The sequence below is a fragment of the Oryza brachyantha genome, chromosome 9, assembly GCF_000231095.2.
Source record: "Oryza brachyantha chromosome 9, ObraRS2, whole genome shotgun sequence".
NCBI lineage: Eukaryota > Viridiplantae > Streptophyta > Magnoliopsida > Poales > Poaceae > Oryza > Oryza brachyantha.
This window is the reverse complement of record NC_023171.2, coordinates 4,872,698-4,943,448: the sequence shown is the minus strand read 5'-3', so window position 1 is coordinate 4,943,448 and position 70,751 is coordinate 4,872,698. Positions and strand designations below refer to the sequence as shown.

The following is a 70,751-nucleotide window of genomic DNA, read 5'->3' as shown; positions in this document are numbered from 1 at the left end:
ATCTATCTATACCTGTATACTCATTGGAAATTTCTTACGAGCTTATATGTTAATAAGAAGGGTTAATTAGATTCATGTCATTACAAATTTTACGGTTTAGAAATATGCCATTATAATTCGCATACATGCCATTACAAAATTGTGCAGAATCGCTTGGATGCCACTCTATACACCGAAATCTGTTTTTGGGACTATCGTATGTACGTATGGACCGGATTATCCCCATGTGCGTGTCAACAGGCTGGGTGGGTGTCGGCTAGGGTCATTCTTTCCCTTCCCCTTTCCTTAGCTTATTGTGGCAGCGTCATTAGCGTTTGGTGGCGGTGACACCCGCGGCGGTGGCGAAGCAGCATCATGCACCAATCAACTTCGTCGCCGCTCGATACCTCTGCCGCCACCAGACACCTCCGCCCCCCCCCCCCCCCCCCGCCACGCCAGGCGGCGTCATAGTCACCGCCATGGCCAGATACCTTCGTCGCCGCCGCGTCCACACGCCGTCGCCGTCGCTGCAATCACCTAGGGTTTTGCTCTTGCTCGGGTGAAAGGAAAGGGGAACGCCCAGCCGACACCCTCCCTAGCCTGTTGACACACACACGGGGGCAATCCGGTCCATACGTAAGTACAACAGTCCAAAAATCATGTTTCTGTGTATAGAGTGACATTCAAACGATTATGCATAATTTGTAATGGCATGTATACAAATACGCGAATTATAAGGCATATTTCTAAACCGTAAAATTTATAATGACACGAATCTGATTAACCCTAATAAGAAAGATCCAGCCATTGATCGAAATGATAGTGTAATCACGACCTTTATATTGTAGAATCTTGTGTGTAGCATGGTGGACCAATTATAGAGCCCATTGGCGTGCTCATGTCTACTGTATGTAGTAGTTAATTCTGTCGTTGGAGTATTGATTCCGATTCTCTCTCTAGTACCCTACCCATCTAAGAGAATTGCCAGTAGTCCATTCAAATTTGATCATATATATATATATATATATATATATATATATATCTATTTAGATAATCATCTAAATAGTTCTCTCTTCATATTAGCTATTACTCTAATGGAACATACATATCACATAATTTATATGTAGTTTATCAATATTTTGCAATCACCCCATTTTATGTTTTACTGATCTTTTCTCTTGATATTGATTGTTAAGATATGAAGCGAGGGAGAGAACATCTAAATATGTACGATGCTCTATTTCTTTAAGGATAGAAACAAGTATCTATTAGGACAATATGTATTCTCTTACGTACTTAAAAAACCCAACCGACGACCAGAAGGGAAAGGACATCTAACGTGACATCCAACGAACGGGAAAAACAAGAAGGAAGCTATGATGCTGCGTGTCCTTTTGTGGACTAGGCTAGGAGTTATAGGCCGAATTGTTGGGAAGCCCACAGCCTAGGTCTCTAACTTCAGTGAGCTCTGGCCCAAGTGTGCAAACAAAGCTACCAATTCACTTTGTGATGGTGGCTAATTGAAGGGGACCCACCTGAAATCTGAAGAACCAATAGATTGTTCACTAGCACATTAGAACCTGTAGTCTTAGGGCTTGTTTGGCACCGCTCTTCACCCACGAGCAGCTCTACTGAGAAGTTTGTGGAGCTGGTCATTCTGTTTGGCACGCAGCATAGCTCTAACTCGAGCGGCCTTGTCGGCCGCTGCCCTAGCGCCCATCCTAATGGCCGCTCCACCACCCCTGCCGGTCGTGTCGGACGTCGCTCCTCCGCGTCTAGCCGCAACAGCCCCAGCGAGAAATTTCTTGGGGAGGCTTCACTGGAGAAGATTTGGGGTGGGGGTGGGGGGAGAGTAGCTAGGTCATTAGGTAGATGAACATCGAATCTATCCGTTCCATCCATCAACTCACACGAAATCATCGTCGTGGCAGCCGGATTTGGAGGTGGCGTGGCTAGGGTTGACGTCGTCGTTTTGAGTGGCACAGGGGAGGAGCGGGCGACACAGAGGGGCGACATCATCGTTTGGAGGATGGCAAAAAAACAAAACAATGAAACGTTACGTGAGTAAGCGGTGACATTTGAGGGTAATTACCTTCCAACTCTATGAGAATATACAAAACCCTAATTTGTGAAGTACCCCTTTAGGAGCTTAAAAAAACGTAAAGTTGGGCCTTAGCTCCACCTTTTTCTTGGAGTAGAGTTTCTGGATCTGGGCTTGTTTGGCTGGTTATTTTGGGAGTGGAGTTACAAAGGTTGGAGCAGAGTAGTGCCAAACTGGCTGATACTGATTATGAGGCATCGAGATATAAAGATCACTACTTTATTACCGATCATCATCACCTATTGATGATGCATCATAAAAGGTTCCTGAGACTGTAAGGGGGTCCCGCATGTTGAACGCTAAATATGATAGTGTATACTAAAATGGTGTTTTTGTAAGAGAAGTTCTCAAAATATGTAGTTTGGTAATGGAATGGGCAAAGTGCATGTACTTTTGGGATATTAGTTACATTATATTTGTAGTTTTCTTATATAAGTCACTAAATATGTAGGTTTGTGTTAGAATGGACAAAATACATGTAGTTTTGTGAAATTTACTCCTCTTTAAAAGTTTGTTAATAGAAATATTTGGTCATTACTAAGAATTTGGCAAAGTTACCATTTGGGTTTTTGCCAAATTTTATTTGCAAGATTGGCTAAGCTCAAATTTGCAAAGCCATCAAAGGCTGCCAAATATTTTGGTGATGCAGTTCTCTCTCTCTCTGTTTTTTTTTCCTTTTGTTTTGAACTAAATGGTCGGCACCTTTTTTTTCGGCATCAGCCATTGGCATGGTATAGGCTATGTAATCCATGAATACGACAGCCCAGCCCAAGTATCGCACGATGAAGCCAAACGGGCCTCCCTCGACGCAAACGCAACTCGACGGAAGGCCCATTAGTGAAGCCAGGTCGCCAGCCCATTTCGCCTTGGACGCCACGGTGCTCTGCCATTTACTATGTATTTTCCTTGGTCTCTTAAAGAAGACCGAGACAACGATAGATGTGAAGCAGGCCCACCTGTTATATGATTCGCGTCCTCTGTTATTATATCATGACGACATTATCGTTACTGATATATATATATATATATTATATATATTTCTATGAGAACATAGTACAACACAGACGTTCACAACACACGCACACTCTTCTCTAAGAACGCACGCGCGCAAACCCCCTGTGAGCATCTCCGAAGACTGGCTGGCAAATCTAGAGAAACCCCGAAGTCATAACAGGCGCCTCGTTGTCGACGGGCACGTCGTCTCCCACTGAAAGCACAAAGCCGTTAGAATTCTAAAAAATTCGTTCCAACGAGAAGTCGAAGCCAGAACCGGTGCTACTAAGGTGTTATGGTACTCGTAAATCAATGGTAATGTACGTACGTACGTATACCGTGTAGCAGACTAGCAGTATTTCTCAGCCATTTAGTTACATCTCATGTTTGAGTTCAAGCTAGTTTTGTGAACTTCTTCTCTTTTGCTTTTCAGTTCATTCTCAGTCCAAGTCGTCCTAATTACTTGAACCGTCTCCGACTCTTCCGAGAATAATCAGCAGCAGCTCGGTTCATATGATAAAATTGAGGTAACGCACCTGTCAGAAGACTCAAATTCAGTAAATTTACTCGTATTGCATAGTTTATGATTTCTTTATAAAACGGAGACAAAGAGACAAAGCAATAAAAAAAGAAGCAAAGGCTGAAAAGCAGAAAGCAAAAAAGGGTGATAGTTTGGTTTATCGAAAGAAGGAGCTAAACGACATGTTTCCAAATAAAAATAATTTATAAATAAATTTTTATATATATGTTTTTAGCGATTTAAAAGCGAAGACTGAGAAATAAACTATGATAAAAGAAATCCTTAAAATCTACTCCAAAACTAAGGCTGAAATTTTAAATTTTGGCTTATAAGTATAACCAGAAGCAAAAAGGATATACTTGAAAAACACGAGAAAATTAATGATTCACTCAATAAAAATGGATTCGATAAAATACCACATATGCTTGATAAAAATACCACATATGCTCGTTATAATGCAATTTTGGGGTTTTTGAGGTAACTTTATTTTCTCTTCCTAATGGTGCCAGTGGGTGGGCGGTGCTGGACATTATGGATGGGCGGTGGTGCTTTGGCGACTTTGTTCTATGGTAGATTGTTGTTGTTATTGTCGTGGGCACGTTGCAGTTAGTAAGATGACTGAGGCCGCATTCGGGGTAAGGGGTAGCTAAGTGAACCTACCTGACACAGAAAACAGTAATAGATTAGTACATAATTAATTAATTATTAATAATTAAAAATATAAAAATAGATTAATATGATTTTTTAACACAATTTTCCTATAAAGTTTTTTACAAAAAATACACCGTTTAGTGGTTCGGGAAGCATACACGTGAAAAACGAGAGGGATAAGTTAACTTACCCATACGACCAAACAGGGCCTGAGTGAATACTGGAGAGTCTGTGTGGAGCTGCAACATATAGTATCATAGAATTATACAAAATTCTAAGGAATCAGTTCCATTTCCTTAAAACCCAACATTGATGGTCTCTTAGGTAGCATAGAGCAATCAAATAGCACTGAATACCTAGCACAGATACCGTATCGGTTTAACTTAAAAAACTAACACAAATAGGCTTCTTATTTGTGTCGAGGTACCGGTTGCGGTGGCCAAACGGAACTTAAAGATGAGCCTAACCGAGCTAATAAAAATCCTGAGCCACTAGTGATGACAAAACGTCCTCCATTGTCTCTGTTCCCCTCTTCCTCTTCTCATCAGTAGACAACATGGCCGCTAGTAGGGAGGAGAGACGGGGATGAAGGCGACCTCGATCTAGACAGATCGAGAGGAGGCCTTGCCATGAAGAGTCGTCCTCGGTGAGTGGTGTCCTCCACAGATCTGACACTCTCTCCGTCTCTTCAGCCTCCACTGATCTTGGCGCTGATGGGATATATCCTCCTCGGTTAGCGGCGGCCTTCTCGTCGTCCACGAATCTAGCAGACCCTCTATCCGCCTCCTCAGATCTAGCCAACACTCTCTTTGCCTCTTCTATGGCATCCCCTACAACCAACAGATCGACCTCCAACTACTGATTGATATCATCCTGCCTACGCCCAAGACCACGCTGGAGCGCTCTCCATCTTCTAGGTCTCGATCAGTCAGCACCTCTAGATTGATTACAGATGAGTTTAGCTCAGTCAATGTGAATCTTTGACATGTTTGATTAGCTCATTCTTCATGTTTGACATGTTGTTGTGGATGTGAAATATGCTGTTAATCTTGTAATGTGGCATGGATGGGATTAGTGTGTATGGTGTGAATCTCGGGGACAGTTGACGAATTGTTCATCCACTCATATGGTTGATTTATGATTAGTATGATTTAAGTATGATTTGGACTGAGCCGGCTTGATTAGAGTAGGCTTGTTGCCTCTTTTTTATTAATTTGGGGAAGCTATCAGTGCCAGGAATTTTTGTGTCGGGTTCATAACTGACGCTGATGAGAGAGTTGATAGGCACATATACCCGGAACTATAAGTGATGGCCAAAAGTAAGTCACAAATTTAATTAAATACCTTGTTAAACTAGGTTTGCTTCTTTCAAGCCTATAATATCCTCAATGTAGCTCTTTATCATGATAATATAAAGGAAAAAGGGAAATAAAAAACACATATATTGAAGACGTGGATAGAAAACTATGTTAATAATAAGCAAATTTCATATCAAGAGTTTAATGCAACTAGAAACAGGTAGTTTCATCTCTATGACTCCGAACCAATTAACTTGTAGCAAGATTCCATTACAACTTAAATATTTCGATATTAAGCTGCCTTAAGTTGGTCCTAAGTACTATAAATATCATATGAATGTGACAAGTTGGTGATCTTCAAATCTTCTCTCTAATTCAAAATAGATTAAATCAAATCAACCAACCCAACTTATAGTGTTATGTAATTTAGGCATTTAATTAACGACTAAAATAGGAGGATAAACCTAAGTAAATCCCTAAATGAGATCGACCTAAGGGTCGGCCAGCCAACAAGAGGCAGAAACAGACGTCCGTCGGTTTCGCTCCTGTTCATTCAACTTTATAAAATTATCTGATCTTGCCTATATATATTTATGCTAATAAATTGATATATATATATATAATTCTAGATAAATTTATAAAGCCTCGTAATATAGAGCACCTGCAGACGAAATAACTCGGATGAGGCCACGTATCACCTGTCGGAGCGAGAGCACCATCATGCATGGAGACCGGAACAGGGAGCACAGGCAGATCGAGCAGCAGGCACACCCTCAGTCTCAGGCATAAAGGTGGCAATAAAGACCCATTACCTAAAATTCGATGGGTATTTACCCTATTAGAGTGAATAAATGGGTTAGATTTTATATTCATAGATATCTTATGGGAATATACCCGATGAATAATTGGATTTAGATATAAATAGGTAGTATCCATACCTATCACCCAATAGTACCCATTAAAAATAAATAAAAATAAAATATACCAGTGGCCTATCAAACTAGACCCATCACCGAAAAAATAGCCCATTCGGCCCACTAAAAATCCTAGCAGGCACACCTTAGTTCTTTCCTTTCCACACCGGACCAGACTCAGACAGGCACCGGCAGCGCCGCCGCTATTGCTGTCTCCATTTCTCCAACACTAGCACTAGCAGACGCCACCGCCACCGCCGAGCGCTTAAGCACAACCGCGAGCCGCCTCACCACGACGTTGGCCGTCGGCACCACGCCGCCGCCACCACCGAGCCCAAGCGCCACCGTGTGGTATGATAAAATAATTATTAGGTACGGATTACCTGTGTGTAAAAAATACCTATATGAGTATGGATATAAAAAAAAATATATCTATCCAGTCATGTAATTTGATAATATAATGGATGGATTTTTATTTCATAGAGATAAATCTGAGATCGTGATATCCCGTAGTTATCCACCTATTGCCATATTTACTTAGGCATTTAACTTTTTGTCACTTTTAAAAATGGCACATAACATATTTGTCACACGCTGTCTATGACACGTGGATTCTTATATGTCTATAATATGTGAGTCCAGTAGTAAATATGTTAGTGTCATTTCTAAAAATGAGAAGAAGTTAATTATTTCGGCGGTCATCGGCATTTCATCAGGTTCTCACCGAGGTGCATGCGTGTCCTCTGTCACTGTCATTGTGCTCTGGTACCCGCCGCCGAGGGGGATTTTTCATAAAGTTGAGTTGAGTCTCAGGCTCGCAGGCCATGGGTCGGTCGGCCGGCCCAGTAAACAAATTAATCACTGCATGCAGCCTTGGTCGTTATACACTTTAAACAAATTAAGAGCATGCCTGTACTAAATCCAATTTTCTATAATTAGTTTTTTGGATTCTCAAAACCTATTTAAGGAATAGAAAAATAATCCATCTCCAAAAGATATACTAAATCTTAACTACCAACAGAACGTACAATCGTTCTTGGCACCGCCCACGCTCGGCCGAACAACGACGTTTTTTGACGCCGCCACCACCGCCGCTTCCTGACTTTCTCCAACCCGGCCACGCCAGAACAACGTGATCCCCTGTGATTAGGTAAAACGGATGCTCATCTCTTTTCTCTGTATGCACTAGTTGTGCCGCCATGAGGAGGTATTTTGCCATCCCTGATCTGTAGCATCCATGAAGTCGTTGTCTTTGATTTCATAAAATACAGAACATCAAGATACTTCTCCTGCCAAGTTGATCCAATTTACTAGCCGATCCCGATGTGTGAAGATTGAATTGAGGATGTCATTGTAAAGGAACATTAACTTGATGTCAATAACTAATTTTGCAGCTCGATCCTTCTTCCAATCAAATTGCTAATACAGAAAGAGATGAGTCGTCCAAGTCAACTCATCCAAATGCTATTAGATGATGAGTCTTCATCGGATGATGATGAGGAATTTATTTTATCGGCAGTAAAAATAGTACATGGTCAAGACATGACCGACCATGTACCGAAGCGTGGAGGCTCTGCGTATGGGCACCAAGTAATTGATCGAGATAGATTGGGAGGATACCGTAGACTATACAATGACTACTTCTCTGAAGAACCTACGTATGGCCCTGCTTATTTTAGGCGCAGGTTTGTAACAATTATTTATATGTTTTCCCTATATGCATCTTCAAATACAGGTTCCTGTGATTTATTTCCGGCAATATATGTACGGGTTCAGAATGAGACATCATCTTTTTTTACGTATCATGAATGCAGTAGAAGCACATGATAACTATTTTGTTCAAAAAAGAAATGCAGCCGGAATACTTGGATTGTCAAGTATGCAAAAAATTACAGCAGTATTTTAGAATGTTGAGTTATGGAATTGCAGCTGATGCGGTTGATGAGTATGTGGGTATTGGAGGATCTACTACTATAGAAAGTCTAAAATGGTTTGTTGTAGCTATGAACGAAGTTTTTGGAGAGGAGTATTTGAGATCACCAAACGAGACTGACATAGCTAGATTACTTACGGTTGGGGAAGCAAGAGGATTCCCTGGAATGTTGGGCTCTCTAGACTGTATGCACTGGAAATGAAAGAATTGCCCTACTGCATGGCAAGGTCAATATACAGCGAAGTCTAGGGAGCCTACTATAGTTCTAGAAGCCGTTGCCTCACATGACCGATGGATTTGGCATACTTTCTTTGGTTTACCAGGTTCGCACAACGATATTAATGTTCTTCAAAGGTCACCGTTATTTGCAAAGCTAGCTAAAGATGAAGCCCCAAAAGTAAACTATAGCATCAACGGGCACAACTATGACATGGGGTATTATCTTGCAGACGGTATTTATCCTTCATGGGCAACAATTGTGAAGAGCATTCAGATGCCGCAGGGGAATAAGAGAAAATATTTTGCAAAAGCCCAAGAAGCAGTTAGGAAGGATGCTGAACAAGCATTTGGAGTTTTACAGTCTCGTTTTGCTATTGTTCGTGGACTGGCTCGTTTTTGGGATAAAAAACTCTGGGTCAAATCATGAGAGCTTGTATAATAATGAATAACATGATTGTGGAGGATGAGCGAGATGATGATTTTGATTTAGATTATGATGAGATGGGAGAACAGGTGAGAGCTTCACATGAAAGAACGGCTGATTCTGATGAGTACATTCTTAAGTACAGTGAAATTAAAGACAAAACAACTCACTTTCAGCTCCAAGAAGACCTCGTCGAACACCTGTGGCAACGTCATGGAGACCAATATTAATTTTCACTTTATGTCAGAGATTCTTGTTAGTTTACATTGTTTACAAATAAGTTGTGTTTATTTTAGATAAGTAGTAGTATGAAAATCATGTAGACGCATTTTTATGCCAAATGTATTTTTAGCATCATTCTAGCAGGATGTGAGAATAAAACAAGACAATTTTAGCAAATTTGAATTATTCTTGCACCATTCCAACAACATTTGAGCCAAAACAGAACATTTTCAGTAAAACAGAACACTTTCAGCAAAATAGTACCATTCCAGCAGCTTTTCAGCAAAAATAGAACACTTTCAGCAAAATAGTATAATTCCAGCACCATTCCAAGCAGTTTTCTAGAAAAAAAAAAGTACACTTTCAGCACCTTTGCAAGCAGTTTTCCAGGAAAAACAGTACCCTTTTAGCCCCATTGCCTAAAACATCATACTTTCAGTATAGTCTAAGTACAAAACAGCACCAGACCATATAGTTCAGTGACAAACAATACGAATCTGCTAGGAATGTCCAACAAAACTAAAAATTCAGCAAACATGTATGAATATGGCAAATCACTTATTCTTCAACTATTCAGTCGAGCTATTTAGACGTCGACTAATAATATGGTCCTTTAGGTTCTTGTAGTATTCTTGCTGAGAGATATCCATGTTAGAAACATCTGTTCTCAAAATCCTCTCTTCTTCTATCATCCTCTTGAACTCAAACTTCTCTTTTTCCGCTGCAATTCTTTGTTCTTCTAGTGCGAATGCATGATTATACCTCTCCTCTTTCTTGATCTCTTTCTCCTCATCAGCCTCTTTCTTCTTGGCCCACAGATAGTCCAATGATTCGATATGGGATCGATCAAATCGTTGCCTCAACTTTTCTTTCATCTTCTTCCTTCCAACTGGTCTTTCTAGAGTATTTGTAGCAGCATCAATTCTTGTGCTCTCGCTCCCATCACCAATATTTCCTTCAGTAGGCACATCTGTTGAAAGTACAGCTGTTGATTTTGTGGTACTCTTTTGCCTCTTGTTTGGTGTTTTTTGAGCTTCCAACTCTGCCATCTCAATACGCTTATCAAACCACTTTGGTTGGTTCTTTAACATATGGTAGCACTCCATGTATGTGAACGCTCTATTTTCATTTTCTGCCTTGTACAACTTTCTAGCCTACGATAACTGTAAATAAATAAAGAAATAAAAAAATGTCAGTGAAGTATGACAAGAAAGACAATGAGAATATGTGAGAATAACTCTAACCTTGTCCTCAATGGTGACACCACTTTGATTCCTATTCTCAACCCGACTTAAGCATCCACAAAGACCGCATCACGTATGCCAGTCCAACGGTGATTAAGTGAGCCTTGAGAGCGATCTGAATTGAAGGTCTTGTGTTCATGGAAATATTTGTAAATCCGGTTCCAATAGGTTGATTTTGATTGATCAACACCTTGAACTGCATCTAAACTAATATTTAACCATGCTGACACCAACAAGTAGTCCTCCTCATCACTAAAATTTTTTGTCCTTTTTTGGCTTTGTCTCCTAGATTTACCAGGTTCATTACGGTTTGGTTGTTCCTGCTCTGGTTGGCTACCCATATCACCGTAATCAAAGGTATAGGTATTCTCGCTCAACAAGTTTGTGTAAAATCTTTCACTAGCCATATTATCTGTCCATACAATACATTTCAGCCAATTAGTATTAATTCACATTTTTATTTCTAGAACAGCAAAAGAACATGCCCTCTTTATAAAAAGAAGAGAACAAATGCAGAACTATCAGAATTCATGGTCAAATGATTAGATATTCAGATAATTTCTACACTGTCAGAAAATATAGTTTGATCAGATTGATAGCATTTCATTCACAGTCATAGGCTCAGCATTCAGAACTACAAGCTAGTACTGCATAAACCTAAATTTCAGATGAAAACAATGAAAATAGCTATCCAAAATGAGGCAGCAAGCACTATTTACTATCAAACAATTGCTAAACAACTCTGTTTACCAGAAGATATCAGTTTCTATTTACTATCTGTTTAATATTTACTATTTGTATTGCTTAGAACTAAAAACCTAAGGTCCATTGCATACAGTAAGTATCATCTTGGTGCGTATTGAAGTCTAAACCAGATTTTCCAAGAATTGCTTCCAAATATTTTTAGTGTATATGTCCCTATACTTGTAGCGACTAGCAACAGCCATACATAGCTCCAATATGAGAACATGATCATCTCTGAAAATATACCCCGGTACTGTTATTTCTGAAAATATGTCCCAATACCACTATTTCTGATGAGGATGATAAAGGTTTGGGTGCACAATACATTATGGTGTGAATTAATCAGATGGATTTGTGTGCAGTTCCATAATTAAAATTATATCTTTTGACACAACGAAGTAAGAGAACAAATGCAGAACTATCAGAATTCATGGTCAAATGATTAGATATTCAGATAATTTCTACACTGTCAGAAAATATAGTTTGATCAGATTGATAGCATTTCATTGACAGTCACAGGCTCAACATTCAGAACTACAAGCTAGCACTGCAGAAACCTAAATTTCAGATGAAAACAATGAAATGTACAGACTTGAGAGGTACTACAGAAACATACAGAACTATAAAACTAGTACTGTAGAAACATTCAGAACTACAGGCTAGTCATTCTCTTATTGCCAAATCAAATGTACAGACTTGAGAGGTAACAGACCAACTATTCCCTATCATACTTCCTGAAATTGTTATCTGAAAAAAATTTCATATAGACTACAAAACAACCAACACGGGAAAACATATGAGTGACAGGCTTACTGAAATTGCTTCTTTGGAGGAAATCATCTTCACCAGTAGACCAATCCCTCAACAAATTGACACCAGTTGATTCATGGTTGAGGGGTTCTAGCACTTCCTCTCTAACTAGGGTCTCTTGCTCCCCTCTGCCCTCTGTCGCCTGAGTGTTGGAGCATGGCTGCTGACAGTGATGAGGATCCCAGCTGCCATGGGAGTGAGGAGAGAGGTTGAACTGAGCTAGCGTCGTGAATCGAGGTGGCTGCGGTGGCACTGCCTGCGATTGCGACGACGCGAATTGAGTTGTCAGCACTGGTGGTGCCTACGGATGCGACGATGGCTGCTCTCTACCGCCCAGATTCGTGGTTCCGCGTGAAACCGTCGTGAGATAAGCCGGTGCTAGAGATGCTTGGGGGAGCGACGTCGGCATTCCTGCCAGCTGCGAGGAAGACGACCCCAGCGGCTGACCTCTTGCGCCCAGATTCACGGTTCCGCGTGCAGCCGTCGCGACAAATACCGGTGCCAGAGATGCTTGGGGGAGCGACGACGCCATTCTTGCCGCCTCCGATGAAGACGACGTCGACGGCCGAGGAACTCAGTCCGGCGGAGGACGAGGGCGCGAGGAGGAGCTAGATGGCGGCAACATGTCTTCCAGCGCGCGCGAATGAAAAAAATTCGTCGATTGGGAATGGAACCAGCGTCCCAAGAAATGAGCACCGAAAAAACTGGGTTTGGGACCTCCAACTTTTGGGGCTGAGAATAAGAATGCTGTTGGATTGAATTTTTAATGAAAAATCTCCTAATTTTAGGATGAGAGTCCTTTTACCAAATCTGTTGGGCATGCTCTAAGTACCCTTTCATTTAGGCATTCTCGTTAATTACTTTGTTAATTAGAGGGTGATTGTCTGGATTTTTCAGTCTATATATTTGTAAACGAAAATGATTTATGAATAAAACTTTTATATGGTTGTTTTTAATGATCTAAAACAAATGAAAAAATAAACTACGATAAAAAGCTCCAAAATCAACCCTAAATTTAAGGTTAAAAATTAAAATTTTAACTTATAAACAAAAACAAAAAGACGAGAATGTCTTTGGCTCAATTATAGAAGATATACCTTGTGTGGTCGAGCCTAAACGTGTATATATATATAACAAGACTAATATGTGCACCCCTTTTAGTATAAACTATTCTACACCCCCTCAATTCTAAGTCCTTCCAAGACCCATCCCACCTCCCACCCCTCTTTTCTAGGCCCAAAAATCACCCCCACCTCAATTAAAGGTTGGTCAAATAATAGTTTACCCTATGGGTCAACCCTGTATGGGCTTACTCTCATGTCTATCTAAGTCCATCTCTCGTCTCACAGGAATTCTGCAGTAATACAAAGGCAAAAATGCAGTAACACGACAACTAATTTACTGTAGCAACGTCAAAACATACACATGAGGGATCTACTTTTTTAAAGCATTTTTTCTAACATTGTGGTACAAACGTTTTTAAAAAATAATATATGAGGTAAGAGATAAAGTTATTTAAAGTTTGAAATCTTAAGAAATATCTACATGATTTGTATTAGTATACACTAATGCTACGACAATAGCTGCAGTAACAATATACATTCTATGTAGCAATAATGTCATGTTACTATAAAATATGTGTATTGTTACTGCATGTTACAGTAACATAGTGATATAAGTGTAGTAACATGTGCGTTTGATATAGGTATAGCAACATCATGATCAAAGTACAGTAACACGAGTTGTGACTGTATACTATTGCTACAGTATAACTAATACAAGTGGGATAGCTAGAATATTGTATTCCTAATTTTTAGAGAGCAATATCTCATGTGTCTTATATTATTTTCTAAACCACTTAAAAAAATATGACTTAAAAAATTAGATCTATCATGGTGTTGTTACTATAATTTATAAGGCATGTTACTGTATTTTTTGCCTTTGTGTTACTGCACCTTTCAGATAGACGAGACTAGACAAAGGTGGGGTGTGGAGGAAGGTCAAAGGACGGGTTTGCCCAGCAAGGGAGAGCTTTGACCACACTAGTTGAGAGGTTTTGGGCCCTTGGAATAGGGTGGGAGGTGTGGGTTTGCGCCTTATGAGGGAGGGGTGCATATAATAGCTTATTCTAATCTTCGCAGTAGTCATCTTCAATTTTCTATGGAATTTCAGCAATATGCAATCATATCTTTTTTCTAATTTTTCAACAGGTTATGAATGATTTAAGTATTCTCTTTTATCTAAAAAATTATGATCTTTTTCCTAATTTTTCAACAGATTCTAATAATGATTTAAGAACTTCTTTTTCAGTCTGAATAATTATATAGTATTTATACGATTTCTGTGATGATGAGGATGCCTGTAATAACAAGACATCTCAAAATTCATCTATACGGATTGAATTTTTTTACGAGGCAACCCATACTATCTATTACAAACTCACCTCAGCTACTAATAAACATCGCTAATGTAATTTTGTTCCTACTTAGGATTATTATAATCTAGATTATTAAGATAGGTTACTATAAATTAGATTATTATAAGCCGATTGAAGTAGATCATGCATAGTTAGATAGCAATTAATATAAATTACCTAATTAGGACAATGGATCTTTAGCCACTCGATAATCTGAAAAAAAAACATCTTTCGAAGAGCTTATCGGATTATAGTAATCTGGGCTCTAGATATTATAATAAGTTGATACAATAATCTAATTATTTATTTTAAATTATTTCTATACTCCGGATTATAATAATTTTAAGATGAAGTAAAGGGAGCCTAAGTTATTTTTTTTATGATATATATAGTTAATGGGTTGGTAAGCATGTATGGCTAGAACATGGTTTCCTCTTGTAGTATATAGTTTTGTTATATCCTGTGTAATACTGTGAAATTTACTTCTGAATAAATTAAGAATTGGTTAATAGAGCAATTATCTTCTTCATTACTGATTTGAATTGGTTAGAATAATTGTACATTAATTACACTCCAACTTAGTCGACTGCTTAGTCGGTCGCATATGAATTAATAGGATGCACTGTATAAAATAAGAAGTAGATTGAGATGGTCAACTATATATCTATCATGACTTGATGAGCTTTGAAATATATCCCATTGGATTAATCCAAACTGCGCGCCATAGACATAGTCAGTCATCCATGCAATATGTATATATCATGACGTTACGGTGAAATTAAGCTAGGGTTTGCTACTTGCTAGCCGGCCATGGCGATGGCGATGGCGATGGCGGCATCAGGCAACGAAGAGAAACGGCTTGCTTCCAACCTGACCGCAGCTTCAGACGAGAATGGCGGCGATATGGATCCCGAGCTGGAAATGTTGGCGGAGGCCCGCCGCCGCGGCGAGCCGAGGCCGCCGGTGTCCATGTGTTGGTCGCTGCTGAGGGCCTCACGCACCGGCGATTGGGTGGAGCTCGGCCGTCTTCTGGGCAGGGAAGATGATGGGGATGGGGCAGACCAACAGTGCTACCAGTCGTCACCTCCATCGCCGGCGCCGGCGAGGGCGCCTCAGGTTCCCCGCGACGTGCAGGAGTCGCCGTTGAAGCGGCTCACGTACCAGGGGGACACCGCCCTCCACATGGTGGCCGCCTCCGGCGACGGAGAGAGCTTCCTGAGAAGCGCGGAGGTCATCTGCGGCAGGGCCAAGGTGCTCCTCGTCACAGCGAACAACAACGGCGACACGCCGCTGCACTCCGCCGCGAGGGCCGGGAACCTGGAGATGGTGAGGAAACTCGTCGGTCTGAGCAAAGACGGCGATGGAGCAGGAGCAGCAGCAGCAACGGCGGCGATGCTGAGGACCGAGAACGAGAGCAGGGAGACGGCGTTGCACGAGGCGATCCGCTTCGACAGCGTCGCCATGGTCAGGGAGCTCTTGGAAGAGGACCCTGGCCAGCTGGTCTGCGGCAGCGGCACGTCGCCGTTGTACCTCGCCGTCCTGTTGGGGCGCGGCAAGATCGTAGAGCAGATACACGCCATTGTTGCTGGATCATCAGCTTCTTCCAAGCAACTATCCTTCTCTGGCCCGGGCGGCCAAACTGCCATGCATGCTGCTGTTCTTCGAGGCCAAGGTACGTACATTCGGATCCAGATTCAGTAACATTGTCCCGTGATATTTTCGGTGACATTCTATCACTGACATGTGGACCCTATTTATGTCTGGATCCACGTGGGACCCGCATATCAGTGACACAGAATGTCACCGAAAATATCACAGTGCAATGTCACTAAATTCGCGTCCCATACATCCCTTAGCTTAAGCCTTGTGTTGTAAAGTTAGGTAGGGTATTTTTTTACCATTCTTGAAAAACACACTAAGGTTTTAAAAATTTTAGTATAAAATTCTGATACCTTAAGATACATTATATCTCAGGATACTAAATTTTTATATTGAAAAATATGATATTTTAAGGTATTTTTTAAAAAAAATAGTAAAAAAAACTCACTTAGGGAACTTTGTGAGGATTGAACTAACTCATGCAAAATTCCTACCGTTAAACTCGTTGGTATTATAATTAGTCACGAGGAAAACAACAAAAATAAAGCGTCATTAAAACAGGGCACTTTGCCCCCCTAATGCACTTAAGTAGCTAGGCATTGATAAAGATAAATTTATGAGCCTCATACAGTACTCCCTCCGTCGATAAAATGTCTAACTTTTAGCTAAACTTACAGGTAAGTATAGTGCATGTGAAAAAGATGAATATGCCATTCTCCTAGGTTGCATGCTCGGGGGATATTCTAACTTCTACTTATGCTATGAGGTGATTGTTTCATTGTTTGTTTTTTACATACAAAATGTTAAACAATATATTTACAAACAAAAAATTAATAATTTATAAGTAAAACTTTTGTATATATATTCTTAGCGATCTAAAAGCCAAGCCTGAAAAATAAACTTCAGTAAAGAAAAACCTAAAATCTACTCAAAATATAAGGTTGAAAATTTAAATTTTAGCTTATCAGGCTAAGCACAGGAGAAAAGACGGCGGTGTATATCTCTCCGTTTTATATCGTAAGATGTTTTAGGTATGACTAGTTAGATTCATGTATTGATCATTATATATTGTTTTGTATATATGTTTATATTTATTAATATTCATAATAATATAGATAATACTAAAAAATCTTGCATTGTAAAATGGATTACAATGCAGGCAGTATAGGTACCATGCATATATGGACATATTATGTATATTTGGAATTAATAATGTTTCTAATTAACTTTGGTCGTTAACCTCTGGTACAAATTAAACCTCATGTCGATCTTATGTGTACCATAGGGCTGTTTATATATGATCCCTCTTTTAAACGAACCATGTGAAACCAGGCATAGTCATTTCCGGGATGCACAAACTACTCTCCGTTTTTTTATGCGGGGCCGTTAATTTTACCATTTGTCTTATTTAATATTTTTTACAAATAATTAAAATTATAATTTATTTTTAAAGTTTATTTAAGAATAAATCAAATCATAATAAAATAATTAATAATTATATAAATTTTTGAATAGGATGAAAGGTCAAATATAGACAAAAAGTCAAAGGCATGAAATAAAAAAAAAGCTGAGGGAGTACTCATTAAGGTCGGTCATATCCAGTTTTTGAACGCTTTCAAAATGTCCCTATTTTTGTTTTTAATATATTTTTAATATATTTCGTCTCAGCAGCTTATTTGCATAGCATAATAATTAATGTCTTAAGACAAATGTGACTGAGGCCTCTCTAATTAATGTCTTCGAAAGCAAGTGGGAAAATCATCACCCACGTTCAAAAATTGAATTGGGATTCATTTAGAAACCAATTTATCTAACATATATAGTTCTTCTAGTTTCTTTAACAAGTGCAATTACTATGGCTGATTGCTCGACAGTGAGAATTATATACATACTTAGAATGAGTCTAAATTCTAGAATTTCACCCTTATATCTTAATGACCATGATGTGTGCATGTGTCTGTTTACGTTCTTTTCAGTTATAATGAAACAAGACAATTTTATGTACTCAAAGTTTGACTTATAGGTGGGAAGATTAACTCATACTGTCATTGCTAACCCCCAAAAAAAACATTTTACTCGGTCTAAATCCTAGCATAGAAAAAGTTTACTTATAACGGTGCAATCTGCAGATCAGTATAAGGTCCATTTCGGCTGAGCAGGACGTGCTGGTGGGCTAATTCTGAAAACGAGGGCAGTATTAGCATATAATTAATTAAGTATTAATTGTTATTGTATATATACTTGAAAATCAGAATTATTTGATTTTTTAAAGAAGTTTTGTATGTATTTTTTTATAAAAATATATCATTTAACTCTTTTGAAAAACGGGACCACGATAAATAAGGTATTAGTCTAGCCAAACTTCTCTTACAAATCAGCCCTAGGTACATAGCGCACATATAAATAAGATTGAAGGCCTAACCTTATGTTGCTTAAGCATATGCTTTGGCCACTAAACGCATGCATACGTGTACTACTACGTACTACTTTGTAGGACTAAATCATAGGAAAATATGAATTCGTTTTTTATGTAGGATTCAAAATCATGTAATAATTAAACAGGTTCCGTATCACAAAGGGCCATAACAAATAATCAACTGAACTACGTTCAGTTTGCGCCTCGACGGATGGTGTAATTTGACCCAATATAAGAAGAAGGGAGAAATTAAATTAATAGACTTAATTTTAGAAAGAAAAATATGGTCTATTTCAACTTTAACACTACTGCTGTGTTCTTTAAACTCTATTTTTTTTATTTTTTTTTGGAGAAGGTATTTTTACCCGGTCTCTATATCCAACCGGATATATGCAGCTATTTTTTTAAAATTCAGAACTTAGCCCAAGTTGAAAACTTAGCCCCTCAAAAATAACTTAATCTAAAATTTATACTTCTATGAAGATTTGAACTTAGAGCCTTGGGTGGTGCTAATATATATTGATTAGTACAACCATTAAGCTACTTGTCATTTCACTTAAACTCTATATATATGTTGATTTTTTTTCCCTTTCAAACTTCGAAGTGTAGTTTTGAATATTTTCACATTCGACATATGACAAAAGGAATAATCAACACCTGGTCCTGCAGAGATGACAAAAATGCTGATGGAACTGAACCAGAAGCTAGGCACCACCATCCATGGTATGTCAAGCAACTTTTACCTGATGCAAAAGGGAGACGACCATGGGAGCACACCTCTCCACTTCGCCGCCTCACTGGAAGGACCATGCGATGAAACTGCTCAGCTGCTGCTGTTGCTGGCTGCCCGGTTCATGCATCCCTTCCAAAACTGCGTCACTTCCCAGCTCCTGGAGACCAACCCGGACGCAGCATACCAGCCTGACGACAGAGGCATGTTCCCAATCCATGTCGCCGCGTCGGCAGGCAGGCTGAGGGCCGTCGTCGTTCTGCTCGACAGGTGCCCCGGGACGGCCGGGCTGCAGGACGCCATGGGCAGGACCTTCCTCCACGTCGCTGTCCAGAAGAGAAGATACCGCATCGTCTCCTACGCCTGCGGCATGGCAGGAGGTCTCCTCCTGGATGATCCAATCCTCAACATGCAGGACAAGGACGGCAACACCGCGGTGCACCTCGCCGTCCAGATCGGAGATCTGGACCTCGCGAGCTGCCTGATGAGGAACCACAGGGTTCGCCTGAACCTGGCCAACAACAAGTGGCAAACGCCTCGGCATCTTGCGGAGATCTGCGTTCCTCCGGGGCTTTATTACTCAAAGGTAATTAGGAACTCAACTCTCAGAATGAACTACCTCCTCCGTTTCATAACGTAAGACTTTCTAGCCATGCTTAGATTCATATGGATGCTAATGAATCTAGACATATATATAAATTATATACATTTATCGATTGATGAATTTAGGCAATGATAGAAAAACTTATAATATAAAACAGAGGTAGTAACTTATTATAAAGTTGAGAAGAATTTTAACTTCAAAAATATACCGAGAGATTTTACTGAGAGGTAAATTTTATAACCTTTATTAAATTAGAAAAAAGATCAAAACTTTCGGGTGAGAGAACATCCTACTAGTGGAGGAAGGACATGGCCTCCTATCCCCTTAAATTTGTTACTCTCTCGGTCAAAAATATAGTAATATTGTATTGTGTTTAGATTTATAATACTAAGATATATCTAATCTAGTACTTATGAAGGGAGTAGCGATCACTGTATCCCCCACCCCCATCACTTTCTCCCTAGACCAAGTCTACGATAGCTCAGACTAGATTCTTAATCATCGTCTTTATTGGAAGTCATCGATTTGGCCCCTAGTGGATAGTCGATGACACATACTTATTGGACAAATGTGGCTATTGAAAATAAGTGCAGGATTTAGTTGTCGATGTAGATTGATTGATGTTTTGTAACCCCCCAATATAGATGGAAGAACCCAAAAGGACATGTCAAATTCATGTGTTATTTATTTTTCATTGATTTATGTTGTACTATTAAGATGGGTCTATATTAATGGCTTTAAATTGGTCTCTAAGTGCGCAAAATTTCTCCTTGATTTTTTTAGTAAAAGACATTAAGCACTACTTTCACCGGTTTTGGGGGCTAAGTAAAAAAAGGGTTGTTGAGTGTTCAGTTGCTGCTAATTTTGAATTCAGAAAAAATTCATCAAACCCTGCTGCCATTAACCCTTACCATACCTCAGTAACTGCGGTAACTGTCGATGGTTGGGGAAACCCTGGGATTGCTTCTACTGTCAAAAAAGCTATGCCTTCAACCCAGATTTTTTTAAGCTAAAAAATGTTCAAGTACAAAGTTGCTAATTTCGGTTGAAATATCTAGATTGGAATAAAAAGAAAGTTTGGTATTGAAGATGAATGATTTGTTTTGAATAGTAATTTTTTGAAGATTTGTGTTAAAAGATCTAACATTTCGGTTGGAACTCGAGTGGGAGGTTTCAAGATTTCGTTAAAATTTCTGAATTTTTTATCGGAAGATTTCCAGTAGAAACTTCTAAAATTTGGATAGGAAGATTTGAGTAAATCATGAAGGATTTTGAGTCCGGAGGAAACTTTCAACAGTTCAAGCAGAACCATCTAAGGTTTTGATTTAGCATTTTTGAAATTGGATTGAAAGGTTTTGAGAGCTAGCTATTGCTGGGCTTGTTCACACTCAACTTTCACCGTCTTGGGATGGACGAGACAGCAAAATCGAGTGTCCAATTTTTGCCAAAAAAAGAGGTGGCGGTTCACCCCATATGGAAAAATGATTCCTTGTAGCCACCTAAAAATGTTTCAAATTATTAAAATGATTGAACACAATGGAATAACATTTGGAACATTTCACCATAACATATCAAAATATTGAATTCAACTATCAAAACATCACCGTATCCTCATGTAACAAAGACAAAAATATGAAACACCATCAAAATACCCACTACGACATTTTCATCCAACCACAAGAATCATAAAGATACATTGACTTAACATAGAAAAATCATAAAATATGAACCAGCTAGCATTCAAGCACAGCACTCACTAATTAGCTAGCTAGTACATCGACCAACTCTAGCTCTAGTGCTCTACTCTATAGTTAATATTGTTAGAGTTTGTGACGAATATGTGTACATAGTCAGTTACTAATTAGGGCGTGGAGTTGTACTAGGTTCTAGGATAGAAGTAGAGTCGAACTCTATCCTATGCTCTTGCTTTAAATAGAAAGATAGACCTGTTATAACCTCACGGCGATAAAAGCTAGCATAGGTAGGCTTAGGGAACGAATCGTGGTGGCATAGCCGACTGGCCGTGATCGTTGATACCTGATAAGCTGTAATTATGCTAGAATCGGGAAGCAATGCTCGTAATGAGTGTCTGGGGGAGTAGGCTTGTCCGAACCTTGTTAACAAATATTGTGTTTTGGTATCGTTATCATGATTGAATCTTCTATGGTGATCTTCCGTGTTTAGCTGCCGATATCAATTTCGGGTCTAGTTTTATAAGAAATATAATATTAGTTAATTTTTTAAATTTGGTTGCACTTGTTAATTAATTTGGGTCCGTACGTCCGTCTTGCAGAATCAACGGCGGATGATCTACCGGTCGTTGTTAGTCTACTGCGGTGCACCCGGTGGAAACCTTCGGCATGACCACTTTCTGGAGCAGGACATCGCCAACCGAAACGAAGCAGAAGAATCCAAGAAAATCATCGAGTCCACCCAGATCCTCGGCATCGGCTCGGTGCTCGTCGCGACCGTGGCGTTCGCCGCCGCCATCGCCATGCCGGGCGGCTACCGCGGCGACGGCACGCCGGCGCTCGCCGGGAGCTACGGCTTCGACGCGTTCGTGGTGGCCAACGCGCTGGCGTTCTCCTGCGCGCTGCTCGCCACGCTGGGCCTCATGTACGCCGGGATGGCGTCCGTCGACTTCGCCACCCGCTCGCGGCACTTCGCCTCCGCCGTCGGGCTGGTGCGGAGCTCCATACGGAGCCTGGCCGTCGCCTTCGCGCTGGGGACGTACGTCGTCCTGGCGCCGGTTGCTCGGACGACGGCCATGGCGACCTGCGCCTTCGCGTCGCCCATCCTGGTGTACGCGAACACCGAGCTGATGCCGATGGTGCTTCTTGCGTGGACCGTGAGCAGGAAGTCCGGGGACAAGATGTGGTTCTACACCATAGGAGTGGAGGTTGTGCTTGGTGCCTTGTCCAAATTATGGCCCTACCTACTCATCTTTGGTCTGCCTGCTCTTCTACAAATAACTAAATGATCAACAACTAATTAACCGGCCAGCCTCAACTCTCAACTCTCGACCATAGATATGTACAAGAGTGACAGCAGATTGAATACAGAACAGTGGGTATATAGCAAGTGCATGTTGTTTAAGAAAAATAATGTAAATTTAAAATCTACTGGTTAAATACTCGTATTTTGTTATGGTTAAAAATTATGATAATATTATCTAAAATAAATGAAATTTATTTCCTATAAAATGTGTTACGCATTTTTTTTCTATATATAGGAAAAATTCCGTATATTTTATTTTCACTCATATTTGATTATTCTACGGTATTAATTAATATTATGACGTGTTCAAAGGGTAATTTGCTAAATTTATTATGAGAATGGATGCGATGAGAGATTTAGAGTGTGCATGTCTCATGCGTAAACCAAGAAACAAAGCTAGCGAGTTTAGAAATGATAGATATATGCATGGTTACCACTCAACACGCGGTGTAGTGGAAGCAGAGTTGGAGTAGATCAATCCGAAGAAACGTGTACTGATATATAGGATGCAGTTGAACTAAACAACTTGACCGTCTTCCCTTCGCCCGAGCGTCTTATCATCATGTGCAGGTCTCCTCTTTGTACGAACACGCCAATCAGCACCACAACACAACAGCACAACCACACATACATGTGTGGAATGTCGAACAGAAGTTTTCTAGAACTCACGCGTCACTAGCGTTTGGCTCATGAAAAGAGGTGTGGCTAAAGATTTTTTGTGTTTCTATCTATCCTGCAACCATGCGTCTAAACGTATATATTATCTATCTAAGATCTTTCGTACCAACTAGAACTCTATCCGAATCCTTGCTTTCATATTTGGAACTCTATCCAAATATGCAGTTCCAACTCACTAAATGTGCAACCTAGTAGGTTCAGTTAACCCCGGTTACAACCCCAAATTATATTTTTGGTTCACATATCAACTATTGACTCACTGAGTGCATGCAAAGATCATATTGGTCAAACATATATGTGCAAATCTTTTTTGCCACGTGATATTGATTAAGCTCAAGGTGATATATGTGTCATCCTTTCAATAGCTCAATCATTCTCAATCATGTGGTAGATTACTCAACTTGTGATTTCAGTCCTCAATCACCCAGCATGGCCATACACTTTCGTAATATATTACATCAAGGGGCTAGGGATAACTATCCTATTTATGAGGGGCAAATCTCACCATGATCATTTACATCTCACTACATATTTTATAACAAATATGAAAACTACTTTTGTAACTACCCAATTAAGGAAAAGCATTTGGCAATACCAAGTGAGCCAGTATGCATGTTGAGACCCATGATAATATGAGGTCTAAGAATTCTGCATCTACACTTCTAGAGACCAATCGATAGCATATCATATATAACTCTTGTAGTGTCTCACGATGGGTCTATCCAACAAAATATTCTCCAACATTGTCCACATTATTAATTTGGTGTATCCATACCATGATTCATGAGACATGACCACCATATAATGATATGATACAACCAATGATCATTTGGAAATAGCAACATATCACATAAAACTATCATGAATAAGTCGCATACTCATTGATCGGTAATAAGTTATCTATTCTAATGAACAAAATAACACTTTACAATATTTATAAACACAGCATTAATTCAATCACCTATATAATTGCCTAGAGGGCATATCACTAGAAGTCTCCCTACCATATGCCTCGTGACTTGGTTGGGGTAGTAGCTTTGTCAATGAATCTAGAATATTCAAATCGATGTGTATCTTGCATATCTTTAAACCAGCTCTACCACATCTTTCACAGCTGCGGAAAATGGTAGGTACTCAGTTTCTATTATAAAATCAGCAATAATATATTGCTTAGAACTCTTCGGGCTCACCACTTTGTCGCTCAAGCAAAACACAAATCCATATTGTGGTCTAAAATCATATTTGTTAGTTTGAAAGATAACACCAATGCAACCATTTACAATATGAACTTCATCACCTCCATAGATGAGGAACACGTCATTTATCCTTCTCAAGTATTTTAGGATGTTCTTAACGGCTATCCAATGACACTCACCTAGATCATATTAGTATATGCTTATTGCACTTAATGCATATGAAACATATGGGTGTGTACAAAACATGGCATACATAATGGATCCAATTGCCGAAGCATATCAAATTGCATTCATCTTGTTTTGCACATCAGTTGTCTTAGGACATAGGCAACAATCCTTTCTTAGAATCTTGCATGTTGAACATGTTAAATACCTAGTTAATATATGTAATTTGTCTTAATCCAATTAGCCTCTTTGACCTATCTCTATAGATCTTAATGTCTATAATGTATGTTTCATCCCCTAAGTCTTCCATTCAAAAACTATTTGTTTTAACAATGACTTAAAAACATTCAAGCATTAGAATATCAATTCTAATCAATAATATGTCATCTGCATACAAGATTAGAAACACAAGTGACATTGACACAGTAAATATCACCCTATAAATATGTTCTACCCAATGACGCTGACACAAACGAAATCTAAGGGACAATGTACATTGCGGTCCTGCTATACTGATTAGACCAATCTAATAGAAAAACATCGTCGGCGTAATCGAATTAGATCAATTCAAGACAATCTCATGTCCAATTATCCACTAGTGTCAGACTTAGATAAACACCAAACAATCTAGCATACTTGACTGATCTTGTACCGATTGATTTCGTCAAGTTGTGTGTCTAACAGTACATCACATGCACTAGACAATCGAGACCATACTAGATCAAATCTACTACTACCACATATCAAGCATATGTGACTATCTAGATCACAAACTACGCAACATGGCTCTTATAAAACTAAAGGGTTATGGGTAGGCTACACTAGCACAAAACATTTTTTTTCTACATAAGTTTAGAGATCATAGATCATTACCACTCAACATGTAAAGTAGTGAAAGTAGAGCCAGAGTAGATCAATCTAATGAAACATGTGCCTACGTAGACGAAGTAATCAAACTAACCAACTCGACTATCTTCTCTTCACGCGAATGTCTCCTCCTTGTACGAGCATATCGATCAGTGCCGCAACATAGCAGCCTCGGCCATCATCCACACATAGAGGGCTAGAACACTAAACGCAAGTTTTCTAGAACTCATGCACAATTGGCTCATGAAGATATGTGTGGCTAAGGACATTTGTGTGTCTATCTGTCTCGTAGCCCCATCCTCTAAATATATGTCTTTTGTACCAACTAAAATTGTATTCAGATCCCTATCTGAACTGAGTCCATGTTTAGATCTCTATCTAAATATCTCATTCCAACCCATTAAGTGTGTGACCTAGTATGTTTGTGTACCCCTGGTTGTAACCAAAAACATTTTTTTCGGTCCATGTGTCAATAGTGGTCTTTAACAGAACATATGGTTTAACAGAACAATTGCATCTGCCGAGTGTACATAAAGATCATATTGACTAAACTGGTAGTGTATACCAAACTCTTTGCCACGTGATATTGATTAAGCTTAAGGTGAGATGCGTGTCAGTATGTGATCATTTTAATAGCTTATTCTCTCAATACTATCATAGATTACTCGAGTTGTGGTTGACTTCTCAAACACCCAGCATGGTTATGCACTTTCATAATCTATTAAATCAAGTAACCCTAAAATATCACTCCTATTTAAAAGGGATAAATCTCATATTGATCATTCACACCTCACTACATGTTTTTATGACAAAATATGAAAACTATTTTTATAACTACTAGATTATATAGTCGCATTTGGTAGTTTAAAGAGAGCAACGGTGCATATTGAGAACCATGGCAATCTTAGGTCTAAGCATTCTACACCAATACTACTAGAGATCAATCGATAACACATCATATATAGGCCGTGTTCGGCTTGAGGGGACAAATTAACTTATCCCTGGCAAAAAAACATAGTATAGATTAGTACATGATTAATTAATTATTAATTATTAAAAAATATAAAATAGATTAATATGATTTTTTAAAACAACTTTACTATAGATTTTTTGCAAAAAATACACTATTTACAGTGGGCAAACGAACAGTCATAGAAGCATTCTACACCAACACTACTGTATACCAACTGATAATATATCATATATAGCTCTTACAGTGCCTAACGGTGAGCCTGTTCAACATCATGTGTCCATATTATTAATTTGACATCTGCATACCATGGTACATGAGACATATCAATATTTGTTCTACGCATGATACAATTAATTATCATTTAAAAATAGCAACATGTCACATAGAGTCTAATGAATAAGTCATATTACTCATTGATTAACAATAAGCTATGTATTTCCAGGAACGTAATAGCATTTTTATTATATAAAGTTATACACACAATATATTTCAAGGAATAGAACGATATTTTATTCTATAATATTTATACACATAATATGTAATTCAGTCATCTCTCCCTATAGTATATTACTAAGATAGATGCGCCTATGAATACATTTTGCATTGGTCTAATGTGAGATTTTTCTTTGTAAAGATGATTTGGATGTACACCACAGCCAATCATCTAATATAATATAATATAATATAATATAATATAATATAATATAATATAATATAATATAATATAATATAATATAATATATATATATAAAGCCTATATCCTACTGCCAGGTGTAGTGACTCACTTCACGTCTAAGGTGCAGAAACACCTCTATACATATTTCTTCCCTCTTCCAACAAAAAGTACAAGGTTGATTTAATAGTTATGAAAATATTTTTCATCATGAACATACATGGAGTATCTACACCTCCTGGTAGTAAGATCTAATTTTCATATATATACATATATATATATATATATATGACATAATAAACTTATAAATTTGGGATTTTAATTGCAAATGTAACTATCGCTGCCACTCCTACGACCCATATAAGCCGTAAACGATAAGGAGCATCAATTAGCTGATAACTGCAAAGACTAAATTTTCCCATGGGGCGACACAACTTAACTTGCCTATGCAGTTGCAAAACAGCAAGAAGAGTACATTGTTTATCCTAGAAAAAGGGAAAATCTATGGGTAAATTTGAAAATTTCAACTGTTATCTGCACTGTCTTAGATTTGAGTTCCAAAAAAACTATAAGGAAACATTGATTCACACTATACTCTCAATGGTATGAACTTGCAACAAGTGTTCCTTACATGTAAAACCACAAAATGGTGCAATGCTAATTGCTGTATCAACCTGCAGAAGAATATTTCCCTTTGTTTTCTTTTGATCAACTTCATGGAGGTTAGAATTTCTTCACTTGGACAGTCGCGCCTTGTTTCGCGCTAGATTTAAGCATGGCTTCTAGAACGGCGACATCACGAGCGCCTTCGACATAGGAACTGCGGGGTTCAGCCTTGTGATCCCCATCCTGCATGACCAAGCAGTCAGAGCAAGTCAGCAGGTGTGCGTCAAAATCCTAGCATGTTGTAATAATTGAATGGAATACAGACAAAATATGCACTGATTATTTACAAGGTTTTTTATAAGTTGCATTTGGCACAAGGACAAGGTTAGAGATGTTCTACGGATGTACTATAAAATCATTCAACACTAATTATAAGTTTTAAGAGGCAAGTCACACAATGCCAACTCTGTGGAGCCTGGACTAAAGGATCTAAATGGAATAACAGTACATGAGCAAGTTGACTGTAAGATATCACAGTAATTCTGTTCTCAAAGAAATCCCAAGATACCAATATCACTGTTGCATGATGCATTGAAGAAAAAAGAAAAATAGAAAATTATCAGTAGTAATAATAATACTTTGTTAGTCTGCACGATGTCATGAACAAAAGCCTTCAGTTCTTCATTCACGCCACAGAATGGATAAAATGTCGTCTGGCACTGCGCATTTTCACTGAAGAATAAAACCTGAAATGCATAACGTGGTTCATACTTAAGATGTGCATTTCTGCTTCAGGAGCATCTTGCTTGAACAGACATAATTGTTTTTTGAAAATTAAAATTCACTGCATTAATATTGCTCATAAATGACAGTAAGTTGTGGATCTTAGGAAGAGAGGTTTTACCTGGTACCCATGCTTCCCACCAGCAATTCCACGTTCTATTTGCACTGTTCCTTTAGTTCCATCCACCCGCCATAATATCTATAAACATCAAAACAACACCAAACATGGGAAGAGAATATAATGGTGTTAACTTTTCTCCTAGAAATTGAAGATAATAGCATTTTGTCTTTTCTATAAAACTTGTCAAACAATGTTAAAAGTTAACCTTGGGTGATCTTGAGTTGATCGCAAAAACAAAGACCCCAGCACATCCATTTTCTAGTTGGCTGCGTCAACACATCACAGTTCTTTAAGATATGAAAACTTCTAATCACAAAATCCACTTGGTATTAAGAAACTTACAAAAGGGAACATATGTTATCAGGTGGTGGTAAAGCCTTGTCCACATGACGGGAGATAGATGATACAGTTGCTATTTCTGAACCAACAAGCTGTTAAAGAAAGAGCTCATCATCTTCTAAAAAGTAAGGAGTGAAAAATAGATAGGTGCATTCATGATCCTAAGCAGCAATTTATTATAAAAAAAAAATCAGCGTTAACTGGCTATAGCACTTTAGCTATGAGGATTGATACGTTGTTTTGGTGTCCTTTGACTGTTTTAGCTAGCAATCTTTTGTGTGTTGTGTGTTAATTTTTATTTCAATATTCATGAAAAGTCACAGAAAACTGCAACCTCATGCGGTCCAGACATCCCACCTTTAAGCCTAAAAGTGTCTCTTCGAAGAAAAAGGAAATCACTAACTGGTAGGTAGCAAAGCCAGGATCCTAGGTTTGAAATCTTTTACTGTATGTAAAACATCAATTTCATAACTAGACGACTTGGCAAGACACTTGTATGCATGAATTAGTCTCCACATGTCATCAATGGCGCACTCAACTAGCAAATTTCAGCTAATTTATATGTTAATATAAACACTTGTGTATTCTAAGATTATATTTCCTACAGTCCTATGTCGATGTAGATTGTAGAGTGTCAAATCCTCATAACATAATAATATTTGTTAATTCCAGTGTTACAGACATTAACATAAGCCATAACTGGTCCGCTAATCCAAAAATAACATGACTAACATACCATTCTTAGTCCTGCAATGAAATGTACACCCATATCCAGTATAAAACCACCCTGCAATTTCAAGTTATCAGATTAAGGAGAAATAACACAAGTCTCAAGTCCATTACACTGTAATGTTAACAAAAAAGACATAAATCATTGATTTGCAGCGACTACTCATTTGCACAAATCAACAGAAAGTAATTGACCAAAATATAGTTGCAAAGGAAAGCTGAAAATGTCTGAATACTTCAGGTGCTGCAGAAGATGAATGACCTAGTTATTGCAATCAATCGGAAGGAAATTGCAGTTCAAACTGAAAATAAAGATCCAAAAGTTAACAATGTATGCTGGCAGCTCCTCATGTATTTGAATTATCTGTTATGTGCAGGCATTCATTGGCAGGGAAGATAGCCAGGCAGCATCATCCATGGTTCTTAAGGCACTAAGGCAACGCGCCAGTGCTCAATTGCTTAGGCGACGCCTTACACACAAGAGCACAAGAGGAAGATCAGAGATCTAAGAAGCAAAGCAAAGAGGAGGGGAGAGGAAGAACAGGGAGAAGGGGAGAGGAAGAGCAGAGGATTGGAGAAGAGGTAGAGTAGAGATCCAAGAGACGGAGCACAGAGGAGAGGAAGAACATGGGTAAGGGAAGAGGAAGAGAAGAGAGGATTGGAGAAGCTGAGCGATGGGATGCTTTGCCTTGCCCAGCCACTCAGACACCTAGGCGACACTTTTAAAACCAAGGCTTTGGCTTGATTGGGATGAGAGGAGACTATAGGTTGGGGAAAGAAACTTGAGGAAACTTGAGTAATTCTGATTCATCACCCCCTGAAATTGGACAAACTCCCATCCTTATATAGATGGCAAGACTTAACTTCTAAAATAGAAACTAATCAAATCTTATATTCAACTCTAACCGATGCGACAGGAATGAATGATACAGTGCCGAGGGTACTGTTCATCCAGCTTGAACCAGGTTACCCATGGGCTGCATGGCCTATAGGCCCAATGCTCATAACATTATCTATGTAAAAAGGCAAGGCGAAATTTTGCAGAGGTATAGAAATAGGTAAAAATATTTGTTGACCAGAAAGATAAATTATTCAACTGACAATGATAAAACACCAATCAAATTACTAAAATATTGTACTACCTTCCTTAGGATAAGAGAACATTGAGTGACAAGATGTGCATAGGAACTTAAGTTTTGGTAATAATCCAAAATATTATTATTTGGTAAACCTATTGAATAATTAGTATAACCCAAAGAGCTATGCATTATCCATATGTGCTGTTTTTGCAAATTTAAACTTGAAACATTCGTAACCAGCATCTAGTACCAAACCTGTAGCATCAAGTTTTGAAGCGAAATGATGGGCATAGTATGAAAACATGCCGATAAAGCTTATCAAACAATTCATACCACAAAATTTCTTCTCCAGGAGCTATTGAAGTATGGATTTGAACTGTTCATTGATCCCTCAACAATAACTTGGATGTTCATCATATCACCAATATCATTCATCAACTTTCTTGACTGAAGATAAGAGTCTTGAGGTTACCAATGTAATCTAGAAAGAAAAAAAAAAACAAATCATAAGATTGAGAAGAGAATGCTTACCTCCACAAATGCAGGTTCAAATCTGTAGTTTTCTGCCAGAGCCCAAATTGGTCTATATGGGGGTTGGTTTGGAAATGAATTGTAAACTGACAATGCTGTTTCTGCTTCCATTGTAGCTGAATTTTTACGAGAAAGATGGTCACTTATACATTCACCTGCTAATTGTGAATTTGTGATTCTCTCACAAGATAAAGAAACAAACAAATTGAAGAACTTACATCCAGAAGCAGGTTTCTCTTCAAGCCATACGACAAACATATTATGCAAACATGTGATGAGCAAATTAGAAAATCCAAATAAACAAGAACTTGTACTAAGAGAAGTAAATCCTATCTATTTTGTGTACAACTCCTCTAGCACAATATATTTTATTTTACCTTGGATCACATGCTTTCCTGCCTTGAGCATTTTTAAGGAGAGCTCAACCTGCATATTTCCAAGTTCCAACAACTTGTGAGAAATTCCTGCTCGAAGGCTAGGTGTATTTTCTGGCACCATGGTCATAGAGGTGAAATAATTAATGCAAGGGAACATTTAGTGAAACACTGAACTATGGGCTATTAAAAGAAAAACGACCAAAATAAAATAATAGAAGTGCATGTACATGTGACTGTTTGGGGGGTCATGAACGATAATCTGAGATTCCAGTTTTATAAAGGTGATCTGGGAGTAAATGGCAAAGGCATAATAGTTCGGCACAACAGTTAGTAAGTCAGAGGTTACAAGATTCAATTCTTCAATTGAAAGTGAAGATCCTACAGCACTTATAAGGACAGTGCACCTTCTTTTCTTAGCTAAATTTGTGTTTTAAGTATATTATATTATAGTTCTCTCTTATGCCAAATTTGTGATATGAATTAGATCATACTTCTTTCTTTTCTGTCCGAACTATTCTGAAGTAATTGGCACTGTTGAAAATAAAGAAGGATACACTTTGCTGCTGCTGAAAAAAAAAGAGGGAAATACTACTGTAGCTGGCAACATAGCAAGCTTCTGCAGATTCGCTTTGTTTCTTGGCATGTTTACACACTTGATGACTTCAGTATCAATCTACGGCCAAATGAATTGACCAAGCTTAACAGCTTGCAGTCAGAACCAAAAACAGCACGGCTTGAACCGAATTCCTATAGCAGTTAGTTACTGATGTAGGATCGAACTGAACCGTGCATAGCTAGCTGTCGTAATGCAGGAAGCAAGTCAATCAGCAGCAATGGTTGAAGAAGCCGGACCTGCACTTGCCCCGCAAGAACCACGGCGACGGCGGAGATAGAAGCGTCCTCCATGATCTCCGCCAGCCCCGCGTCGCCCCATCTGCACTCGATCTCGGGCGCGAAGTCCCGGGCGAGCTCCGCCGCGGCCTCCGCGGATTCCTGCAACAGGCGGCGGCGCCGGGAATGGTGAGGTGAGGTCCGGCCACCGGAGAGCGAGAAGAGGCAGGGAGAGGCGGTGCGGTGAGCCGGTGACCTGGGTGCGGCTCCAGATGGCCCTGAGGAGGACGAGGTGGGCGATCTCGCGGAGCCTGGGGATGTACTGGGTGCGGGCGAAGGTGCCGGCGCCGAGCACCGCAATCCGGGGAAGCCCGTCGGCGGCCATTGCAGACTGTGGCGCCAGATCTGATGATGATTGTCTCACTCCTTGCGTCGGGTTTACTTAAAAGGAAGCAAATTTTCACTCCTTCGTGATCGTATTTTAAACTGTAAAAATTACACGGATACCAAAGTTTATTGTGTAATTTTAAAGTACTTGAATAGACACTAAGAGGTACCCCTTTCTAAGAGCATCCTCAACAACTCATCTACTCCATCCTTATCCTGAAAATAGAGAATAAAGACTACAAATTAAGCTCCAATAGAATGATCATTCTATCATCTATTTTTAGATGTCATTCTGTTAGGAGAGAGAACCTTCATATTTGGATGATCACTCTTCATCCTCCAAAAAATATAAAGAATGTCGTATATGGATGATCTAGTGGAGTACAAAGAGATATTAGGATGAAACTAGTTTAGATAATCATCCAAATAAAGATATGGATAACCAAATTTAGATAAGCTACTAAGGATGCTCTAAAGGACTATAAAATTACTTAAATTAAAACAAATTTGTTTCAAGATACCTTCTATTTTGAGACAAAATGTGTGGGTTCCTAAATTCACGGGGAACCCACGTTTAAGCTTATATTATTTATTTGGCTAATATATTTATGCACAGCCGTTGTGAGAAAAAAAAATGCAATTACTTATCAGTGACCACGCCTGTTTGGAACAATAAATGAACATCTCAAGAGCAGCTTGTGCATTACCACTCGAGCATACAAAGGTAAAATTTGACATTTTAGAAAACAAAAGGCTGTTATCATCTTTAATGAAGCCTTCATCATCTGCTTAAAAAAACTGTCCTAAAGTGAACACAATATGCAAGCATACCCTGGATCTAAACCACTTTAACACATTATTATGTATAGGTTACAAAGCTACAATCATACCAAACATACCAGGGAAATGCTGTCCTTCAACACAGAGATACACACACGCTAGTTCTTTATACCTAAAATGAATGGTTAGAAGTGTAGAATTTCTATATGTTGAAGAAAACTATAGATGAAGATCTCCATGAATGCAACATACATGCATATCATGGACTAAACTACTTCCCTAAAAATCACCTGCAGTCATGACTGCTGAATCGGCGAAAGGTTCATAATGTTAATCAATCTGGCAACAGATGGACATGTAAGTTACAGTCTCAAGGAATAAATCTAAACACGAAAACAGGGCTCTGGAAGTCAGTAAACTTGTAAGATCCTTCAAGGGAGTTCAAAAAGAATGCTTCTCGAGGCTCCTCGCTTACTCCACTCTGCATGGCGTACTCCAATGCCATTTCATAATCAACCTGTTGTTATTAAAACCATAAAAAATGAGTGTAACAACAAAATTTAAAAACTGCAGATGGTAGAACATTTTTTGGACCTAGTTTCTATCAGGGCTCGGGGCTTATCCTATTTGCAATTTGAAAGGGAATTAACCATTGGAATGCCATCAGGGTTCTAGGATTTGGACCATTGAGATGGCACGATGTATTTCAGAAATAATGTTCGTTTTGAACCAAATGTCTCAGACAGAGCAATGCTGCTAGTTCGCAAAAGAAAGGTGAAAGACTACACTACTACAGGCCTTGCTATTGTCCAGACAGAACAAGACATGCTCTGCTATTTGACAATAAATTAAAACATGGGGTATTGCTCTGCATTTTTTTCAGAGATAATTTTCCTTACCTGTTCAACATGCTGTGTTAAGCAATCCCTAAAAGTCATCTCTGTAACCTCCTCAGAATTTACTTTCTCAAGGAGTTCCTCATCTTCCCTGTCATAACGTGGCCTCTTTGGGGGAGATCCATCTGCAATTTCTCCCAGCGTCTCCATTATTGCCCTCGCAACATCAGGAATGTATCTGCAAATGGAAAACAGACCACATAAAATATATCATAAACATAGTGTTTCATGTCAATGTTATAAAGCATGCAACATTAATATGCCCATACATAAATCTTTGAATAATCATGATTGTTGCCACGGCAGAAACACACATGCAGATCCCAAAAAATCTAGCCTAATACTGGCAAGGTCACAGAAACCCCACCCACACCCACCCACCCCACTGTGCATTGAGCCTGGTCTCATTGATGCCACCAAGTATTACCCAACATCAACAATGCAACGTGCCTTTAAGCAAATTTACAGATTCAGATCAACATCAAAATACCAACAGTTTGAACCCATGCTAAGAATAGCCATTACCATATTTCAAACATTTCAGCATGATATATGGGTGGATAAATCACCTGTTCAGATTCCTTTTCCTGTCCTGCCGTTCACGAGCCTGTAGTTTCTTTACTATCTTTGACTTCAGTTGAATACAACACTGCTTAAGGGCTGACTGAAGGGGCAAAAGGATCATTATTACATGACTTCACAGAGAATAAATATGCTATATTTGGATCTACCTGAACAGCAGATGATATCTCGGTTATGTCATCCCCAATGTACTCCTTTCCGGTTCCTTTAAAAGGTATCTTCGTACTTACAATACTAACAAAGACACCAATCTTGTCTTGCTGTTGATTTATTTTGTAGCTGCTCCAACTAAGTGACAAGAAAAGACAAGAGTTATAAAAGAGAACCAACATCTGTAACTACACTTGAAGTGAATCTGTTGTTACACAAGAAACCTTACTTGATTCTTTTTAAAGCAGTTCTTGTGATGACATCAGCACCTTGTTCAAAGAGAAGTGGGATTCGGTTTGCATATCTAAAAATGTTTAGACCCTGAATACAACAAATATGAGAATTCTAATCATTGGTATGCTTGTCAGCAAGGGAAATGCAGGACATACAAATGCAATCCCTCATAATTGGGACACGGTGCATGATATTAACAAAAATAATAGGTTTTCTCATATGACCGAATATTCATCAACTGGATCAGTAAAAAGGAACTCTGGAGATACATTAGAAATGCAGGTAACTTTAACTGTCTAACCTGAGCCACCCAGATTTCAGATAATAGCCAAGAATGAATTTTCTCATGCTTACATTTTCAAGGCAGTTGAATTTGGTTAATGCCTTCGAAACCCCAAAAAAATTGTTTGTTGCTCACTGCAACATCACACCATTGTAAATTTATTTTTTCATTCCAAAGTGGTCTTTCTTTTTTTTCATTCTGAAAGAATTTTCATTATTTCATAAATACCAGACCCTTCAAGAAGTTTAGTCCAATATAAAATTGGTTAGAGAGGCTAATCCAGATATTTAACTTCAAAATTTGAGTACAACATAAGAGACAAATAGAAAATGATTGCTCAAGTACTCTTAGAAGAGAATTGAGCAGTCATATAATCATATATGCCAACAGATTCGTACACTAGTCTTGAGCTACCTGGGATGGACTACTTCATTTTTCATGAATGTGTCATGCATGGCATGTAGTTGCTAACAAGGAGATGAATAAGTGTGTCAAGGGCGTCGAGGTCATAGGTGACGGGACCACGACTATGCAGTTTGTAGCCTCGATGGATAGGTTCGGGGTGAGGTTTTTCCCCTCAGCATCCTATGATGAAGGGGAGGATTAAGGAAAGAAGTGTTTGTTATTGCTTGATTTGATCACCACCATTACAGGGCATAAATAGGTGCTTTCCTCAATATTTGTATATGGAAACTACTAAAATTGAGTCATCGATTGGACGGTAGGGATGAAAACAAAATCGGAAACGGTCGGAAACCACCTTTACCATTTCCGTTTCCATTTTTTTCGGAATCGAAATCGAAATCAGAAACCTCGGATACAAAAACGGAATCGAATATTACCGAATACGGAAATGGCTCGAATTCGAATCGGAGTGGATACGGTAACGGATATTTATCGTATTAAAAAACTCTCAAACCGAGATTTCAATTTTTTTTCGAAAACAGTAGATCAAATTTCAAACATTAGCAACTAACCACGACATTTTTTACCATTACAACCAAGTTCATAAGTCACTTTGTTAATGATTGTCTAAATACCAAACAAAGGCTATAATTTACAAATTATTATAGTAAATACAAATCACGCAGATTATTATAAAAGTTCACATATCATATTATAGAAGTTCACATATGATATTATAAAATAAAATATGTGTCATACAAGTTGATACAAAGTAAAGTGATTTTATATGTTTTTTGATTAAGAACTTAAGGCAAACTTGCTGAAGTGGGCTGGGCCATTTTGGTTGATATTGTGAATTTATGTCATATAGGCCTGCAAAAAAATTCCGGAAAATATTCCGGAAAGTTTCCGAGAAAAATTCCGGAAAAATTCCGACCGATTCCGATTTCCGACGGATGGTGCCCTTACCCGGATAGTGCCCTTACCGTATCCGTTTCCGTTTCCGAGAAAAAATTCCAAATCCGTTTCCGTTTCCGATAAATTCCGAAAAAATTCCAACCGACGATTTCTGTTTCCGAAAACTGGTCCGGAATCCGGAAAGATTCCGAACCGTTTTCATTCCTATTGGACGGTCCTTCCCTCCAGTGCCCTAATCACGCACACGATGGCGTGGATGGCGCATCCATGGCATGGGTCCGCCGTGAGTAGTGGCACCCCCACATGACATCTCTCCCCCCTTGAAGAGAAGCTCATCTTGAGCTAGAAAGAAGGATGGCGGGCAAGGAAATTTTCGACGTCCTCTCAGGTCGCTGACGACACCGACTAGCCCTTCCATTGGATGATGACCTAGCGAACACCCCAAAGAAATCGAGCTCGGACGGCGCGCTCAGATTCGGGGACGGCAGCACCGTTGTGGATGACAGGTACTGGCGGAGGAGCATCGGGTGGCATGCCGACGTACTTCTTGAGCAGGCCGACATATAAGACGTCATGTAGGCACGCTCGGGGAGGCAGGGCATAGCGACGTTGTTGATAAGCTTCATGCTGCGGTAGTGACCGTAGTAGCGCGGTTGGAGTTTCCCTTTGGTTGTCATCAGGGATGCTAGCGTGCAGTGGCAGAGGCACAACAACACCTAGTCACCGACGGCATAGGAGACCTCGCGATGGTGTTTGTCATAGCGGTGCATCTCTGTGCTTGCTCCACGTGGTAGTGGACGTCCACCAAGAATTCATCCCTCTCCACCATGGTCTTGGCTACGGCGGCCACCCGTGTTTTCCTAGTTTGTAGGAGAGAATGGTTGGAGGTCGACTGTAGACCTCCCGGAAGGGAGTGTCCTGGAGTGAGGATTGGTAGGCGGTGTTGTAGACGTACTCAGCACCCTATGTTCAAGCGAGGTTTTTCCCCTCAACACCCTGTGTTGAAGAAGGGGAAGATTAAGGAAAGAACTGTTTGTTATTGCTTGATTTGATCACCACCATTGCAGGGGATAAATAGGTTCTTTCCTAAACATTTGTATATGGAAACTACTAAAATTGAGGCATAGATTGGGCGGTCCTTCCTTCCAACGCCCTGATCTCACACGCTATGGCATGCCTGGCGCATCCCTGGCGTGGGTCCGCCGTGAGTAGTGGCGCCCCCACATGACAATGTGCTTGTAGTGAGTATATATTTCCAAGTAGATGTCGTGTCAGCAAAGAGGACATGAGGAGAGAGAGGGATGATGGAGGACAACTATTTTCCAATTCATTATGATGTATGTACAACTAACAAGGTGGCGATTAAATGCTTGCATGTGAGTAAACTTGTCCAAATAGATCCCATGTCAACAAGGCGGATTCTTACTGCCATGGGAGTTGAGGGATGTCAACCACTGGGTTTTGCAATTAGGTGTTGGAATCCAAACTTTAACAATAAAGGTGGGTAAATGGATTATCCTAAAATGCATAATGTTTCTCTTACATGTTTAACATCTTTTCCACCTATGCTTATTCCAGCTTCAACAATGAACGGATGCCCTTCAAATACCTGTGGGCTAGAGAACAGCAATGTGTCATAGGGTATTCAACATGTAGTCAACAGTTCAAAACACATTGTATAGTCAAATGCTGTACCTGCTTGCATGTGTAGCAACAAGATCAGGGTGCAACTCTTTTATGATACCTAGACGTAAATTGTATTCACCTGCAGGACTAAGACACTACAGAATTGGGGTTGGTTTTTATTTGTGAAAGAAGTAGGAAATAAACAGCTGATATACAAATCAGGGTGGCAAGGGTACATACGTTGCCACTGGGATCATCAAACTTAGCCTGCCGAAATAATTGGTGTATCCGAACTAATTGCTGTGATGTAAGGCTCTTAACTGTCATCTTTGCATTGAAATCAGGCCCCATCTCCCCTGTTTATTTGAAAATATGTAATATGAAAAAATAGAAGTAATAACACAGACAGCAGGTTTAGGTAAAAAACAAAAGAACGCAATGGATATGGATTTTCAGGCCACTAACTAGGTTCCAAATAGCATGTATGGTTTCAGCATACAATCATGTATATTGCAATAGAAAAAAAAAATGAAACACGAGTCACTTAATAAGTTGATATGTTTATAAAGAAAGATAAACATGAACTTGCCACTTGCCAGAGGCAATTTACACCACAATCATTAAATAATGTATATTGTTGTCAAAGAAGCTATATTACTTAAGCTATCAATTTTCACCAACTAACCCAAAATCCACACTGTATATCATGCATCTCACCAATTAAACGTTCAGCATGTGATTTGCTAATATTCACAAACTCATGTTGGAGGAACTGCAAAAGGTTTTGTTTTGTAGTCTCTGAGATTAAGCGCTTTATCAAAAGTAAATCAACAGCAGACGGATGATGCTTTGTTTGAAGAGGAATGGGAGGCATAACATCTGTCCTTCGTGCAAATTGTATTGTCAAATTTTTGCTGCGAAACCAAAGCCATAACAAAAGGAATTAGAGGATCATCAATTTTGTAGAACTTAAAATACCATAGGAGAAGATGCATACTCAGCTGAATCTGAGAGAAATCTAAAAAGGAATTGAGCGTATGGTGTGATGACAGCCATCTGCCGCATGTAATGTAGTATCTTCGACTGCAAAATACAAATTGTGATTTTCTCCACACAGTAGTTCATAATGCAATTTCAGAAAAGAAAAAGAAATTGTGACTCTCACACGGTGAGTTGTCCAATTTCCCTCAATTATAACTTGAAGCTCTGCTCCATGCCAGCGGTCTTTATTCTCCCTTTTCTCATGTAAATGAACATGAGGGACATTCCTAAATTGTGGGATTTCAATGTTAGTCATGATAAACTGTATATGTTTACAATATAGTAAAAGGTATTTGACTATTGACCAACCAATCAGCTCCTGTGCTGAGTGGAGGGAGGACTCGATAAGATGTACTTACTTATGAATATCAATATCAAGGCGACAAAATGAAATAAAATTCTGGCCTTTCATCGATGACTTGATCTCAATAGGAAGGCTGGTGCTCATCTTTGACCATATAAGTGCCTGTTTAATTAATCGATTAATTCACATTAAATGCACTGGAATTCACAAATGAACTGCAATAAAACTAAAGTGGACAGAAAGAAATCCATTAAAGAACCATAACTGCAATTCTGCAAATATGGTTACAACTACTGAGTAACAGAACAAAAAAAATCATCACAGTGTTGGACTGTTAGTTGCACACCCTTTCTCCAGTCAGCTTCCTACAGCTATCTATGCTACAGGCAAGATTTACCTAAGGCCTAAGTATCATAATACATGGTAGAGCTTAAAGTAAATATTTATTTTTCGTCTTTGTGACCAATGTTGTCATGGCACTCCCACAAGCCCATGACACCAGCCATAATGAGAGTTAGGGGTGGTTTATATTAAACAAATTAGCGTGCATGTCCATACATGGTAAAGAGAACAGGATAGATGATAGATGGGCCAGAGTCCCACTGAGCCCATTCTATATTCAACTTAAGTCCAAAATTCCATCTAAGCAAAACCTCTATAATCATCTTGTGTCCTAGCACTAGCCTGTTCCCCCATGCCTCGACTCCCATGGCAGCACCTCTGCTGCTACTCCAAGAGAATTTAAGTGAACTTCAAAGGCCCACCCCTCCATCTCTCTGTTCCCCACTACGAACTGTATAGGGGACATGGCAGTGGAACATAGGGATGACAGGTGACAGCGGTGGCAGAAAGGAGGAATGGCAATGACTGGAGGGTTTGTGTACTCCAGGTCCTCCAGGAAGCCCTCTAATACTAAATGCTCTCCCACATCCTGTCCTCCCCTCCCCTCCACTCCTAGTCATTGACTAGCCTAACCTAAAGTCCCTAGTGAGTTTCACAATTCACCAGGCTAACATGGTAACGCTAGTAATATTACTGCAAGTCAAACAGTTGCTTCTTACTGTTATCTCTGTATTGGAAACATCATGAAGAATAGCAGACGACAGTCGATGTTTCCATGCAGTATGGCAGGGTGCTCATTTGCACTACCCAACCAATAAAACATTCAGCTATGAACCAAAAAAATGAAAGCATGTCCAAAATTCTATGGAAGGAAGGGATTCCTTTTCTTTTAGAAAACATGGATGCTGTGTATTGTTGTTAAAAGGACAGTTGCCAGAAAATTAGGGTGTAGAAAGCTTAATAGTCTGCAGAAAATTTACCATTTTAGCACCAAGTCCAAATTTTCCACGTGTTTGCCTCAAACCATACTTTGTGCCCGATAATACTGCACCAAATTTAAATAGATTCAGTGATATTGTGCAGCATTTTGATGTCCTTAGTTTAGTAAATTTTTTGTGCTTATCTGTTCCACTATTTTCGATCAAAATCACATTGAAAGCATACCTCTACCAAGCATATTTGGGATATCATCATGTGGCATACCTCGACCATTATCCTGAGTCCACAAAAGCATTTGAGATTGTAAGCTACCAATATAGATTTTCCTAATAAAAACAAAGTCATCATGGAATACCTTGCAAGTCACCCTAAAAAATGCAGCCTCACCCCGACCTTTCCCTCGAGCAGCTGGAGCCTCCTTAACCTTCTTCCCAAGAGCAGCATTTTTGGCTTGTGTTTCTTGGAAGCGTGCTTCTTTGGCAAGGCGTTTCTACATGTTGTGAAAATTATATGGTATATCAGAAGAGAAAAGATGGATGATCCTCATATAGAAAGGTTAAAACAAGAACTTAATCAGTAACAAAATTGTAGGTCATAATATTACCTCACGAGCCTTAGCCGATTCAAAATCATCATAGAGCTCTTCATCAATACGCTCTCGATCAACTAGTCCTATCATTGTGTTAAACTTGCTCTTCGTAATCTCTTCTCTATGAAAGTATAGAAGAAAGGTTTTCAGGGTGATAACCTACATTTCCAGATAAAATTTCCAAAACCATGCCCTTGAATCCTTGACAATAACTTACATTGTGATTTCTATATCAGGGAGCTCGGAGATGGACTCAGCCGAATCAAGGGCATTCTCAACTAGCTCCCGCATCGTCGTGTACAGGGACTTTCCAGGCTGGCCAGCAATTTTTATGTCAGTTGAAACCTTCTAGTTCGATATATACAAGATTTCCTCCTACCACTGATTCATGCTACCCAGCAACAACATCAAGGAACTGATCATTTCTTTTCTCGCGAAATGCATACCAGTGCATTCGCTGTTAGCTATTAAGTACCATTATGCTGAAGCTAGGATCAAACAAATGGGCATGGTCATATACAAATTTAACATTTAAACCATTTAACCTGAGTGGACTAGTGCAGCATCAGTATTAACCATTTCACCCGAGTAATTAGTAGGATATAAACAGCTCACATTGTCAAACCCCGCGATGTTCTTGTTCTCCGCGAAGAACTCGGCGGGCGATTCTGTAGCACAGCACAGGGAAAAAGGGGGGGAAACCTCCCCCAAGAAGAGTCAGACAAACGGATCCAAACCACGAAGAAATTCCTCGAAACAAGCGAAGTTACGGAGGCTGCGCGAGGCCCAGGGCTAACTCTGCTTGAGAAGGCTGCTCTCCTTGGCCGTGGCCGCCGACGCCGCCTTGGAGGGGGCCTTCCCCTTCCCCGCCGCCGCCTTCCCCTTGGCAGCCGCCGACGAAGACGACGCAGGTGCCTTCCTCTTGGTCCCGCGGGGGGCGCCGTCGCCGGCGGCGTCGTCCATGGCGAGGGAGGGGGCGGCGCGGGATCGGAAATTTGAAAGTGGAGGCTAGGGTTTTGGGTTTGGGCGGATTGGAGGGGGAGCGAGCGAGCTCCGATCGATGAGCGGCCGCTCAAAGACGACGAACAAGCGTACTGCTCACAGCCGCTCGGAGGGCTGATCAGGGCGGTCCATCTGTAGATGGACGGTCCGAATAATTCATAGTGGAAAATAAGGAAAACTCCGAAATTTTTTATTAAATAAACCTTTTTAGCAAGTAATTTTATTACTAAACCACCAGGCAATTTTTTTTCCAAAATTAAACCTTTTGGCCATGCCAGTGTTGGTGCCACACCACCAACATTGGCGTGGCAAGCCGTTTCGTCACGTCAATGTTGATGACGTGGCCAAAAGGTTCATACGGTTTAAATATTTTCCACGGAGGTTTAGTAATAAAATTATTTATTAAAAAGGTTTAAAAAATAAAAAAATTCAAAAACTCCTCTACGAGTGAAGTCGTACATTTTATGCAAAGAATGTTGTCTCGTATACGATATGTGTACTGTCAGAGGAGCCACGAGCGCTAGTTGGTCTCTCGTATTATGCTCATCCGTCTTTCCGTGTAAATGAACGACGTTATTGTGTAGAGATATCATTCTCTGCTTTGAAATTGTGGATTTACACATGTCATACTGCGGCCTACAGGTGACGTCCTTTGCATAAGCATAGGACTACCAAATTTTCTTTCCTCTGAGTTGTCCAACTAATCATGGTTGATCATGACTGGTCAGTGTTGATAGCTGGATTATGCACCTCAAGATGATTAGCTCGGTAAAAAAACTTCTAACTAATTCATAATTAATCATAATAAATTGTTTAATTACACCATAGACGACTAGTTTGATAAAATTAACCTTGAGGTCACATGCGAGTTAGGCCTTGGTGTGGGGTTGGGGCTTGACCACCCATTAGATGTGACACATAAATATAGGTCACTTTGCTTGTCTCTCTTTTATTGTGCTTGCTCATAGATCAAGTGGGATGGCCATTTTTTTTCATATATGCCATCACTCCACGACTAGACATGCCAACATGGTGTCACCTCACAAGCCACAGTAACCCGCTAGGCTTCCTCATCAACTGTCGTCCCGTTGTTTAGTTGTCGTGGCTGGCACTCCCTCTTCAACCACAGCCCCTGTCAGTGATGTTGTTAAAGACTACCGCCACTACCATTGAAGATTGTTGATTGAGTCCTCTACCGCTGGTCAAGATTACTCAATTCTTCTCTTTTACCGGTGGTCAAGACAAGTCTGTTTTGATAATCCACATTGTTGTCCCTAATGCTCCCTAGGGCCTGTTTGGGGGAGCTTTAGATTTTGAGAAGCAGCTGCTTGGTAGCCAGCTTCTGAAAATCTGGAAAAGCTCCTAAACCCAGCTTCTCCAGATTCTGGATTCTTAGTTCATTTTCCAGAATCTGTAACTACAGATTCTCAGAAGTTGTGAACTGTTTGGGGTAGCTTCTGGCAGAAGCAGTTTCTAGGGAAAGCTGCAACTGGGAAAAGCTCCCCCAAACAGGCCCCTATAGTCATTCGTGCTAGTTGATGCTCTATTATGTCATCTGCACCGGTTAACTAATTGAACTTGGATTACTGTCATGCAATTTTTTTAAAAAAATTGGATGGAGTTTAGTAATAGGTTACATATAATTAATGCCGCTTTTGTCTAGTTTGGTGTTGCTTGATAAGTTTATTTGTCATCTTATGTATTTCGCTAAATGGTGCTTGCAAATATTGTAATAAGTGGTTATAATTATAATCTAAAAAATTGAACATGTAGATGACTATTAGTCATGTGATTTGTGCCTTATGATTATATTCGACTTTATTATTCGGAAACATACTCAAACCTGTAGTACTCCTCTTGAGCACATGTTAATTTGAAATTTGATGTAGAGTATATGTTTTCCCTCAGCATGTCTATTGCGCCATGAAGAAAAATTCAGCTACCTTTTACCCTAACACCCGAGAAAAAACCTTATTTTACGTGTATTTGTTTTGACATGAAGGTGATTTTTGTAAAAACATCCAATAGGTGAGTAAAAATATCACTAACATGAGTACTAGTAAAATGTGAATCGTTTATGTACTAGTAAAACATTAATCATTTATGCAATATGATTCAAAGTTTTGTTTTAGATTAGTATAAAAAATTGAGGATGAATTACAATCTTTGTGCATTACCTTTCTATTAAAGGAAAGGACATAGGTTTTATTTGGATTGAAGCCAATTTTTTCCTTATTACTAAAACCTTCTTAAGTTTTGGTGTTACCAAAATTGATAGCGTAGGATATATTACTAGAGTGGTTAAAATAAAATTAGTAAGCAAACCAAACATCCATAATTTTGAATTCACCATAATTTTGACAGGACAACTATGGGCTTCAATCCAAATAAGCCTTGATTCTCATCGGACATTTAACTTTTTGCCACTCATAAAAATGGACGATAATATATCTGTCACTCGTTGTCTATGACACGTGGAACTTCATGTGTCTATGACATGTAAGTTCAGTGGCAAATTTGTTATGATCAAATGTAAGAGCGGCAAAAAGTTAATTATTCCGATTCTCAGCCCACTTATATTGTGGTTTTCAAAAACTGGATTTTCAAATTTTGGATGTGGATTTAGATTTCAATATGTATGTGAGGTATAATTATATGATAATTATATACACAATTTATGATATTTATTTAAAATATAAAAATTAGATCCCAGGACCACGGCCCTTTTTTGAGTTTTAGTACAATAATATTTTGATTCTGGCCCACCTCTAAAATCAAGTTGTTTATTTTTTTTTGTTTTTGATTATGAAGGGCATGATTCAAAATCAAAAGAAAAAAATGTACTGTCAAAATCAAGTGTTATACACCTCAATTTTTTTATTTGACATCTTTAATTTTTCGGTCTATGTTTTGACTATTCGTCTTATTCAAAAAGTTTATATATTTATTTGTTATTTTGTTATATTTTTATTACTTAAGTAACTCTAAAAATAACTTATAATTTCACATATTTATAAAAAAGTTTAAATAAGACAACGGTAAAACGTCGATCCAAAAGTCAACATCGTCAAATAAAAAACCTAGAGAGAAATAATTTTGTTACCGGCAAATATGACGATGCATTAAGAACATAATCTAAGCCCCTTAAAAATACATAATATAAATAGAAACTCTAAGCGATGTTATCCCGTACTTATGGAATGAATTAAGGATTCATTAATCTTTCTCCAGGTTTCCTTTCACACGCCGGCGCCGCATACTTCTTCCCACCGACGCGGCCTCCCCGCGCTCGTGCCTCCGAGTCACGAGCGTTGCCTTCCTATGCACCTGCATCGCTCCTCTCTACGACACTATTTTCCTCTCCGTGGAGTTCGCTGCTGGCGCCAATCTCCACCCGTGCTAGAGAGTGCTTCACTACCGCCACCGATCTCCGTTGTTGCTCTTCCCTCCGCCGGCTTCTCTACCACGCCTCCGTGTTATTTCATCGTACGGCGTCGATGATACCAGTTGGTATCATCTAGTACCAATTGATACGAAATAGTTGGTATTACTTGGTTCTATCTACTATCAGTTTAGTAATGAATTGAAACCACCTGGTATCATGTGTTTCTTATGTTTAGTATCAATATGCATGATCAAAATTTTTATATGGTATTATGTATGACATCTATGTGTGGTGGGGTATCACGGCTAGGTAGCGACACGAGAAGCAGTGGAACGAGAAAGGTGCAGTACATGGCGGCACCGAGGCATGAAGGTGCAGCGCATGGCACGGAGGAGGCGCGCGACGTGGCTAGATAGCAGACTACATAACTTGTACCGTTCGTACAGTATTCCGTCCGCTAGCTGGACTCTAATCTAAATAGTGAGAAAGAAAATAATCAATATTTCATCAGTTCTATATTATAAGATTTTATAGATTTGTCTATATTCATATGTGTGCTACACATGTATAAAACAAATATATTGATACATATTTAAATATAGATAAATATAAAATAATTTATAATATAACATGAAGGAAAATACTAATAATTCATCTTGGAGTGCCAAAAATAGAAATTTTTTATTAAAATAAACATTTTTCGCAAGTAATTTTATTATTAAACTATCAGGTAAAATTTTTTTTAAACCCGAACCGTTTGGCCACGCCAGTGTTAGTGGCGTGACAAGACAACGCTGCCACTCATGCTGGTCGGGGGTAGCATGGCGTGGCAAGACTGTCACACCAAGACAATGGTGTGGCAAGCCGTTTCACCAGTCAATGCGGGTGGCATGGTCAAAAGGTTTATACAGTAGAAATATTTTTCCCGAAGATTTAGTAATAAAATTATTTATTAAAAAGGTTTAAAAAATAAAAAAACCCAAAAATATGAGCCTACGTACCTAGCTAGCTGCATTCTATCACCAAACAAACGGTCCGGATAACGTCTTCCTTCCTTCCTTCTCCCTCCGCCTCTCCCACTCCCATGGCGACCACCACCACCACCATCTCCTCCTCCCTCGTAACCCCTCCGCCCACGGCCAGGGCCCTCCACCACCACCACCGCTGCCCCTCCCGCCTCCCTGTCGGGGCTGCGCCGTCCTTGGCCTTGCGGGCGAGGCGCCGCCGCCCGGCGATGGTGGCCGCCTCCTCGTCGCTGCTCGAGGCGCCCGAGGAGGTGGCAGCGCGGAAGCTCTACGTCGGGAACATCCCCAGGACGGTCACCAACGACGAGCTGGCCGCCATGTTCGCCGACCACGGCACCGTCGACCGCGCCGAGGTACTGACCCCCCCGCTCTCTCTCTCTCTGGTTAATCCCATTTCATTCTCTTTTCTTTTTTTTTCCGTTCAATATTTTTGTAGAAATTTACTCAAGTTTTGTTTTGTTTTATAGAAATTTACTCTAATTTAGTTTTTGTTTTGTAGAAATTTGCTGTACTTTATCATCATGTTTTGGGTATTCTAAGCATTGCTCTAGTTCTTGGAGGCCTAAAGCGTATACCTTTATTAGCTTACTGTGTTGGTTTACATCGTTATGGATGACTACAGTTTATCAAAAATGTTCACCCCGAAAAGAGAAACAAAACCATATTGACATGATTTGCTGCTATATTTCATAAGATAAATTGCTCAGGTTGCATTCAGCTATGGTGTGCTTAATGGAGAGCTGAAATTTGACTAGTTAGTAATGTTGCTCTCTGATGTAATTGGGGTTTTCACTGATTGTTTTGGACAGGTTATGTATGACAAGTACACTGGTCGCAGCCGGCGCTTTGGCTTTGTCACGATGAGCACGCCGGAGGAGGCTAACGCCGCAATTGAGAGCCTGAATGAGACTGTGAGATTCAATTTGGAGCATAAATCCTGTTATCATTTGCAATTCTTGTTTGAAGACATGTGTATCTGAGTGATTTGGTTTTTATTAGGAGGTTGGTGGCAGAAAAATTAAAGTTAATGTGACGGAGAGCTTCTTGCCGAACATAGACCGGTCTGCGCCAGAACCAGAGCCTGTATTTGTGGACAGTCAGTACAAGGTTTATGTTGGTAATCTTGCGAAGAGCGTGACCACAGAGATGCTTAAGAACTTCTTCTCTGAAAAGGGACAGGTTCTCAGTGCGACAGTTTCTCGGATTCCTGGAACCTCAAAGTCCAAGGGATATGGCTTTGTCACCTTTTCTTCAGATGAAGAAGTTGAGGCTGCAGTTTCTACTTTCAACGATGCGGTAAGCTTCTTTTGTCTAATTATTACCTATTTACCTTCCAGTGCCCTAGTTTATTCTGCTTATAGCATATCACACTTGCCAATCAAAAAGCATAATGCAGTGTTGTAACTTGATACCTATACCTTCTCTTTCTTTCTTAGGATAATCAAGATTAACTTGATCACTGTTACAAGTTCAGATAAACTAACATCAAATGACCATGTACATTCACTAATAGTGCCATAATGTTTGCCCTGTGCATTTTAGTTCATTTTAATAAACTGGTATTTCATTGAGTGGATTATCACAAAATTGTTCAAACAATTTCTTCTGCATTCCGTATCAAGAGAAGAAAGAAATCTGCTGCATTGTCCAGGCTGTATTAAGATTACAAAGGTTGAATAAATTTGGCTGAATTGTGGTGCCTGAGTGAACTAAATGCATTCTCTTTGATTACCGAACTTGAAAGCCTCCAGCATACCTAAAAATGATTTCTGTATGACTCAGTCTAAAACTTCTTGCATGCTTGTAATTTTTTTGAAACTGAATTTGATTTCAGGAATTGGAAGGGCAGCCAATCCGTGTGAATAAAGCATAGGCATCTAGCAGATATTTCCAAATGGATTGATGACACTTCGGGATCCCTTTGAGGCTAGAGGAACTCTGTGAACACCGACTGAGGGGAACTTTGAGGCTAGATAATTTGTAACGAAGTGGAAGACCTTTGAATGCAATTTCACTCTGCAACTAAACAAATTTTGTATAATAACAGCATATGTGAAGTAATTCGATTGGTGTTCATATAAAGCATATGTTGTTCCAGCAGCACATTTTCTTTGTTTAGTTATGTGTCTTATTTGTTCACCTCAATTAAATAGTATACTTGGCAATAATCTTAGAGATTACTTGTTAGTGTTCCTACTTTCTTATTGAGCTAATATCATTTTTTTTCGAAGAAAAATGATGACTCTGGTTATTATTGCATCACATGGTTCATTTAGGTCTCAGGAATATTCTGTAAAGGCAGCATCATCTGGCATCAATGATCAATCCGTTTAGGATTCACCCCCCTCGTTTCGATTATGCTTATAAACCAAAATTTGAATTTTTAACCTTAAATTTGGAGTTGATTTTGAGTTTTTTCACCGAAGTTTATTTTCAGACTTAGCTTTTAGATCACTAAGTATATGTATATAAAAGTTTAATTTATAAATTACTTTTCATTTGTAAATATGCCGTTTGGCTTTTTCACGGTTTCACTGACTATTGCTTGATGTAAATATGTGATTGATCAAGTACCATTCACAGAAGGCACAACTATACAGTCTCTCGTTTTAAGCTGCAGTTGGCATCACATTCTGCAGACAACAGTATTTTTTGTTCAACTTTCTATTCTGAACTTAGCTTGAAATCTTGAGCCCTTGGAAAAGTAATCAGGCCAAACATACAATTGGAAGGAGTGGATGCATGCGAGAAAAAGAAAGTATTCAAGAGAAAATGCATCTGCAAATCTCAACAATCCCTACATATTACACATCGAGCCTAACTTTTCTTTTTCACCATGAAAAGGTCCTCCCGAGTCCACCTACTGATAAGTTAACCTGCAGCAAAGCAGAAAAAAATGCGGAATATTTAGTTTGCATCCAACTAATGATGATTTTCTAGTGATCATAGGAAAATGGCTTTCTATGGGTGGAAATCCTCTGTCCTGCCTGTTGAACTATTAAGTTCGTTCAATATCAGTTGATTTATCTTACTATGTTTCATATCTATGGATATGCGTACTTGATCTGAAAATTATACAGCAATATAAAGATCAGCGAAAAAAATCTGAAAAATTATTATTCACAATTGGAATATCAGTTTAGTAGTTGAATTAGAGTAGAAAATGTTATAAATGAATCAAATAGTAATTACTAAACATGTTTTTTCTCACAAAAGTAACTTGAATACTTGATAAAACTTCAGAAAATATCAGATAAAGAAAAGAAATAGGGAACTTCAGAGTCAAAGCCACAAATCGATTTTCATCCGGTAAATACAGGCATAAAGGCATATCCAATGGTTAAATTCACATACATACATAGAGCTTGAAATTATGAATAAATCCATACCTTGCAACGAAAACATGAATCCCCAAGAGAAGTATCAAAATGCATGAAAAGAGATACAACTCTGATCACAATTTGATTCCAGCCAAGTCAAAAAGCTTTTCAGCCTGGTCCGGGAACAATGTTATGAAAAGGTAGGCAGCTGCAGATGAAATTCCCATAAGACAGGTTGATGATCTCATGTACTTATCTCAAATAAAATAGTTCAGTCATCTTACTTATCAACACAGTTCCAAGAACAGCCGAAATCTTCCCTTGCACTGTCACAAGTCCTGCCTTCCCAGCATTTTGCAGCTCACTTTTGCCAACAGATTCAAATGTTCCTACAAAACGCAGAGCATTATGTCGTAATATGAAACACTTCGCATGAACAACACTCTGTTAATTGCAGATAGAATTTTAGCTTCATTTTACCTGGCTTCAGTGTCTGAAGACCTGATGTGATGCAAACCAGATTTTGGAAGCCTTCTCTCTCCAGTGCATCTGCAGCTCCGGTGGACCTTCAGCATGGTTGAAGAGGGTAAGACCAACAAGCTGCTTAATTTCAATTGTATTTTTCTGAAGTTATAATTGCATTAGTGCTGGCATATCGAATACTAACTGAATTTAAGTGAAGTTTTGCCTTGTTCACCAACCTGAGCCCTTCCTGGCATACTACCAGAAGCTTGCTGTCCGGAGAGAATTTCTCCTTCACCGTCTTGGTGAAATCCGGGTTCAGCTTGGTGAATGGTAACCCGAAAAACAGGCCAGCGAAGTTGTTGTGCACCGTGCGCTTCACAATAGTTGCTAGAGGGGAAAAAAATGGCCAACAAATTTAAGTACCTACGGTGCGATTAGTTTTTTTTTCTGCGATTAGTGCGATTAATCATTACGAAAAAGAAAGAATTTCTTTCAAGAAAAAAAATATGTAGTGATAACCTCTATTGCAAAGCACTAACTCCGGTGATTTTCGTAGGACATACTCATTCATTCTATATTACAAGACTTTCTAATTTTGTATAGATTTATCATGTATCAATATATATGTTTTTTATATATATGTCTAAATTTATTAGCACACATATAAATCTAAGCAAGACCAGAAAGTCGAGAATGTCTTATTTTGAAATAGTCTTTGAGATTAAACTTTAAGCATTAATTTTCATACACATATTCTTACCAGCAACAAAACCAATATGTTTTGAAAATGTTTCAAAATATTAATCTTTTCGTATTATGCATCGAATCTTCAAGTGAACTAATTTTTATACAGTAATTGACTTTTTAAAATCAAAATATATGTCTGCAGAAATCAACTGAGAGATATGAGTGGTGTATTACCAAAGTCTTGGAGATTAAACTTTGATGATTAGTTTTCATTCACATATTGCAATAAAACCGACATTTTTGCGAAGAGAATTTAAACTATGAATCTATTGGTACAATTTTTTACACAGTAAAAATCACTCATAATATGACCATTTTCCATCAAAACCTACAAAGTTTGACAATTTAAAAATAAAAAACATATGTTTAAGGAAATCAACGGAGAGAGAGAGAGAGAGAGAGAGGGAGGCGGGGGGGAGTGGTGTATGAGTTACCAATGTCGCTGTCGTCGTTCTCGACGAAGAGGGGCACATGCGTGGAGTTCTTGATGTGCGCCCTCTCGCGCTGCGTCCGGTCCCGGATGTCCAGCACCGTGTACCCCTCCTCGCCGACCAGCCGCTTCGCCTCGTCGCCGTTCACGAAGCTCACCTCCGCACGGACGGCAATGGCGGCGCCGCCGCCGCCGCCGGCGTTCGTCCTCCTCGTCAGGTTGCTCCTCCTTGCAGGCCTCCCGCCATGCCTGATCCTCACAGCTATCCAAGAACCTCTGAAACAGACAGGCAAGATATATGATGCAGCAATGGATGATTCTTGTTCAGAACAAAGAAGGCATAGAAATTTTGATGCTCACCTTGGAGGAGAGAAGGCAGTTGATAGACCAAGAACTGCCATTTTTTATTATTTGATATAAATTTGTAAAAGATTTTTTTTTGCTGTTATGAGAATGGATTTTTTTTGGGTGATTTTGTGAAGGTTTTGGGAAGAAGGCAGAAGTGCAGGCTGAGCAGTGAGCACAGCAATGGATTTGCAGTTTGCTGCAAGGAGAGGAGGGAAATCCGGGGTACCAATGGGGATGTGCCACGTTGGATCCATGCTGGACAGGAAGAGGGAGGCAGGGTATTGGGCCCAGGAGGCAGAGAATATGGCTTTTCTATTCCCTTTGTTCTGTGCTGATTCCTGGACTTCTTGGACATTTCTTATGGAAGACGATTCAGCGTGCAGAATTTGTTTGGTTGGTGAATGAACCAAAATTTCACTTCAAACTGAAGAACAGCTCTAGGGGTAATTGAAAAGACAAACAACATATTTACAAATTACAAATAAAAAATAATTTATGAATATAAACTTTCATATACATATTATTAGTGATATAAAAACCAAAGCTGGAAAATAAACTTCGGTGAAAAAAATCTCAAATTCAACCCTAAAGGTCGAAAATTCAAATTTATGTTTATAAGCATAAGCACAAGAGAAAAGATTAGAGTACTAGTTTGTCAACATGGCATGACCTGTTTTTCCTTTTGGCTAGAACTGAACATAAACAAAGGTGGAATAAGCAGTAAAGAACAGAGTCAATTGGAGCTATATGTGCAACCAAGATCAACCTCCAGTTGTTTTTGTTAAAAAGAAAAAAAAAATGCACGTAGCCTTCAAGGATGCTATAAGCACATCTCCATGACTAGAAATCACAAACTTGAATATAGCTCACACAAAAGGCAAGAACCGACAATAGTTAACACCGGTTAATAACACCGACAAAAGTGAACATCCACCACTTCTGCGAAAGTGGTGAGGCACATTTCATGCAAGATTGCACTTGAGCAACTGACCACGAGTTCCATCTATACTCTGAACTTCAGAAATTTCCAGACGCAGATGAAAAATGCCATAAGTACATTGCAACTTCCAAGAGTGTACTTGGTGCAGGACTTCTACGTTGTATATACCCTACTAGGCCACTATCTGTAATATGAACAAACTATTTCGGCATGTTTATACGATAGAAAAGAAACTCCTCTTGTATTGCAGTCGCAGATGGCTACTAGCATCTCCGGAACAAGAAAGGCCATTCTCAAAACAGCAGCTGTAAACTTGTAGGTACAGCTCTTCTACTTAGTTGCATGACTAGTGATGCTCTTTTGCTGTTTCCGTTTCATCTGTTTTCATCCCAGTGACATCCAGCAGTACAGAAGTCAAAGCGAGCGCAGAGCCTGAGAGGACAGCTGTTGGGAGACTCCTGACTGTGCATACAAGGTTAATAATGTCAATTTGGAAGTAACGTATCCAATTCATTGAGCAAGATAATCATGCATGAAGAAAGATGATTGGATGATCCTATGACCATGAATTAGAACCATAATAGGGGGAACAGGGAAAAAATATGTTAGCAGTGAAAAATCACCTAATGATTCATGATGAAATTTTGTTGTACTTCTCTTGCTGTGCTTAATCTGGGTTGCGGCCATGTACCAAACAACCCGTAGATATAATAAGGCATGATATTTTTCAGTAAAGGTAACAAAATAGGCAGAGAAATAAATTCCACATAGCTATAGTTTTGGCTGAGCACTTATTTCTACAGTTGAGGTTCAGGAAACATATACGTGCTACAGCTGTGATAGTACCAACTGCATTTCAATGACTATGTGATCAGAAACGAATACTGTAGAAACAAAAAAAATATCCAACACCATCAGTTCATATAAATGTGGCCTACTTTTAGTGTATTAAGCAAGGAAGATCAATACAGTTTACAAGGCTAACAAAATGGAAGGGATTTGTTCATGTTAGATTTAGCAGCGGGAACATTCAATCAAACAACATAAGAAAATTTCATAAGGATATCTGTACAGCTGAATTTGAACTTCTTTCAGACCAAAAATAGCAGTTCAAGTAAGCTGAATATGTTGTACAGTACCTCTGAAACCCAGGACAGTTGCACCAGTGGCAAAACCAGCTACAGCACCATTGATGTAGTCCTTCTTCTTCCTGTAGTTTTCAAGGGACTGTTCGATGCCTACATACGTAGCTCCAAGAAGTGCAAAGCCTGCTGCATAATTTCCACAGACCTTGCCAGTTCTAACCAGTTCAGGATACTTGACATTACTGCTGACCTGAGGTCCACCGATAAGCATAGAAACCAGCCCACCCCACACAGTGCCAGCAGCTAAACCGATGCCTGCAGCCTTGCCTGTTTTCCTGAGAACTTCCTCGTCCACCAGATTTCTCAAATTGGATTCCATGTTTCCTGTCAACTAGAAACTGACCAAAAAAATCCAATACGGCGCAAGCAGTCACGATAGCATAAAACTAAGAAATATACCAGAATGGATGAATATTCCAACATACCAACAACTAAGAAATGCATTAAAAAGGTTGGCAAAGCACAAGTCTTACAAAACTATGACAGCAAGCAGAAGCATTATGAACTTGTGCAACATGATTTCAGCATTTCTTGTGCAATAATGTGGCTTTTAGAACTGAAAGTCTTGCAGTTGAAGGACATATAATGCCACGATATGTTAAACAACAGTCTCTATATACGATAATATGGGTTGAAATAGCACTAAACTTATGAATGTTTCTCTCAGGGACTAAGTAAAAGGAGATTGAGAGTAGGATGTCAGTTATATGAGTCAGATCAGTGCTGTGTATATTTCATCGAAACAAATATAAGTTCTAGTACCAAAACACATAACAAAATGTATAACGTGTGCTAAAATACAAATTGTTCAGAAATGAACTCTTACAGAACACAGAACAAGACCATATCAATAACTCAATAATCATGATGTACAGTTTACAGGTAATGCTGATGCCTACAACCTTTTGGTTCCACATGTAAAAGGAACTGCTAAATGATTGATACTGCAAAGCAACGATAGCTCTTATACACAAAATGATACAAATTGTATTCTATGGTGCCTAATTCTGTTAAAAGTTAGGCTCAGGCACTTGGCATATGAATCTTGACTTGCTGATTGATCAATTCTACGTAACTACAAATTCTACTAACAAAAAGCCAAAAAGTGGCATCATGCTCAAGCAAACGATATTCCAGCCTGTTTTGGAGTAAAATTCTATCTCCTGATGCCAACAGTCCATATGATTGAGTATAACGACATAAAAGGATACAGAAACAGCATAGCACGAAGGCACGAAGAACAACAACTATACAATCCCACGAGAAAAAAAAAGGGATGGGATGACATTGGCCGATCAATGCTTCTAATCCTGATACGTCAGTGCTACTGCATCCACACCACGCACACAAAATGCCGCGAGCCCCCCAATAAATCAACCGTATAATCGCATCGTTAGCTCGTGCAAACGTGACCGGAAAATCGCATCAACCCCCCCCCCCCCCCCCGCCCACATCAACAGATCGAGCAAATTTCAGCGGCGCGCGGGAGCATCGATGTTCATCTGAAGCCGCCCCCAATACTCTTAGGAAACGAACCGCCGCCTACTGGGACTAGGGTTCCACGCGGACCTAGATAGGGAAAGAGGTGCGGGTAGAGAGGGACTGGAGAGAGGATGTGCTCACCGGCGAGGAGGATGCGGCCGGCGGCGGGAGAGGCCGCGAGGAGACGGGTCACGGGAGGGGAGGCGATCGAGGCCGAGGAAGAAGGTGAGATCGATTGGGGCTTTATATATCGGCCGGTCGACTACGGTCAGCCTGAAAAAGAAAGAAGGGTAGTAAACCAAAATTTTATTTTTATATATACATTTTTATTAAAATTTACAAAACTATATATTTTTTTCAAAAATTTGCACTCATGTACACCTAACATGCAGCTAGTATGTTATTTTTAAAACACCAACTAGATAGGTTATAAAATCGATGTGACAAATCGTTGTTGACCCTAGGTAAATGGACAACCTACTATGTGTGTAACATTTAGGGTGAACTGTACCAACGGTCAACTTATATGCATGTGTCATCTAGGTCACTGAACTCTTAAAATGTATTTTTGGATCCCCGAACTTGTCCAGAGGTGTTATATAAGTCCAAACGGGTTCCAACCCGCTCCATCCGCTGACGTAGTATGCCACGGTGGCGTCTACGAGAAGGGAGAGAAAAGAATAAGAATGCGAGAGAGGTACTGACATGTGGGACCCACATGGCTCCACCAACACGTAGGCGCCACCATGGCATGCCACGTCAGCGGATGGAGCGGATCGAAGCCCGCTTAGACCTATATGACACCCCCGAACAAGTTCGGGGACCAAAAAATACATTTCAAGAGTTCAGGGACCTAGATGACACATACACACAAGTTTAGGGACCGCTGGTGCACTTCACTCTAACATTTAATACCGGACACCTTATCTGCTAGCAGACATTTTATCCATCAAAGGGTGCCTCTACAAAATTCCCATGGCAATGCATGTGGGAGAGAGAAGGAACCTGACAATCTTACATGTGGCCCCCTTAACATCCAACTAGATAGCTATCTTTATGGAGCCAAGTGGCTGCCTATAAAACTGGCCGGCCAGCCGTGTGGGAGAGATCATGGTAATTCTGCATGTGGCCCCCTAACGCTCACTGACTGGGTGACCTATTTATTATTTCTAGGAATGCGGTCAGTATAGGTATATATTTAAATTTATACATATACAAATAGATTTAACACTCTATTTACCATATGCATATAGATATATGTAGCATTATACGAAATATTTAGCCTTATACATGCAGATATATTTAAACCTATATCTTTTCGCTTATGCTATATTTATAAATCAAAATTTAAATTTTTAACCTTAAATTTAGAGCTGATTTTGGGGTTTTCACCGAAGTTTATTTTCTAGCCTCGTCTTTTAGATCGCTGAGAATATATATATATATATATATATATATATATATATATATATATATATATATATATATATATAGCAAAATTAATATGTGCACCCCCTTAGAATAAGCTATTCTATGCCCTCCTCTCTCATAAGGCCCAAACCCTCTCCCACCCCTTTCAAAGGCTCAAAACCCCTCTTCTACTCTGGTCAAAGAACTCTCCCACGGTCAAACCCATCATTTGACCTTCCTCCATACCCTCACCTTTGCCAACTCCCGTCTATCTGAAAAGTGCAGAAACATGAAGGCAAAAATACAGTAACATGCCTTATAAAATACAGTAACAACATCAAAATATAGTCATGACGGATCTAGTTTTTTAAATCATATTTTTTAACCAATGTGGTGAAAAAGGTTTTGAAAAATAATATAAAACACATGAGATATTGCTCTCTAAAGATTATGAATACAATATTTTTAGCTCTCTCACATGCATTAGTTGTACTGTAACAACAATATAAAGTCACGATATTACTGTACTTCTATCGTGATGTTACTGTATTTCTATCACGACGTTACTGCAACTGTGCAACACACATGTTACTGCACGTATATCGCGATGTTACTGCACATCTATCACGATGTTACTGTAATTGTGCAGTAACAATACATATATTTTATAGCAACATAACATTATTACTGTATAGGAGGCGCATCATTACTGCACATATAGATATTTCTTAAGATTTTAAACTTTTAAACAACTTTATCTCTCACCTCATATATTATTTTTTAAGAACTTTTGTACCATATTGTTTGAAAAAATTGTTCTAAAAAAGTATATCCCTAATAGGTATGTTTCAACGTTGTTACTGTAAATTAGTCACCGTGTTACTGTATTTTTGTCGTCGTGTTACTGCACAATTCTTGTGAGACGAGAGGTGAGCTTAGATAGACATGAGAGGAAGCTCATAAAGGGGTTGACCCACGAGATTAACCCTTTGACCAGCCTTTAAACAAGGTGGGGATGGTTTTTGGGCCTTGGAGGAGTGTGGGAGGTGAGGTGGGCCTTGGGAGGCCTTGGAAGGGAGGGGGTATAGAATAACTTATACCAAGGGGTGCACATATTAGTCTTGTCCTATATATATATATACATAATTTTATTCATAAATTATTTTTTACTTGCAAATATGTCATTTGGTTTTTTTATTAAACACCCAAACAATTACCCCTTAGAATGTACATATAGATATATTTAGTATTATACTTATAAATAGTTTAGCATTATATTTAGTATGTATATATATTAAGCATTATGTTTTTTATAAAATAAAGTAGTATAGATATTTTTAGCATGATGTTAACATCAAAATTTGGTAAATTTTCTTATCGGATTCGCATAAGAAAAGGTACAATCACCGATAGAAATTTTTACCCGGAAGAGTTTGAATTCAACATGGAATCGTAAAGACCAAGGCTTGACAGCATAATTTTATCTACTAGTTAGAGTTAGTTAGGATTTTATCTCTAAGAGATTAGAGTCCGGTCAGGACTTGTTTGTTTTCTTTTATCTATTAGAATCCGTGTCGTATTCAATAGAAAATAGAGATAGAGTTTGTTATTTCTTTTTATCTTTTAGGAGTCATGTGGTGTGTTCGACATGGACTACTATCCACCCGAGGGTATAAATATGTGTGCCTTGAGTCATTGTAAATCATCTATCAATCAATTAGATCAACTTCTTTCGGCGCATCACCACCCTCTTGTCTGAGGTTTTCAACTCCGGCGAAACTTGGCACCTGACGTGGGGCTGCATCGCTTTGATCTCTGGCAGAGGGGCAAGTCCTACGTTCCGTTGGGCCACGGTAATCGCATCGGCTAGATTAGAACGGTCTCGGTTCAGTTCGATCTTCTAATCTAGTTGTGCGATTACTAGTTATCGTATCAGTTTCAACTTAGATCACTTTCATGTTTTGAGTTGATCTCGTCGGCCACTTTGGGCGATCTACGTCGGTATGATATTCGTTGTTTGACATATTCAATCTAGTACTGTCTCGGTTCGGTCCGATCTAGTAGATTGCGTTTATCAGATAGCTTATATCAGATTGATGTATTTTGCTTATTGTTCTATCGGAGTACCAGCCGATAGGTTATCAGTTATCAGCTCATTGGCTTGATAGCAATCTAGATCTGTTTAGTATCTATCCAAACATTGCTAGGTTTAATCTTGAACTGTCTCGTTTGGGTTCGATCTTATATGATTATTCTTAGTAATATGGGCTAAGTATTTTGTAGATCTTGGTTATTTGTCCACCGTCTATAGCCGATGATTTTTACTGATCTACATGTTTATAATATTTATATCAATATAGTAGCCGATTGCTTTACTGCATTATTTCCACACCAATCAGCTTGATTTAGTTAGATTGATAGTTATTTATGTTCCATCGGTCTACGAGAATTACATGCAAGTTAGGCTTAGCCGATCGTAACATATGATTCATTGTTTATTCCAAGTAATTCATCGGTTTATTTATTAGCCTTATCGATCTTCATGTTTCCTATAGTCATATCGTGCTCGACTCCATACTATCTTGGTTAAGTCCAATCTCTGTACATCTGGTTCGATCTGGTTATAGGGGTTCGTCCGATCGACTGAGATTAATAAGTAACTTGGCGGATTACTTTGGTCTAATATTTAATTTAATTCTATTTCTATCAAGTTTCTAGCCGATCCAAGCTTTTTATAGCCGATTGTTTATCCTATCGGCTAACCGCTGCAGCATCAACATCTGATCGGCTGGATATTTATTCACCTATCGGCTCGATAGCCGATCGGCTTGCTTTACTGTTTATCTTGTCAGTTGCAGGATCAAACTGACTGGCACGCCCGCTCACCTTCTAAGAATTTAGGTCCTTCACTGGAGCTGTCTAAGATTGACTTTCAGGCCTTCGTGTGTGACACGTCAGATCAGTAATTTGATAGTATGGTATCTTTCTAGAGATGCGTAAAACATTTGTTAGATGAGGGAGTAATATTTTGTTACATGTAAAAATTCGGTTAGAAGAGAAATAGTTGTAGTACAAATCTGGCAAAAACAAAATTGAAGGTAATGATGAAATAATTTTCTTTTACAATTTATATAAAATTCATAACCGTTTAGTTGAAGAAGAATTATGTGAGGACTCAATGTTAACGGTAGAATACGATTTCACCACTAATAAGATTGTCGATCCATCGGTAATTAAGTTCACATGCAGACATTATTTAGACATTATTTGGACATTATTTAGACAACACATTACGGACTTGTGTTAATTGAGATCAGCATCTATCCTCAACCTTGCTAACCCCCATTCTTGGATGAGGCCGCTTTTTGATCGTACTCCATTTTAGTTTGCATGTATTGTTTAGTACTCCAGTTTCTTAGTAGTTTTCAGGATCTCCTTATAGGGAAGCTTATAGGGAAGTACCATGATTTCTTCATGTCTATCTTTTCTATGAATTCGCCCATCCTGGCCAGTTCCTATGTGGCAAAGTGCAAACATATATATTGTACGTTTGGTGAAAACAATATTTAAGCAAAGTATAGTGATATTTTGTCAACTTACAATGAAATCATCGTCAATAATGTGGGGACAAGAAAAGAAATTTTGGTTGGAGGCAAATGGATTATTCAGATGGCTGGGGCCTTATATATTGCCCTCCACATAAATTTCACAACTAGTGGTCGTTAAGGGTACCGTTGGCATTTTATGGTTAGAGTTTTGCAAGCTGGCCCTTGGATCCAATAAATCGCCCTATAGTTGGGTGTTAAGCTGATTGCAAAATAGTCGGCCCCTTCTCCCTCTTGCACACACTACCATGTGCATTTTGTAGGCGATGCCCTTACTAGATAAAACACCCACTACCACGGTGTTAAGTGGGCCACCTACAAATTTTATACACATAGGCCATGTTTGGTTAGATGTTAGTTATCCGGCGCAGAAAACGTAGTAATAGATTAATACATAATTAATTTATTATTAGTTAAAAAATAAAATAGATTAACATGATTTTTTAAATCAACTTTTCTATATAAAATTTTTGCAAAAAACACACCGTTTAGTAGTTTAGAAAACATACGCATGGAAAAAAGGAATCTGGAGTAACAAAACTGGGTGCCGAAACACATCCAACCAGGGGGAACGTCGATTTGTTATGTTGGATTGATACGTACCTAACTAGTGTTTTCTATACTAATATAATATAAAAAGGAGAAGATGTAATTTTTTTATGGCACACCAACAAATGTACATAGGATTTACTTGATTCAATTTCCACTGTTAGATGTACGTATCCAATGGCCTAGGACGATCTGAAACAACTCTCTCTTACAATCCTACATAGGACACACCCCCTGACTCCACCAAAATCGCCCCTAACACCTCCTCTGACTCCTCCACCAAAATCGTCCCTGACTCCTCCACCAAAATCGCGACGCTCTCTCGGAGGCCAGCAAGCCGGCCAGCGCAAGCCGCCATTGCAGCCCGACGCAAGCTACCACCGCGCCCGCTCTCTCGGCCCGCCCTGGTACCGCCGCTTACCCCCACTGATCGGGGACTGCCCCCAACCTCCGACCAGCCGACGCCCCAATGCAGGCCACCACCACCGCTTCTCGTCATCGCCCGCCCCACTCCGACTGGCCGATACCCACCTCCGGCGCCCCAGCAGAGGCTGTCACCGTCGCGCCCGCTCCCCCGACCGGCGCCGGCACCAAAAATTTCTTTGTTTTGGTTGGATCTCTTCCCCTTCCACTTTACTATTTGATTTTGTCTTAAACAATTAGCAGGAAGTTCTTATTTGATTGTGGATTTGTTTTATTTTTTTACCAAGAAGGTGTTTAAGTGAATGCTCAATCGTTAGTCCAACACTCTAACTTCCGTTGCAGGTTATTTTACTCATGAAGTTGATTTTTTTAGTTGCAGTGTGGTGTCGTTAGACCATTTTACTCGTGATTATTTGCAGTGCAGCAAACTAATTTGGATCTTGCAGTCATGTCATGATCCAGTTCTGGCACATTGTCTCGGGTGGCGGCACGGTTCCATCACCAATGATCGGAATCATATACCATTGAGAGGGTTCAATCTCTGCTGCCATTCCAAATTTCCAATTCATTTCTTTTGTTCATGCAATTTGGTTGTGACTCGAACGATCAACTACCAAAATTCTTCTATTGTTTGGACATACTCTATTTTGCCCAATGGGTGTTTGATTAAATGCCACTGAAACAATCTAGAGCCGGTCTCAGCATGCATCTGTGTAGTCACATCTTTTAGTTTGAGACCTTGATTGTCTAATAGGTTTTGATTACTTATATAGCAGTGCAATAAGAATTCTCTTTAGCTCATTCAAGCAATCAACCATGTTTCTGTTTCTATGATAGGTGAGCAATACAAGTTTAACATTATACGACATTTCTGTCTCTAGGATGAGCATTTCTATTATTGGCCTTGCCCTCATACCTGCAGATGGACAAATGAGATATGGTAGTATGGCTATTGTCTATGTAAGAATAATGCACTCGAGTCTTTGTAAACTCATAGATGTTGGTAACTTCCTATATTTATGTTGGTTGCTCTGGGTTCAACACGTGCCACAACAATCTTAGGGTGGTATTGAATCTTCCCGTGCAACAAAAAGACTATTGGTGAGGCTGGTAATAGAATAGATTCCAATGCTAAAGTGCAGCCAATGGTTTTATGTTACTGTATTTTCTATGTATCTTTCAATGCTTGACTACATGCCACATTACCTCTTTTAACGGCCCATAATATGATGTGTCAAATAGCTATAATAGACGATGATGGTGACGGTGATGATATTAGTTTTCTCATGAGATGCCAAGGTAACTATGGTACAATCTCAACCATTGGTCTCAAGCTTGATAAGTATCACGGAGAAGAGCGTGCTTTCAGATTTATTGTGAATCAATTTCAGTTTCTTAATTATGCTGCATTATGAACAATTCACATATGGAAAACTCTTTCCATCATAAGTTGTACTTCAGCCCAACTCACTTTTAGAATTTATAGTGCCAAATTTGATTGCATATCAACTGCAATGTCCTCTCAATTAAGGATGAGCCTATGCTGATTAATTGAGCTTTTGAAGCATGTTAATATGGTTGTTTATGTCACTTGCAATATCTGCTTCCAACAATGTATTGCCAATAGGTGGGCTGGTTGAATTCAACATGAATATGCAACAACTCAATGAGATTCTAATCTTCTAAATCTCTCTTATTTTTTCCATTGGGGACAAATAAGAGACTTCAAATCTATATTAACATGTTTATAGTAAAAATTGGAATCACTTTAAAGGAGAGGGGGTGGAAGAATATGGAAATTAGAAGGTGTGTTTGGACTATTTTGAATCTGGAAAATGGAATCACTTTAAAACCAGCCAACTAGGTGACCACTATATTGAATTATTTTCCTTCTTACTGTGTACTCAACATATTAGGACATTACTGATGTATGTATATATTTATTTCATGTAATACTACATTATATATAGCAGGTTCATAGACCTAGAATGTTTAAGAATAAATATTGTGGAACGTGCTGCACTTGCACGATTACTAGTTTCTTAAAATGACCCATTAACTGGCGTTAGGGTATAGAATTGCAATTTTCCAAAACAAAACTATAGTTTTGTAAACTTTTAACAAAAATATATAAATAAAAAAATTTGAGAACACTACTCCTGAAACAGATTACCATCCAAAATTATTCAATTAAACCTCTCATTGTTTACTAAATTTAAAAAAAACATTAATTTTGGGGTTCTTTTTATGGGACAATCGGAAAAATCACGGAGCTGAAAATGCCATCATATGTGTCATTAACATGTGGGTTTAGGCTCCACATGCCATCTCAAAACAAAACTGTATTTTTTTTCTGCAATCTCTGAACAAAACTGTATTTTTTTTCAACTCATGTATCTTTATGACGGTATCTTCTAAATTATCTTTTTATCATAATTTATTTTGCAGCATTTGCTTTTAAAGCATGAATAATACAGATATCAAACCTTTAACCATAAAGTTATTTTGGTTGTTTGAAAAAAAATAAAATTGAACATTTACCATTCTACACATAATTCCTATCTATCACATATAATATACTGCATTCCTATCTACCAAGTTTTTAATATGCTAGCACCCATTTAAGCCACCATATGATCTCTTGACCTCCTTTGTCAGTCTACTGCATTGCCTTAGCCCCCACTAGACTTGTGAGGCCATTGCTCGCAAGGGCATGACCAATCCAAGAGGTCTCAACTAGTGGGCCTCAACAAGCCTAGCTAATACAAGGTGATAACTCCCTAATGCAGCGTGGTTTCAAATGATTCCAATCAAATACAGAGCCAACAAGCCAAAACACTGCAGTCTACAACGCGTGGTTTCACCCCACATAGCCACGGTTGTAAAGTTCACAATGCCTCTAAGCTTACTCGCACCATCTCTTTCCTCTTTTCCTTGCTATCTTCATCTTCCCCCCTGGCGGTCCTCCTTCTCTCATCCAATCTTCCACCTTGCCTCTAGTATCACCTGTAGGGAAACGGGTACACTACGCTAGCTATAACAATTAATTCTACCGCGTGCACCCAAGATACTTGCGAGTAAGAGATCATAGATCGTTACCACTAGACGCGCGGATGCAGCAGAACCGTCTCGATGGAGGCGAGTGCATCGAGGTAGCAGGCAGTGCAGTTGCTAACGTCCGTCTGGTCCTGCACGTGTGGTTCGTCCTAGTGCTCCAAGATGCAGCACCTCCGAGGTATCCACACGTACAAGGATGGAACGCTGTGTGCCGGTGTGCCAGCACCTAGGGTGTGCGCGGCGGAAGACGGAGGCACACGAGAGAGAGGCAGCGGCTCGAGTTGGATGGCCTCCCCTTTGCCTCCTCCCACGTATATATATGCCGTACTAATGGGCTTTCATCTCATGGACCCATTAGTAACCCTAATCCCTCGTGGATCAAGCCCACTAATTGATCCAATCTAATTGGTCTTGGGCATATTTCCATCATCACCATCAAAGGGATCGAGGCTAGGGAGGCTAGATCTGTTGTCACAAGCGGAGGAGGATGGCAACAATGAAGGAGTCGCAACAGAGGATGACGATAGTCCCATGTCAATGCTCTATTCACCATTAATGAAGATGATGGCCAACACAACATTGGGTGGCTGGGATGACACCACCTCTACCATTGCGCTCGGGCAGACAGAACAAGGGAGGAGGGGTGAGAGATAGGGATTCTGATGTGAAAGTGTATCTAGGCCTCCTAATTATTTTAGTGATTAATGATAATCAATTGGCAAGGACTAATGGTTATGTGAGATTGTGAAGGATAAGATTAGTCCTCATGATGGTGAATTCATTATATTGCTCATGTTGAAAAAGAGAAGAAAATCGGTAAAATTGTGTTGCGATGTGTGAGTATTAATTTTGAGTCAATTAGGAATGTCGTAGGGATATTGCAATACAATCTAGAAATGAGTCCGATGCTCAAAAATATTTTTTGAAGTGTCTCTTGCAATCTTTTTGAAATTATGCTCTCTTGATCGGAACTTCCGAAGGTTGACCGGAAGTTCCAAATAGGTCATTTGCCATTTGATTTCAATTCTGTAAAACCACCAGAAGTTCCGGTGGTGACTACTGGAAGTTTCGAAGGATCATGGCAAGCTTAGATTCGATTCTATAAAATGGTCGAAAGTTCCGTTGGTGAGAACCGTAAGTTCTATGAATTGACCGGAAGTTTTGGTGGATACCACCGAAAGTTCCGAAGGTGTTTGGGCATTGATTTTCAATATTGTAAAGTGACCACTGATGAGTAGTATTTTTTTTCAAAGGATATTATGAATTTCTAAGTGTTGGGGGAAATTGTGGTTTAACTAACCGGTGGGCAGATTTGGAGAGGGGGCTATAAATACCCCTCCACCCCTCAAGCTATGGTTGCTGCTTTTTTTAACACTCATTTGACCGCTTGTACTCTAGTTGTTGCTTGTGCTCTACTACTTGTTCTTGTTTCTTATTCGTAGTGATTTTCTAGCTTGTTCTTATCTTGTTTAGCTAGTAGCTTTTCTGCAGTCGGAACTTCTGAAGGGACCGGAACTTCCAAAGGTTTCATCTTCCACTTATTTTGTTTAAATTTTTATTGCATATTCACTCCACAACTTGATTTACTCTTTCACGACGCTAGTCCATGCCGACCGCGAGGTGATGCTACGCAACACGCTTGAAGCCGAGACAACGAGCCGAGGTCCCTAGCTTGAGACACACGTGAGGCTCCAGAGCTCGGAGAGTCACGGGCTTGGCCGCCACATTAGCTCAGCTCCGAGCTGGCAACCTACGGCCACTGAGCAATATTACAATCCTTGAGTAGGTATCAGGAGGTACCAAATTTTAAGTGTAAAATCTGGTACCTCCTAGTAGGCCTGTGCATTCATTCTTCGGTTCGGTCTCGGTCTCGGTCTTCGGTCTCCAAAGAAAATTCGGTCTTTCAGAACTCGGGCCAGATCGGTCTTGAAAAAAATGCAAGACCGAGAAATTCGGTCTCGGTCTTGTTCGGTCTTGGTCTCGGCCTCGGTCCCGGTCCTGACTGAAATGCCCAAAATATTAGGCGGTGGCCGGCGGGAGAAGGCGGGGAGGCGGGTGGGAGGAGGCGGAGGGGAGGCGGCGGCCGGCGGGAGGACGCGGAGGAGAGGAGACTGGAGGAGTCGAAGGGGAGGCGGCGGCCGACGGGAGGAGGCGGAGGAGAGGCAGCGACCGGCGGGAGGAGGTGGAGGGGAGGCGGCGGTCGGCGGGAGGAGGAGGGGAGGTGAGCGGAGAGGCAGAGGGGAGGAGGCGGGAGGCTGGCAGGAGGAGGTGGAGGGGAGGCAGCGGTCGGCGGGAGGAGGCGGGGAGGCGGGCGGAGAGGCAGAGGGGAGGAGGCGGGGAGGCGGGCGAGAGGAGGCGGAGGGAATGCGGCGGTTCGGTCTGTTTGGTCCTATTCGGTTACCCGAGCCTTGTACCCAAAAACCGGACCGAATTTTTCAGTCTTTCACCTCCTCCACCCAAGACCGGGACCGAATTTCTCGGTCTCGGTCTTTTCGGTCTCGGTCTCGGTCTATTCGGTTCAGTCTCTCGGTCTCGATCTTCTTGTGCCCAGGCCTACCTCCTAGCATCTAAAGTACCAAGAGGTACCAAAATTAACATAGAAAAAATGATACCTCCTGGTATCTTCTTAAGAATAGTAAAATTGCTCATGGCCACTATCCAGTCACCATGTTGGAGATATTCTAATGTCACCTTACGTAGGCTTCAAGGCGAATTTTTTCACTCATGAAAAAAAAAAGGAGAGAAGCTCAAAGGTGAGTAGGTGACCTTACTATTGAAAGAAAAAAATATAATGACACAGAATAATCTGCTCCATATACTTGCTTGATCACTTTTGGTACAATATTTTTTACTGCAAAAAGGAAGAAACCGGGCCGGTACAATGCAGCGGAATAAAGCTCGTGTGATGTCTGTACTATATCCTTCAAAAAAAGCTACAAAGTCTGAAGACTGTGTATGGAACTACGGAAGTGGTCACTACTACTTAATTAACTTTCATGCTAGTTTATACCAATGAAGTTAGATAGATCTAACTCATCTACTCTGCATATTAATACAGTAACCTTATCCATTACTTCTGTAGTGTCTGACAGTTGGTATCATGGAGAACAGAGACTCACAGGCACTACCTAACTGGCTAACTCAAGAGAAGTTTTCTAAACAAACACAATCACCTTCATGTATGTAAAGATGTAATCTTGGCCAGAGTCACACAGGAGAAATTTTTTTGTTTTTGGGTGCAGAAGAGAAAAGAATATGCAGAGGCTGAAGTTCCAGATTGCATCACATGAACAGGTTTACATTTGGTAGCTTCTTTGCAGACTTGCAGTCAAATCTAATCCTGGTCAGTTGGCCAAGGACAGGAGGATCGGAATTGTCTGTGAGTTGATCCATTGGGATTAGGGACCACATTGTTCCTGTGATCTTCTTTTGTTCCTTTTTATGTTAAAGGCAGTGAGTAAACTCTTTGGTTCATTCAGAAGAATGGAATCTTCAGATTTTGTATGACCAAACAGAAAGCCAAAGCAGTTGAGAAGTGAGGAAGACAGGCAAGAAAAAAAAAGGATTCACAAGGAAGAGAGAGAAAAAAATGGCATATGTTTTCTCTCTCTCTCTCTCTCTCTCTTGTTTTCCCCATCATCTGATGAATTTACAAATTAATTCAAAGAATAAAGAACCATGTGAAACAACCATTGCAGAACTCATGATTCATGAACCAGGGTAGTTTCAGCACCTGGATGGCATGACAATCAAGTCACACATTCCTTATGGCCAGTAAGTTTGATTCTTCAAGTACAGCAAGCACCTGGCTTGGTATTCTCATTGTCATTGGATCATGACATTACATATTATCATGACAATATATATATATATTCAGACAACTTCAAAAATCTGAACTCCAGGACATCGATCAACAATGAACAGCTTTAAATGTCTCAAAATTCTGTTGAACTCAAAACAAAGTATGCCGCTTGCACTTATTACCTTTGCTTCCTTCCAAGAAATTAATGAAACTAACAATAAACTTTTGTACTAAACCAATGAGTTGATCCTTTGTCGGTGGGGCCCACTTCCTAGCTCGCAAGAGCACATATACACATATAATGAGCTACAGAAGACGAGCAGCTCAATTCATTCACCAATGCTGGTAGGTGCATGCCTCCATGGCCATGGGTCACCTCCTCCATGTCAAGCCCTTCTCTTCTCCTCCTCCTCCTCACTCCGGTGACCTCAAGATCGTCAAGATCAAGCACCTCCTCCACGCCTTCGTCCTCAAGCACGGCGGCCGCCTCGCCGCCGTCGCACTCGGCGGCGCAAAGGCGCTGCTCCTCGATATTGCCCGGGGCAGCGTCAGGCTGAGGAACAAGATCAGGAGGAGGACGACGACCAAGAAACCATGGTGCGGCGGCGGCGACGGCGACGGCGAGATGATGGCAATGCACCTCAAGCTGCTGCTTCCCGCTGCCGCCGTGACGCGGCCGTCGTCGGAGACCGTGGCCGGCGGTGAGAAGTTCGACCCCGAGCTTGCGTACTACGACTCGTCGTGGAACACGATGATCCCCGCGGAGCGGCAGCTGCTGCGGCCGATCAGCGGCTACCTCAGCTGGCCTGAGAAGGAGGAGGAGGAGGACAACAACGATCAGGGACAGCGAGAGGACGACGACGACGAGGAGGAGGATGGACAGAACGAGATCGACAAGCTTGCAGACAATTTCATAGCCAGATGCCATGAGAGGTTCATGCTGGAGAAGCAGGAGTCCTACAGGAGGTTCCATGAGATGCTGGCCAGGAGCTTGTAGCCACGGCTCAAATTCTTTCATCTGGTGGTTTAATTTTTTATTCATTAGGAGTAATTCTTTTGGTTTACATTTTGTTCATGTGGGAGTAGCTGATTAATTATGGGTTACCTGTCAGAGCTCATGAATTCAGTGGCTGGTGAGGTTGATCACTGTGATGTTAATTTATTTCCTTCAAGAATCCTTTTTTTTTTTTGGGTTCTTGGTCTTCGACTTCAGGATTAAGGGTTCCTTCATCCTTAATCCATTCCATGGATCTGAGCATGCAACTTGTTTTCTTCCAGGATTAGCTGGCCTCAGGGGGCAGATCTGCCACGGTGGCGGTGGGGGCCGCACCGTCTTCCGTTGGGGCTATGAGAGCCCCATAAAAACCACCACTAAAAT

General features: G+C 39.7%; 8 protein-coding genes across 9 annotated transcripts; 3 read left to right on the top strand and 5 right to left on the bottom strand.

Moving 5' to 3' along the window:
* Positions 1-9,669: 9,669 nt before the first annotated feature.
* LOC121055381 lies at positions 9,670-10,672 on the bottom strand. Its single transcript, XM_040527850.1, has 2 exons — positions 10,499-10,672; positions 9,670-10,417 (listed from the first exon to the last, which is right to left on the bottom strand). The coding sequence occupies exon 2, from the start codon at positions 10,358-10,360 to the stop codon at positions 9,824-9,826; it is 537 nt and encodes a 178-aa protein (XP_040383784.1). The 5' UTR covers positions 10,361-10,417; positions 10,499-10,672; the 3' UTR covers positions 9,670-9,823.
* A 4,201-nt stretch (positions 10,673-14,873) lies between these two features.
* On the top strand, positions 14,874-22,797 carry LOC102718950 (protein ACCELERATED CELL DEATH 6-like). The gene is made up of 3 exons (XM_015840796.2): positions 14,874-16,140; positions 19,153-19,799; positions 22,111-22,797. Exons 1-3 carry the CDS (start codon positions 15,279-15,281, stop codon positions 22,795-22,797), a joined length of 2,196 nt encoding a protein of 731 aa, XP_015696282.2. The 5' UTR covers positions 14,874-15,278.
* Positions 22,798-27,727: 4,930 nt separating this feature from the next.
* Positions 27,728-33,194, bottom strand: LOC102722241 (dTDP-3,4-didehydro-2,6-dideoxy-alpha-D-glucose 3-reductase). Its single transcript, XM_006660430.3, has 12 exons — positions 33,019-33,194; positions 32,784-32,924; positions 31,932-31,980; positions 31,773-31,790; positions 31,555-31,670; positions 31,357-31,470; positions 29,952-30,002; positions 29,219-29,307; positions 29,082-29,142; positions 28,877-28,954; positions 28,611-28,718; positions 27,728-28,215 (listed from the first exon to the last, which is right to left on the bottom strand). Exons 1-12 carry the CDS (start codon positions 33,145-33,147, stop codon positions 28,090-28,092), a joined length of 1,080 nt encoding a protein of 359 aa, XP_006660493.1. The 5' UTR covers positions 33,148-33,194; the 3' UTR covers positions 27,728-28,089.
* Positions 33,195-33,889: 695 nt separating this feature from the next.
* LOC102721952 (DNA topoisomerase 6 subunit B) lies at positions 33,890-43,269 on the bottom strand. Of its 2 annotated transcripts, XM_006660429.3 has the most exons (19): positions 43,036-43,269; positions 42,854-42,906; positions 42,456-42,553; positions 42,254-42,359; positions 42,005-42,139; positions 41,875-41,926; positions 41,691-41,755; positions 40,424-40,530; positions 40,189-40,291; positions 40,021-40,106; positions 39,741-39,937; positions 39,264-39,379; positions 39,093-39,178; positions 38,941-39,013; positions 35,787-35,878; positions 35,557-35,695; positions 35,395-35,489; positions 34,829-35,003; positions 33,890-34,446 (listed from the first exon to the last, which is right to left on the bottom strand). In XM_006660429.3, the coding sequence occupies exons 1-19, from the start codon at positions 43,199-43,201 to the stop codon at positions 34,300-34,302; spliced, it is 2,091 nt and encodes a 696-aa protein (XP_006660492.1). In that variant the 5' UTR covers positions 43,202-43,269; the 3' UTR covers positions 33,890-34,299. The 2 variants fall into 2 exon arrangements, 1 of the variants encoding a protein (XP_006660492.1); XR_001550959.2 differs by lacking the exon at positions 33,890-34,446 and having other exon boundaries at positions 34,913-35,003; positions 35,395-35,485.
* A 4,376-nt stretch (positions 43,270-47,645) lies between these two features.
* Positions 47,646-49,834, top strand: LOC102721671 (30S ribosomal protein 2, chloroplastic). Its single transcript, XM_006660428.3, has 4 exons — positions 47,646-48,003; positions 48,460-48,561; positions 48,650-48,946; positions 49,485-49,834. Exons 1-4 carry the CDS (start codon positions 47,710-47,712, stop codon positions 49,521-49,523), a joined length of 732 nt encoding a protein of 243 aa, XP_006660491.1. The 5' UTR covers positions 47,646-47,709; the 3' UTR covers positions 49,524-49,834.
* A 472-nt stretch (positions 49,835-50,306) lies between these two features.
* LOC102721390 (rhodanese-like domain-containing protein 9, chloroplastic) lies at positions 50,307-53,137 on the bottom strand. Its single transcript, XM_006660427.3, has 7 exons — positions 52,973-53,137; positions 52,617-52,888; positions 51,672-51,822; positions 51,451-51,536; positions 51,255-51,359; positions 51,040-51,178; positions 50,307-50,526 (listed from the first exon to the last, which is right to left on the bottom strand). The coding sequence occupies exons 1-6, from the start codon at positions 53,011-53,013 to the stop codon at positions 51,105-51,107; spliced, it is 729 nt and encodes a 242-aa protein (XP_006660490.1). The 5' UTR covers positions 53,014-53,137; the 3' UTR covers positions 50,307-50,526; positions 51,040-51,104.
* Positions 53,138-53,620: 483 nt separating this feature from the next.
* On the bottom strand, positions 53,621-56,766 carry LOC102720904 (outer envelope pore protein 16-3, chloroplastic/mitochondrial-like). The gene is made up of 3 exons (XM_006660426.2): positions 56,669-56,766; positions 55,040-55,383; positions 53,621-54,362 (listed from the first exon to the last, which is right to left on the bottom strand). Exons 2-3 carry the CDS (start codon positions 55,362-55,364, stop codon positions 54,247-54,249), a joined length of 441 nt encoding a protein of 146 aa, XP_006660489.1. The 5' UTR covers positions 55,365-55,383; positions 56,669-56,766; the 3' UTR covers positions 53,621-54,246.
* A 12,954-nt stretch (positions 56,767-69,720) lies between these two features.
* Positions 69,721-70,545, top strand: LOC121055372. Its single transcript, XM_040527823.1, has one exon. The coding sequence runs from the start codon at positions 69,735-69,737 to the stop codon at positions 70,368-70,370; it is 636 nt and encodes a 211-aa protein (XP_040383757.1). The 5' UTR covers positions 69,721-69,734; the 3' UTR covers positions 70,371-70,545.
* The last annotated feature ends 206 nt before the right edge of the window (positions 70,546-70,751 follow it).

Coding starts and splice junctions, on each gene's coding strand:
- LOC121055381 (XM_040527850.1), bottom strand. CDS start 10,360: ATGGAGTGCTACCATATGTTAAAGAACCAACCAAAGTGGTTTGATAAG.
- LOC102718950 (XM_015840796.2), top strand. CDS start 15,279: ATGGCGATGGCGATGGCGATGGCGGCATCAGGCAACGAAGAGAAACGG. Junction 16,141..19,152: donor TGCTGTTCTTCGAGGCCAAG/GTACGTACATTC, acceptor CTGGTCCTGCAG/AGATGACAAAAATGCTGATG. Junction 19,800..22,110: donor CGGGGCTTTATTACTCAAAG/GTAATTAGGAAC, acceptor TCCGTCTTGCAG/AATCAACGGCGGATGATCTA.
- LOC102722241 (XM_006660430.3), bottom strand. CDS start 33,147: ATGGCCGCCGACGGGCTTCCCCGGATTGCGGTGCTCGGCGCCGGCACC. Junction 31,981..32,783: donor TTCTTGCGGGGCAAGTGCAG/GTCCGGCTTCTT, acceptor GGAAATATGCAG/GTTGAGCTCTCCTTAAAAAT. Junction 28,955..29,081: donor TCAACTCAAGATCACCCAAG/GTTAACTTTTAA, acceptor TGATGTTTATAG/ATATTATGGCGGGTGGATGG.
- LOC102721952 (XM_006660429.3), bottom strand. CDS start 43,201: ATGGACGACGCCGCCGGCGACGGCGCCCCCCGCGGGACCAAGAGGAAG. Junction 42,907..43,035: donor GAGCAGCCTTCTCAAGCAGA/GTTAGCCCTGGG, acceptor GCTGTGCTACAG/AATCGCCCGCCGAGTTCTTC. Junction 42,140..42,253: donor AATCGGCTAAGGCTCGTGAG/GTAATATTATGA, acceptor CACAACATGTAG/AAACGCCTTGCCAAAGAAGC.
- LOC102721671 (XM_006660428.3), top strand. CDS start 47,710: ATGGCGACCACCACCACCACCATCTCCTCCTCCCTCGTAACCCCTCCG. Junction 48,562..48,649: donor TTGAGAGCCTGAATGAGACT/GTGAGATTCAAT, acceptor GGTTTTTATTAG/GAGGTTGGTGGCAGAAAAAT. Junction 48,947..49,484: donor TTTCTACTTTCAACGATGCG/GTAAGCTTCTTT, acceptor ATTTGATTTCAG/GAATTGGAAGGGCAGCCAAT.
- LOC102721390 (XM_006660427.3), bottom strand. CDS start 53,013: ATGGCAGTTCTTGGTCTATCAACTGCCTTCTCTCCTCCAAG. Junction 51,823..52,616: donor GAACGACGACAGCGACATTG/GTAACTCATACA, acceptor TTTCCCCTCTAG/CAACTATTGTGAAGCGCACG. Junction 51,360..51,450: donor TCTTCAGACACTGAAGCCAG/GTAAAATGAAGC, acceptor TGCGTTTTGTAG/GAACATTTGAATCTGTTGGC.
- LOC102720904 (XM_006660426.2), bottom strand. CDS start 55,364: ATGGAATCCAATTTGAGAAATCTGGTGGACGAGGAAGTTCTCAGGAAA. Junction 54,363..55,039: donor AACTGTCCTGGGTTTCAGAG/GTACTGTACAAC, acceptor TTGTATGCACAG/TCAGGAGTCTCCCAACAGCT.
- LOC121055372 (XM_040527823.1), top strand. CDS start 69,735: ATGGCCATGGGTCACCTCCTCCATGTCAAGCCCTTCTCTTCTCCTCCT.